This window comes from Myotis daubentonii, chromosome 16, assembly GCF_963259705.1.
Source record: "Myotis daubentonii chromosome 16, mMyoDau2.1, whole genome shotgun sequence".
NCBI lineage: Eukaryota > Metazoa > Chordata > Mammalia > Chiroptera > Vespertilionidae > Myotis > Myotis daubentonii.
The window spans coordinates 8,574,891-8,646,045 of record NC_081855.1 but is presented as its reverse complement, the minus strand read 5'-3'; the positions used below and the strand labels follow the sequence as shown (position 1 = coordinate 8,646,045).

Below are 71,155 nucleotides of genomic sequence, written 5' to 3'. Positions count from 1 at the left end.
GCAAAGGTCTTGAATGTGTGCATATAAGCATAATCAATGGACACAGTCATTAAGGGGGTAGGGGCATGTGCTGCAGGTGGGGGTGGGTGGGGAGGGGTCTAGGGGAAAAATGGAAACATATGTTATACTTTAAACCATAAGAAAATAAAATAATACAAATATCTCTCTTAGTAGAAAAAAAAAGAGAGAGAGAGTGCTCTTTCTGGGTCCCAGAACAAAGCGCCCCCTGACCCCTAGATATGGAGGAACATGCAGGAGCTTCCCAGTATGTCAGGATTTCTAATGTCCAGACCAACTCTGTTGGAGAGGTGGGAGCCTTGGCCTGGAAGGTATGAACATTCCTGAACTCTGGGCTCTGAATGTCATGGACATTGGGTGATATCTGCCACTCTATGGACATCAGTTTCCCAATTTTCCATTGAGGGTTGGGTTCAGAACTGCATAAGCCTGACGTCACAACAAAGGGGCCCAGCTCCCTCCACCCTGGGTGGGCACTGGACAGAGGTGCATGCCTGTGGTTCCAACTCTGGGCTCCCTTTCAGTCAAATATTGGCGAAAGGCTCATTTACCTGCTGAATGCTCACCATCTCCCCCATGCCTCTCCATGTCTGTGCATGATGCCACCAGCAGATCCTTTTCCAGAGCCCCCGAGGAAACCTGGGTGGAGCCAGGACCCCAACTTTGAGGACACACGGCTGGATTCATCTCAGGCTCTGTTGGGCTCAGTATCTTGTTCATTTATTTCTAAATACATATTACCCTTCTGGAAAAAGCATGTGTGGGTATCACTGATTTCATAAAACAAACAAATAAGCAAACTAAACACCTCTCCCTACCAGCTGATTTGGGGCATATTTTATTAGCAAAGATAGATATTTGCTAATATTGCTATAACATTCCCTAGTTGGAAACAGGTTTTGATTAAAAACAGACATTGGTTAAATATTCCTGCCATTTGCACAGAAGCTTTACTCTGAAGGAAAAGATAATTAGTTGGCTGTGGTTAGGAATAGAGTAGCCCCAGTGTCTAAGGGGTCTTAGTGGCTTCTCTTTCTATGATAATTTCACCTGCTCCCAAACTATCAGTGAGAAGGGAAACACCCATGGATCAACCCTTTATTTGTGTGTGTGTGTGTGTGTGTGTGTGTGTGTGTGTGTGTGGTTTGTTTGTTATTGGTTTTCTACATCCCATTTCAGTGAACAGATTTCTCTACAGGAATTTTCCTGAAAGGCTTATTTAGAATTTGTGTTGCATTTGCTGACAAAAACTGTTAGCTATATTAATTGGAATCAGTTAGAGTATCCAGGATTACATATTCTAAGAGTTAAATGCCTTTGTGAACCCACCAGGGTCATTGAGAAAATCAGGAACATTTGCTGGTTCCTCTCTTGCTGAGACAAGCTTTTCTCCCAAGGGAGTTGTTAGAATTCCTATTCTCATTTTCTCTTAAGTCAGTAGGAAGTGATAGTGGAGGGGACTGAAGGGAAAGGAAGAAGGATGGAAAAGGGTGCAGAATATAGTGGGGGAACTAGAGGGTGGAAGAATGGGGTGTTGGCAATTATTACCTTTAGAACAGTTCAGAGACAGTCTATAAAATTTCTAATTCCTTAATTGTTTTTAAAGGAATTTATATGTGCTTCTGAAAATCTCCTGATTTCCAAATCAAGATATGCTTCCATTCATTCATCCAGTTTAATGTTAGACCTGGCATTTCCCTAATTTTCATTGCATGCCAAAAATTAATTTAGGCACACAAATCAAACTGCACTTTGGCCATTTTTAGGAGGATATTTTCTAATTAAATCTTCCCATTTCTGTAAAGCACGTGTAAGTAAAAGCTTCCTATCAGGAATATTAGTGAGGGCTGTAATCGGGCATCTCCTGGACTTGGAGGCACCACTTCCCATGTTAATTTTAGGTGTGTTTTGTTGTTGTTGTTTTGTAGTTGTGTGTATGTGTATGTGGTTTTGCTTTTCTTTCTGATATCTGCAGAATATGAGCAAATTCTCTAGGATTGTTATATAATGTAATTGGTCAACCTGTGTTGCTTATCGGTTGAGCTCCACGAGGCTCTCACCCCTCAAATCACATTCAAACCTCTAATGTGCCTCGGTTGATCTCCCTGCTGTCTCAAACAACCAGAGGGTCAGGGAACGGTTGACCAAACCTTATGGGTGCTCCCCCACCAGAAACAGTCACTTTAATTGCAATTGTGTTGAAATTTTGTTTGGGGCTCCTGCACATCATGAGGAATGACATCACACATCCACAGATATTCTTAGTCCCCTAAGAATACCTAATACTCAGACCTGAGGGAGAATATGACACTGTATTTTTGGAGCTGATTTAGTTCAACTCTAATTTAAATGATAATGGGTGTTGTTGTTTTTTGGGGTTTTTTTTTGCTCTGATTCTCAGAAAGCAATTCTGATTGGAAAGGCACAATTTAACAACAGCCACCAATTTTTTTCCTACTGTCTTGTCTTAACCTAAGTTCCATCAACCCTTAATTTTAGGTCTATCTGGACTATTTAAAAATACAGCTCAAATAAATCTAACCCTCTACCACCAGCAAGGGAAAAGTCATGGATTTAAGATACAACTCACCCAGGTTCACCCAATGGGTGGGGAACCAGCAGTTCAATGGGTCCTTTGTTGAATCCTAACACCATGTCCACGGGTTGGTCCTGGGTGAGCTCTTTTGGAGTCCTGACCCACTACGTCAAGTAAATGTCAAAGTATGAAACATTCAAACTTGTCAAGAATTTTGGTCGTTTATTTAAGTCCCACTGTCAATAACTGGCAGGATGAAAATCTCAGCAGATTGAGATATTCTCTCTGGCAGTTTTGCACCTTATTTTATACATTACAATCAGAACAGGAGATGTATGGTGGTAACAGGAAACCCAGTGGTGATGCATTAGGGTTTCAGAGAAATCAAAGCAGCGAATCCTCTGTGACTGGATAAACAGTAAAATGACACAGACATACTTCTTTTACATGTGGATATAGTATAGTTACAAGTCAACAATGAACTCAGTAAGAATGAGGGGATTTGTGGTCTCCACAGAGCATTGCCTATGTGTTGAGGGGCCATGAAATAGGGAAATTCCTTTGACATTGCAAATTATATATTATTGTAGATGCCAAAAGGTAATAGACAGGCTCAGTGAAGGTTAAGATTGCCCTTTGTCTGGGAAGATGCCAGCCTAGGACATGACTACCCACCATAAACTGCTTTCAGTTTAAAAGTTTTCATTTCAGAACATTCTTTTTGATAACTTTAGGTCTCTGAGTTTGCAAGAACACCACACAGGGCTTCCCTGAGCTAGTCAGTGAGCATGTGGTTCCTTTTCACACACACAGTTCTTGGATCACTTGTGCCCCACCTCCTGACAACAGTCACTGAGTGCTTAGGGCAGTGGTCGACAAACTCATTAGTCAACAGAGCCAAATATAACAGCACAATGATTGAAATTTCTTTTGAGAGCCAAATTTTTTAAACTTAAATTATATAGGTAAGTATATTGCTATTAACTTTATTACGGTACTCCTAAGGCTTAGGAAGATCCACAGTCAAGGGGCAAAAGAGCCGCATGTGGCTCGCGAGCCACAGTTTGCCAATCATGGACTTAGGGGATTGGTCCGAACTAAAGCCCCAACCCACCTGGCAGTTCATAAACTGCCCCTGAGGGAATGTCCCTCCTCTGTCCCAACACAGGAAGAGAAACCATCACCCCAGAATGCAGCAGGACCTGTATGTTGTAAGCAGATGCAGCTACCTTGCTGCCCACAGTCCTGGTCTCCACACCTCCCGCTCCCCCATCCCTATGCCCAGGTTAATCACCAATGCCCAAGAACCTGTTTGCTACCCAGGAGTTGGACAGGCCCAGCCTCAGATTCGTGCCCAGGTTGTGCAACCTGACCTTAATGAAGATGGTGGTGTTCAAAGAGTTGGAGAAGGACCTCATCTCCATGGTGATCGCCATGAAGATGCAGTACTCCAACCTCATATCGATGGTGATCACTGTGAAGATGCAGGGCTCCAAGTACATCCTACGGGAGTGTGCTGTTCCCCAGTGACAGTCCTGGGGTTGACCTCACTGCAGGACCCCCACTTCCTCTGTGAAAAGGCAACAAGCTACAGGCCCTGTTGCACTGGAGGAAGTGCTTTAAGAACCAGACCATCTGGAGCTAGAAGACACTCCCTGTGGGCGCCATCCGCATGGCCAAGGTCAGGCAGCGAACCCTGAAGGGTGGACAAAGTGGCCGAGGAGGCTTCTGCTAAACTGGCCGAGATCTGGATTGCTCCCTGTCCAACCAGCCCATCCACTGGGAGGACAGTGCCATACAGGACAGATGCAAGGCTAAGTCAAGGGTTCATTACTCCGAGGGGGTACCTCAGAGCTTCTCCTCTGAGCAACAGGCCAGCAACTATGCCACCTATGGACCGAAACCTGGCTGAGAAGGGCATTAACATGGGGATGCTCAAGAAGTAGAGGCCATGGATATTAGGAAAGATGTGCATTACCAGGCCACAAAATATCAAGGAAAAAGTGGTGGCGTGGCTGGGAAAGTTCAAAGTGTTGGAGGAGTCTGTGGAGTCGAGCAGGACACAGAAGAGCATGTCCCAGAGTTCGAGTGAGACATGGACCTTCTATTTAACACACTGCGAAACCCCAGGGACAGTGGCCCAGACATGGAGGATGAGAACAGCACCCTCAGCACCCACAAGCCCAAGCTCAGACTGTTCTTTGAAGGGTTGGCACACTCCAGCTCACAGACACAGACGGAAGCATCCACAGGGCCCGGAGCCAAGAGGAGCCTGTAATTATGGCCAAAGTGCAAGAAAACACGTGAGCCCTCAGGCATCAAGCAGCCCAGAGACAGTGTTTCAGACTCGGCGGCCCACAGCACCCCCTCCCCCAAAGTCGCCTGAATCTGGACCTCCTCCATGTCAAGCCAGTCCACTCACCATGTGGACAGCGCCATGTAGGCCGGCCCAAGACCAAGTCTAGAAATCACTACTCTAAAAAGGAGTATGAGAGCTTCACTGAGCAGGAGGCCAGTGAAGATGCCGCCCATGGATAGGAACTGGATCAGGAAGCAGTGACTATTGAAAGTCACATCAAGGTCCATGACAAGCAGAATGTAGTGGCTTGGCTGAGCAGGGCCTAAGTGTCGGAGGAGGCCCTGGACCGTGAGCAGGACCCTGCTGATCATGTACCCGAGTGGAGGAGGACCCGCAAATTCTGTCTAACATGCTGGAGAACCAGTGACAGTAGCCCAGACAGGGAAGAAGATGACAGCCTTCTCAGCACCACCAAACCCAAGCTCAGGCCATACTGCGAAGGCCTGTCACATTTCAGTTCAAAAATGGACATGGGGAGCATCCATGGTGCCCACAGCCAGGCGGACCTTCCAAGTTTTAGGTGGTTCTGCTGAGGGCTAGTGTGTTGGCGCAAGGAGTAAACGGTCCCGGGTTCAAATCTGGTCACGGGCACAACTGTGTTGATTACAGGATTGATCCCCAGCCCTGGCCATGGCACATGCAGGAGGCAAGCAATCCATGTGTCTCTCTCACATCGATGCTTCTCTCCCTTTCTGTCTCTCCCCGTCCCTTCAAGTTGCTCTAAAAACTCAGTGGAAAAATAACCTCTGGTGAGGGTTCACAAAACAAACAAAGCAAAACAAAAGAGCTTCCTAGTCCAGCTGAAGTGCCCAAAAAGACCAAGCTCAGTCAGCAACAGCCAAGTGACAGTGTCTCCCACTTAGAGCCCCAGAGCATGCCCACCCAGGGGAGCACCAGCACCGCCCAAGGACAGCCCGGAGGCAGAGACCTCAGCCCTGGACATGCTCACCAAGAAGATGCTGCTCACTAGGCGCATCACCAAGACTGAGTCTCTCATCCCCTCCACCAAGGCCACGGGGAAGCATCCCCGCCACCATGGCTGGGCAGGTTCCTGAAGGGGCAGCAGATGGCACAGCCGTAGAACAAGTGAGCCAAGCGCCCAGACAATGAGCATGGCCAGACCTAGGGATCCAGCTGCAGATGCCCAGGAAGACCACGTACAACCAGCTGAACCACATCCTCATCTCTGATGACCAGCTGCCAGAGAGCATCATCCTGGTCAAACCTCTGATTGGCAGGAGCAGTTCCCCCTCAGACACTCTGCAGGGGCTCATGCTGCCTGTGCTGTGCATCTGCTTCATGGCTGACGTCAGGTGGCCTTCAGCTCCATCATCTGGTGGATACAGAGATACTGTAATGATAATTCCCAGCCCCTTAAGCTGGTGAAGATCCTGGTGGCAGGCGCACAGCACTACTTGAGCTCTGTGCTGCGGGTCTTCCTGGAGCTGCTGTCCTACAAGATGCTCGGCTGGCTGGGCTATGTGCACTTCCTGGTCATCCCACTGGGTTCCAAAGTTGTGGCCAGGTACCTGGGCTCCATGCATTACCGCTAGAACAGCTTCTCCCAGGACCTGGCCTGATGGGACCTGTTCCATAGTCTGGAGGCCCAGAGCGCCATACAAGACACACTGGACATCGTGACGAGAATCACGCAGTACATCACGGGAACATCTGTTCCTCTCAGCTTCCCATCGAAGAAGCCCTGCTCTCCTAAAAGCAGAAGAGACCCAATGAGGATTCCTTATAGTTCATTCTTTTCAGGGAGGCAGGTGAAAGTTGGGACAGTGCAACAGTCCTCAGACACGTCGGGAGACTCAGATGATGGGCCCCCTTGGGCTGCAGCGTGCTTTTATCCTTCCCTCTGTCCATACCTCTGTTCACCAACGATGCCTTGTCATCCCACTCATCTTGTCAGTGAGTGGGGTTTGTCCTCCCCCAGCCAGGGCGATGGCACCAAGCTGATGGAGCGACAGGTGGATTGCTGGACGGCAGCCCAGCCCACAGACAGGAAGAAAGACTCGAAGAAGAAAGACCTGCCTACCGCCAACAACACTCTCAAGTGCACCTTCCAGTCTCTCCAGGTCAGCAGGCTGCCCAGCAGTGGCCAGGCCAAAGCAACACCCACCATGTGCATGACAGTACTCACCAAGGAGAAGAAAAAGAAGGTGTTGTTTTCGCCCAAGAAAACCAGGACAAGGCATGGAGTCCAAAATCCAAAAGCCAGTGCTTGGAGGCATAAGCCACCTGGTCTGCAGGGCGAAGAAGCAGGAGAACATTCTGCGGGTCCTCATCAAAGGTGTGGTGTGGAATGAAGTTCTTCCAGCTGGCAGCCCAGGGTCCTTCCGCATCCAGCACTTCCCCATGTGCATCTCCAGACATTCTGACTCCACCTTCCAGCCCTGCCTGCGACCCTGCAGATGCCAAGCACAGGAGGGCCCACCTGCTTTTCTGTTCACCTTTCAGTTTAGTACAGAAACCGACCCTGGAAACACAAAGAGAAACCTTCTTAAGTACAAAAGTGCTCACTACCCGGAAGCTAATGTGCAGCCCCCATTGGGAGCCCCAACTGCTCTGCTGATTAACCAGAACTCTCTGGGGGTCAGGCGGGCAGTGCTGAGCTGGAGAATCATGGAAGGTGAGTTTTGGCCTCAGGGCCACTAACACTCCCAGCGAGAAGGGTTCTCCCTTCTCCACCTGCCCTTCCTGGAAGCCAGGACTCTGCCTCCACAGGACTCAGAGCTGGTGGTCAGATGCCAAGGACTGGCCTCCCATTGCGGGCATCCTGAGCAGAACATGGAGGCCAGTCAACCCAGCCCTGGGCCCCAGCTGCCAACCCGCCAAGTGGCCCCACACCATCCACTCGTGCTTTCCTAAAAAAATAGGTGTGTGGTGCAGACCCCCAGGCACACCGGCTAGACAAATTGGTGCAATACCAGCTGCCCACCTTCCTGAACAGGGACTATGCTTTCGCCCTCATCTCTCTGTGTTATGACAGAACATTTGTTCCACCCAACAGGTGTGGGTCCACCTATTTACCAGGTGAGCACCCTGTCCCTGCACAGCACAGTGGTCACACGGCACCCTGCTTGCTGGGAGTCTTCAGGGCACTTCATGTCTCTGAGTGCTTGTGCCTCTAACCACAGGGTGAACCTAGGGCAGTAAAGGCGAACCTTTTGAGCTCTGCATGTCAGCATTTTGAAAAACCCTAACTTAACTCTGGTGCCATGCCACATATAGAAATTTTTGGATATTTGCAACCATAGTAAAAGAAAGAGTTATATTTTTTAAATTTTTTTAAATATATTTTATTTATTTTCCACAGAGAGGAAGGGAGAAGGATATAGAGTCAGAAGCATTGATGAGAGAGATACATCAATCAGCTGCCTGCTGCACATCTCCCACTGGGGATGTGCCCGCAACCCAGGCACATGCCCCCGATCAGAATCGAACCCGGGACCCCTCAGTCCACAGGCAGACGCTCCATCCACTGAGCCAAACCGGCTTTGGCAAGAGTTATATTTTTGATATTTATTTTATAAACTTAAATGCCATGTAACAAAGAAAAATCAACCAATGAGTTTGCATGCCACCTCTGACACATGTGTCATAGGTTCGGCATCACTGACCTAGGGTCAAGCTCACAGGTTTATTGTAGAAACTCAGTGGGGTCCTCCCTTGGAACTGCTCTCTGGGTGCCTGGACAGTGGAGAGGTCTGCTGCACGGGCTGTGGTTGAGCTCATTGGCCATTTTCTCTGCCTCGTGACAAAGCCTCAGCCTCATTTGATTCTCTACAAGGCCTTGGGCTAAGCTCTTTTCTCCTTAGATACAGATCGGAGATTCTATGAGGGGTCGGTGTCCTGGGTGAAGCCAGAACCAAAAATCCCAGAAGTGAGCCATGTGGCCCCATGTTAATTTTATTCTTGACTAAAAGAATACAGAAAAAGAGTGGAAAAAATCTAAAATATTAGTGTCAGCACTGTGTAGTTGATGAGGGTAGAGGAATGATACACAGGAGGGCATATTAAAGAGCATGTCTTGCTGAGGAAAATATAGATATGTGTAATAAATCACAGGGATACGTTTAAGTGCATGTATTTTAAGTTATGGGAAAGCACCTTGTCTTGCAAAATAGAATTCATTAATTTTAACCCTGCCTCCTGAAATAGGACCTATTAAATGAGAAGCAATAAAGGATTTTTTAAAATAAGAAGAAAATTTGACAAATGGAAGTTATTGTTTGCTTTGTTAGACATATTATATCAGACTAACAGATAATACCCAGTCTTTTAAACAAAATAAATCATTACCACATACCATGCCACATAGGAAGTCTCAATAAATTCCAAAGAAGATATATATGTTTTTTCTCCATTGATATGTTCATGAACCATCATGCATGATGCCTATATATTCTCTAACCATAATGCACTAAGGTAAGAAGTTAATAATAAAGAATAGCTTTAAAATCACCAAATATCTGGACAGTTTAGAAAATATAGCAGAAGCTGAAGTGAAGTATATTCTATACAAACCCTGAGTTCAAAGGAAATTATGAGTAAAATTATGGAATATTCCCAACTAAAAAACAATAAAGAAAAGCTGCATATCAAAAGCAGCCATAAAAGACAGAGTTTTTGTTTTAAATAGACTTCTAAGGAAAGCATTACAGCTGGGAAGAGACATTGAAGTATCCAAATAGTAAATTACACAGAGCAACAGAGTGACTTAGAAGAAACAAGGAAAGGGGGAAACATAATGGCAGAAATCAGTAAAACAAAGAATTTGAAAAAGCCTTCAACAAACCAGAAAACTGCTTCTCTAAAAATACTGGTAAAACAAACAGATTTCTAGCCAGACTGACCAAGAAACAGAGAAAAACGCTGTGCGCATATAGCTAACCAGTTAGGCAAAACGGACCAATACCTGGGAGGAAACAAACTATACAACCTTCCTCAAGAGAAAGTGATGCCCTGACTAGTCTATCAAAGAAGTTGAATTTGTAGTTAAAGCATCTAAGGAAGGGAATCCAGGCCCAGGTGGTTCACTGGAGAATTAAATAGAATAAATGAACAGACACTTCACTGAAGAGGCTATAACATGTCGCATGAGCACTTGAAAACTTCAACATCATAAGCCATTAGGACAAGGTTATTTAGACCACAAGGAGACTAACTGAAATAAAAGACTGTGATGACACTTGATGCTGGGGAGGATGTGGAAAAACTCACTCATACAGTGCTGGTGGGAATGTAGACTATTACAGCCACTGGGGAAAGTACTTTGGTTGTTCCTTATAAAACTAAACATACAACTAACACGCACCGAGCAATTGCACTCCTGGGCATTTATCCCAGAGAAATAGAAACTTTCATCCACTCAGAAACCTGAGCACAAATGTTTATGGGAGCTTTATCTTAAAACCTGCAAGTGATCTCTGAAATCCCTTGTTGGGATTAATATCTACATTTTATAAGAAATGTCTGTCACATAAAAATGGGTAGAGTATATGAAAAGGGAATTTCATAAAGGGAAACCCAAAACGTTAACAAGGTATGAAGAGGTATTCAATTGCACTTGTAGTAAGATATGCAGAGATGTTGAATTGTACTTGTAGTCAGAGAAGTAATGAGGCCCTCTTTAAACCGATATGCAAGACAAATTAGAGTGGGATGATGGGAAGTGTTGGTGAGGCTATGGGACAAATGGGAACATCATGGGCTATGATGGGGGTGTAAACTAGTACAGGCACCCAGGTGGGCCATCTAGAAGTACTTAGCAAAATTAAATATGCTCTTATATATTTGAATATTCATATGTATAATTTTGCTAAGTCCGAAGAGCAAAAGAATCACCATAGGAGAACCTAGAACATAGGCCTCTCATTCTCAATCTTGAACTGATCATTTTTTTTTCTTTATTGAATAAGATATTAAAATGTGTCATTACCCCACCAATATCACCTTATCCCCCCAATCCTGCCCTCTCCCTCTCCCTTCCCTCATGTTGTCCACATCCATCACCTATGCTGATATGCATTCATACAAGTCTTTTGGTTGATCTTTCCCCCTCACCACACCCCCCAACCCCCGCCTTCCCTCTGAGTTTTGAGCATCTGAAAGATGCTTCCCTGTCTATGGCCATACCACCCTCAAAGCGCCCAATCTCATCTGATCACTTTTTGAATAACATTTTCTTGGCTGGGATACAGGGGGGTGAGCAGGCCTTCTGTGTCAAAATATAACCCCTCAGAGTCTAACAGCATGAATCTGGTTCTTCTGATCAGCATCACTGGGTGGGAATGGACCACTGGAAATATTGGCTAGAATAGATAGCAAAGAGATACCTGGAATAAGTGGGTTCCCAAACCTTATCCTGTCAATTCCACCTAAAGGACATTAGCCTTTTTTATGAGTATTTCCCCACTGACATAAATATCCTTATGCGATGTTAATTGCATTGTATATGAACAGCATGGCTAACAAATTCCTGTGACATGATGTAATGTGGCAAAGAGCTGTGATGGAGTCTAAACAGAGAAAATGGATCATCTGTGTACTTTCTTCTGCTATCGTCTGAAAGTAAAACGATAGTATAGGGAAAACAAAAAGACAAAAGTATCACTCAAGGTGTACATAAGGCCACATGAATATTTTCTGTAATTTTTAAAGTGTGACTATTAAGGATTAAATGTAAAAGAATAAAATCTATGTAGAATAATTTGTGATCACCTGTGTTCCTATTAAATCTTAAATTCTGCCATTGCCTGTGTGTCTTTAAATAGAACATTAGGGGGACAGTTGGGAGACCTTTGAACTCCTGATTCCATCCCAGTTTTCCTTCCCCAGAGCTACTTACTATCATCCACTTTGTGCTTGTCCCTAAGTAGGTTTCTATAATTTTACTCAAAAGTTGTGTACACACAAGTTAATTTAGAGTTGATTTTGCATTTTTGAAATTTTATTTCAATAGCATCATTCAGAATGTACCCTGACACTTTCTTTTCCACACAAATCATGCTTTGAGATTTGTCCACATTGCCACACATACTGCAGTCCATTAGTTTTACCGCTTTACTACGCATTTACTACGATAACTTTATTCTCCTGTTGAAGGACATTTGGGTTATTTCTAGTTTTCCACCATCATAAACAATGCTGAAATGGACTTTCTTGTATCCTTCATGGGCACATGAATGAAGCTTCTCTAGAGTATGTTGCTAAGAATGAATTTCTAGCAGGAAGGCCATACACACCTTAGGTTTTACTAGTGGATGCAACTTCACTGGCTGGTTCAGCCATCCCCCCTCCCAGCTGCTGTGGATGTTGGCTGCTCATGGCTCCTGATGGCCCTTCCCCTGTCCTGAGCGGGTAGGTGCTCCCAGTCCACTACCCTGGGAGGCCAGTAATGACTGGTACTGGGTAGACAAGCCTGGCTCCTTACCTAAAATGGGAATCACTCAATGGGTACAATTCCTCTTCCAGATCCCCTCTCAAGACCAGCCTGAACGTAATGTGCTGAGTCCACATCTCTGCTCACCTCCCTCCATCTTCTTTTTCTGAGGTCATTCCTTCACTAAACTCTGTCCCACTTCCCAGGAGTCACTGCTGCCAGGGAACCTGGCCCAAGATGACTAATATTGCCAAAGTCTCTCCAGAAGGGCTGCACCAATGTTCACAGGTAGGAGAGGCTTGAAGGCTGAGAAAGAGAAAGCCCATCCTAGAGATGAGGTGGGGGAGGGGGAGAAGGCAAAGGTACTGAGATGAAAGAAAGAGTTTTGTGAATTCAGCAAACTGAATGAAGCCAGTGTGGCTGAAGTGTGGGGAGCAGAAGAAAGAGAAGGACACTGGTTGAGGTTGGAGATGTATGTAGGAGCCGACAAGGAGACCATAGGCTGGTTTCCAATTTTTTTTTTTCTAATTGTAAATGGAAGTTTTTGAAATGGTTTAAGCAGAAAGTGATAGGGTTCAATTTAGACCAAGAAAATGTGTGTGTAGAGAGAATGGTTTGGTAAAAAAGATAAAATAAGCAGGGATCTGAGTATTTACACAGCAAGGAGAGTGGATCATAAAAATTAGTGTCAACACAGAAAGTAAGAAACACAATGGGATTTTTAACACAACACTTCCTGTGTCTATAAAACACACAGACATACAAAGACATAAATTCTTTAAGCATACATGCCAATTTTGAAGTGGCTACTATGTGGAGGGAGAGGAAGGGAATGGAGATTAGCGGTAATAAGAGACAATAAAACCTGGAAGTTGTCTTGCAAGGAATGGTGGTGAGAAGGTGGGATAAATGGAAGCATGTGATTTCTGGAGCCCTGAACCAAGAAAACAAAAATCAAAACAACAGCTACCACCCACCTCCCTACCCATTATTTCCCTTCACCCTGTGGAGACCCACATCTGCGATGGGGAACAGGTTTTCAGAGAGACCTTCCAAATAATCCAACTTTTACCTACTAAGTGGGTGGAACTGGATGGCAGAGGCCTTCCTAGTGATTAATGCAGCATCTGAGTCAAGGAACCTGGAGGGAAGAGGAAGCAGAACCTCCCTGGAGCCTCATTAGTAAGGACACAGATGGGAGCCCTGAGGCAGTCTCATGCCTGACCTGGTGGGGGGCTCCTGATGCTCCCTCTCAGCCTAGTTCCACATTTCCCTGGGGCTCCATGGTGCCAGGTCTTATCTCTGGGATCAGAGATAATCCAGGTTAACATGTCTTGTTATTTCCCCTTTGCACAAGTTTATGACCTGGTCCCAGGAGATCTGGGGACCAAACTTCCACCAGGTCTGGTCACTCTGTGCCTGGGTGCCCAGGGCAGGAGTAGACACACATTAGGTATCAATAAACGCCTATGGATCAAAAGTGATCGCTTGAATCCTTCCTTGATAGGGGGCAAGGACCTTGGGCTTTCCCTCCACGTTTTTCTTCAAGTGCCCAGAGAAGCACAGGGCATGCTCTGCAAATGCATTTGTCAGTTGGTGTTCAAAGAGTTTGTTGAGGTGGTTTCTTTGGTTCCCTGTCTGGCCCTGAGAGACAAACTCTCAATGGCTAGAATAGAGTGGATGCTGGCTTTATCCAATGGCCTGCTTCTCTGAGGTGCTCTAGAGCAGTGGTTCTCAACTTCCTGAAGCCGGGACCCTTTAATACAGTTCCTCATATTGTTGTGACCCCCAATTTCATTGCTACAAATTGAACATGATTAAAGCATACTGATTAATCACAAAAACAATATGTAATTATAAATATTTTTTACGATGGTCAAGGCGACCCCTGTGAAAGGGTTGTTCGACCCCCAAAGGGGTCGCGACCTACAGGTAGAGAACCACTGTTCTAGAGTCATATTCTCAGACACTGTCCAGGGAGATCCAACACCCAATGTTACTTACTGAGCAAGCTCATTGGTGGGTAGTATTTTCTTACTGATTCGTATCTGAATGAGCAGCTTGGGGGAAGCCAATCCTTCCTGGAGGCTTAGCCACATGATCTCCCCTTAGACAGACAGTACTCATGTCTTCTGGGCCCCAAGACCTTGCCTCAGCCCTTGGGACATTGAAAGGAAAGAGTAATTCTTGCCCAGGAGCAGTCCTGGATCTCAGTCCACTGACAAACAGACAGAAGTAAAATCACCTCAGATTCCATCACCCAGAGACAATCACATGCAACATATTAGTATATTTGTTCCTAGTATTATCCGGTGAATGTTGACATAGTTTCCATCTTGTCATTCTTATCTCATCTGTTTCAGTACCATCATGTGCTTAAGTATTGCCTAAATGGGTCTTTATGCTCTTTTTGTTTTTAAAATACATACATAATGCTGTGATGGATATCTTTCTTTATAAAATTTATACCATTTTGAATGATTTATGAGGATCTCTATCAGTGGAAATAGAATTATAGAATCAAATTATATGAACAATGATTCTTTTAATATCTTGTCATTTAAAAATAAAATCCTGATGTAATAATTTAGTAATGGACTTGCAGGTTTTTCTGGTAACATACAAGCACACATATAGGTAATTTAAAATAGGATCACACAAACTTGTGCTTTTAATTTAAACTTCATCTTGGAAAATTCCTGTCTAACTTAAGATAACATGACTCCTGTTGACAACTGCTCAAGTATTTCATTATGTATGCACAATAATATCTTTTACTCTGTTGTCTATTGATAGATGTTGCAGTAATGCCAAAATTTTATGATGACAGTGTTGTCATAAATTTACTAATATTCATATATTTCAACGTTTACACTGTTTCTTGAATTCCTATAAAATAAGTTCAAATTGGAGTTGTAACAAAATGATTGAATATTTTAATTTTTATGGATGCTCTAAATCAGGGGTCCTCAACCTTTTTAAACAGGGGGCCAGTTGAAGGTCCCTCAGACCGTTGGGGGGCCGGACTATAGTTTAAAAAAAACTATGAACAAATTCCTATGCACACAGCGGTGGCAAAAACACCCGGTGGGCCGGATAAATGTTTTCGGCGGGCCGCATGTGGCCCGCGTCCCGTAGTTTGAGGACCCCTGCTCTCAATTATTCTCTAATAAGCTTGTCCCAATAAAATGTTTCCCTAAAATGTATGAGTGGCCATTTTTTCACACTCTTTCCAGTACTCAACTTTTCCTATTGCTCATCTGCAAAGGAAATTATTTTTCGTGAACTTGTCAAAGGAAAAGTGTGGTTAAAGTTGTTTCCCTGGCTTCATAATTTAAAAGCTCTCCACTTTGCTGCTTTGACGCAGCGTTCAAAGTGTGGTAACATTTTCTGACCTCCTGTCCTGGTTTTCATTCCCCAATTTTACCTTTACTGTGACTTTCCTTTGCCCTGTTTCCCTGTCTTACTCAATTGGATTCTATTATCAGTAGCGCCTCCTCTTCCAAATTCATACCACCATCCAAGCCTTATGCATCTAAATACCTTCCTGCCATCTCTCCTGCTCACCTCTCAGGAGTTCAAACACTTCCCCATATTAACCCTTTATGGACCCTCCTGGAGGTCCCCTAGTCTAAAATGCAGGGTCATCTTTGATTGTACCCTACCTTGTATCTCCAGGACCCAGTACACCATTGACATATCATGATTTCATATCCAAGTGGAGTCAGTTCTTTTTCTACTTGTCCTGCTCTTGTCCTAGTTCACGCCACCATCCCCATCTGCTGGGCCTCTGCTCTCTCTGCTTCTGATCTTGTCCTGTCTTCCACCTGTTCTCCTCCCAGCAAACAGAGTGATCCATTCAACTTAAAACCAGCCATCCCACCCTACCTGCTTAAAACACTTTAATGACTTCTCATTGTCCTTAAAACATAAAACAGTATGACTCACTGGCTTGTTGTGCCCCATGGACCTCCCAACCTCAACTAGTGTCTCTCACAGCCTCACTCACAAAACACCAGCACTGACTTCCTTTCAGTCCTTGAGACACACTTTTGTGTCTTTGCAGATGTTCTTCCTTCTCTTTGCAAAGCTCTTTTCCCAACTCTCTGAGTATCAGACACTCTCAGCTGTCTGACTCAGCTTAAATGTCTCTCAGAGAAAAGCTCCCTGACCATCTAATCCAAGACGTTGCCCTTTTCTCTCCCCCCACCCCGCCCCGCCATGACTCTCTATTCCAGATTACTGATTCCTTGTAGCATTTATCGGTTTGTGGTTATTTTGTCCTGTCTGCTTGCTTTGAGGAGCTCTCTCCTGTGCTGGTTTACAAAGTCCATGAGGGGAAGCAACCCAGCACCTGTCCCAATCCCACCATCATAGATAATTATATTCTTAAGATAAATTTCTAGAACTAGAATTTAATCAAAAGCATGTCCTTTATGTTACTTTATGTTATAAAGTCACAGAACGACAATGTTGAATGTACATTTTTCTCCTTTTTGGTGTGTGTGGAAAAATACTCAGTAATATGGAGACAGTATTTTTAAAGAATAACAGAGAGTGAGAGAGGGAGAGAGAGAGAGAGAGAGAGAGAGAGAGAGAGAGAGAGAGAGAGAAAGAGAGAGAAAGAGAACTGACTATGTAGCATACTTCCAAGACTTTCAAGAAATGTAAAATTAAATTTACAATAAACTGGAAGAACAAATATAAGGAGTTTGGTATTTGCTTCAGTGACTAATCTTATCACAATTTCTCGCATAAAAGCAAAGAGTTTCTTGGTCTCATGTATCTGCAATAATTGTCTGTATCTTATCCTTGCATCTTGGAGAGATACCTTTCTCAATATTTGTGATTTAGCTCCAAGAAGTTCCTTTTGCTATTTCCTTAAGATATTAATTTTTTGCCAAACTGGTTTGGCTCAGTGGATAGAGCATCGGCCTGCGGACTGAAAGGTCCCAGGTTCGATTCCGGTCAAGGGCATGTACCTTGGTTGCGGGCACATCCCCAGTAGGAGGTGTGCAGGAGGCAGCTGGTCGATGTTTCTCTCTCATCGATGTTTCTAACTCTCTATCCCTCTCCCTTCCTCTCTGTAAAAAATCAATAAAACATATTTTAAAAAAAGATATTAATTTTTTAAAAACAACAACTTGTTAATCTTCACCTTGAATTACCAGTAAGGAGTGCTGTGAGAATTAAACCTGTTTCCCAGATCAGATTGGCAGGGCTGCATGAACCTGACAGTTTCCATGAACTTGGGGAATGCAAGTTGAAACTACCTCCCTGGAGGACACTCTGGCAATATGTATAACAATGAAGTGTCCTTCCCTTCGAATGTACCTAGAAATCTGTCCAAAAGTGAGCTCACGGGGAGGGAGCTTCAGGAGGGCCGGTGAGGTGCAGAGATGGTGTCACTGAAGAGTCCTGTCTTGAGCTGAATTTAAAAAAAAAAAACCAACACGTTTTTATTAATTTGTTTTTCAGAGAGTGTGGAAGGGAGAGAGAGAGAGAGAGAGAGAGAGAGAGAGAGAGAGAGAGAGAGAAAGAGAGAGAGAGAGAGAGAGAGAGAGAGAGCCATTGATGTGAGAAATATCTATCAGTTGCCTCCCACACACACCCTGAGCAGGAATCGAACCGGTAACATTTCAGTGCAACCTTTTGGTTGACTGGTTGGTTTTAGTTGGGAGCTGGGGAGCTCTGAAGAGAGCTCCAGGCAAGAGTAGCAACAGAGTCATGAGATGAGCTGGTCAGGGGACCGTCCCTTTAGGGGGCTGCAGAGGACGCACACCGAGACTAGGCAGGGAGGACTGGTGGAGGCCTGGTCATACAGTCCTGCTGGCTGTGCCAGGGGACGCTGACTTTATTCCGTACACCAGGGCCCCAAAGCTTTGTCTGTAAAGTACCAGAGGGTGCTACAAAAGCAGCCACGGACAGTGTATAATGTGTGGGCGTGGCTGTGTTCCAGTGGAAATAGCCTGTGACGTGGCAAGAGCTTGCGTGCCCATAACAGAGGATGGGCGGCCCCACCAGTGTTCCTTGGAGAGCAGCAAAGAACATTGATGAGGGGGAAGCTGATTGAATGATTCTCTCATCACTGATGTTTTTCTCTCTCTCCCCCTTCCTTTCTGAAATAAAAACAAATACATATAAAAAATGCCCGAGTAAACAGTATTATTGTTATTATTTTTTAATCCTCATCTGAGGACATGCTTACAAATAGAAAGGGAGAGAGAGAGAGAGAGAGAGAGAGAGAGAGAGAGAGAGAGACAGAGAGAGAGAAACATCAATCGGTTAACTTACTGGAGATCAAACCCACAACCTCCCAGGTAGGTACCCCGTGCAGGAATCAAACCTGCAACCTTTTGGTGCACAGAATGATTCTCAACCAACTGAGTCACTCCAGCTGGACAACAGTAAACATTATTAACTTTTAAAAACTTCAAACCTTGAGAACATGCCTTTTTAATGTTCTGGATTGATGAAATAGGACATATTCATAAAGCAATGCTAGTCATGTCACAGTATGATGGTTGTCTTGAAGATAACCACTCATGAGATAGTTTGAGTTGTGAGCTGAACTAGCCATCTTTTTCATGGACCACATATTTCTGGAAAGAACACCTGACAGACAAGTTATGTTACCCGTGTTGGATATTTGGCAGATATTTTCTATAGATGAATGAAGTGAGCCTGTCACGTCAAGAAAAACAACTGACAGTGTTTGATAAGATTTGAGCTTCCAGTAATAAATTACAATTTTGAAAAACATTTAACTACCATTGATAGATAGCCTGATAGCTAGTCAGGGGCCGACAGCTGGTATTCGGAATACTTAAAATTGACTTTTCTGACAATGTCAGTGGTGACATCGAAAATTGTCTAAAATACCTTTATTAATTTGAGAGAGGGAAAGAGAGAAACATCAATTTGTTGTTCCACTTACTTATTGGCTAGTCCTTGTATGTGCCCTGACTGGGGATCAAGCCCACAATCTTGGTGTATCCAATGATGCTATAACCAACTGAGCTGCCTGGCCAGGACTGTTATTTTTTAAATATTGTATAATGTAATGTGCCAATATTTGGACGATCTCCATAACTCAGTGGACCAGTATTTTCCAAAATATCAATTGGGTTTTTTTTTTCATATATTGATTTCTGAGAGGAAGGGAGAGATAGAAACATTAACACCAGAAAGACTGAAACTTAGTATATACCTATATTGCCCAAAAGCAGTCAAAATGACTGCATTGTGAAAGATTAACTAATGTGTAAAGAAATTTGTTTAAAATTAAGTTTTAATATTTTGTATATTATTTAGTTATATAACAAGTTATTAACAAGTAAATACAGTTATATAACAAGTAAATATTAACAAAAAAATTTACTTCACTTGGAAAAATAATTTATGATTTGTACATTTTATGCAAATGAAAGTGGAAATCTTTTTATGTGTACATCTTCCGCAAACATACTTTTGACATTTTCACATATATTATTTGTTTTGTTGTTGTGGCAAAGTTGTACTTGACAAATTTGGCGTTTGTTAAAATGGGTTGCATTTGATGATGTTGCAGTTGATCTTTGTGGGTCTTCATGTTCTGATAAATTTTTCTGTCTTCCAGCTCTGTATTCGGTGGAAAGCTGTTCTGCTAATTGAAACAAGAACTCTTTTCGTTCTATTTGTATTCCTGTCGTTTCTTTGTAAAAGATCCAAGCATTTATAGCAGCCAAATCTAAAATATCGAAAAATATTTGGAGGGGCCATCTACGAGAACTAGCTTTTACTGTGTATTTTCTGGCCATTTGATCCGCCATATGAACTCCAAATTTTGTGCTGTTATAAAATTGAATAGGCCCTAACCGGTTTGGCTCAGTGGATCGAGCGTCGGCCTGCAGACTGAAAGGTCCCAGGTTCGATCCCGGCCAAGGGCATGTACCTTGGTTGCGGGCACATCCCCAGTAGGTGTGCAGGAGGCAGCTGATCCATGTTCCTCTGTCTTCGATGTTTCTAACTCTCTATACCTCTTCCTTCCGCTCTATGAAAAATCAATAAAATATATTAAAAAAAATTGAATAGATTCCGGTAACATTTTTTTATTACTTTTATCAATTTTCACAAATTTATGCTTAGAACTTAGAACAGCTACTCTTTTATTTGGTTTGCTTTTATATATTGTAAGAACACAATTCTCTGATTTATATAGCAGAGTGGAAAAACGAGGCATGTTATCCTTCGTTTGTTTGGCTGCTTTGGGTAGTTCTCTTTTGTTTCCTCTAATAGTTCCAACTAGAGTTGTTTGTTTGGCCAATAATTTTGTTGCGAGTGACATGCTAGTGAAAAAGTTATCAGTCGTGATATTTCTTCCACAGCCTGTATATGGCTAGACAAGTTTCAGAACAACGTGTTCACTGAGAAGCACTGACGATGGTTGTTGTTCATCTTTCCCCAAATAAGGAAAACCATTCAAAACATATTTGCTACTAACATCTGATGCAAGCCAGAATTTGATGCCAAATTTGTTGGGTTTATTAGGCATATACTGTGTAAACCTGCACCTGGCTTTTGACGGAAATAATTGCTCGTCAACTGTTATATTTTGCCCTGGTTGATAGCAAGCTTGACTATTTTCAATGAACTTGTCCCCTACTTCCGAAACCAAGGCAAACTTATTTGTTTGTAGGTGCCTACTTCTTTCGGTTCTTTTGTCAAAACGAATAAATCGTAGGATTTGCTTGAACTTTTCTCTCGCCAGTTTTCCTGAAGAATTCGGGACCCCACTTTGCTGACCATAAATAACTGAGTTTTAAATTTTTTGCCTCGTAGGCTCCACGAGCATATGAAATCCCAGTACATGTTCCCGGTAACGTTGTTGTCCAGTCGTTCCTCAGAATTCGGCGGCCTTCTTCCTCTGTGCACTTCTTTATGTTTGATAACATAGTTATCTACTATCAGCGAGAACGCACTGATAGGATTATCTGCCATAATGTTCCTTTCTGCGTAGCCTGTTGGCCCTTTCATACCCTTGAAAATACAAGTAGATGGTAACCTTCCAGGAATACCACCTTCGTTAAATTTTGACCACACAGTACCATCGGCAGCTGTTTCGGTCTCCTGAAAGGTGTGTTCAGTTTCTTCATCAGAGTCTGAACTACTTAGCACCCTACACCTTTTCCTGGTCATATTGATGGCACTTTCCTTTTCATCATTGGTGATCGACTCTTCATCGCTATCTTCAGTGTCAGATATTTCACTTTGAATATAACCCGATTCATTTTCAGATGATAGTTCAGAATTTGTTGCATCTGATTCTATATCGGTGCACTCTTCACTTATGTTCGTTAGCTTTTCCAATAACTCCCTTCTATTCGACATTTCTTTCATGAATTTACGGAGCAAAAGAAATAAAATAAACAACTTATTAGAACAAGTATCACTGCATAAAGATTCGAATAACAAGTACTAGTTTAGCTTATTGAGCAACTGCAACTTATCAAGTATCGACAATTTATCATGTACTTGTATGTTATCATGTGACGGTAATCGAAAAAAAATGAAAACTGTTATTTCAATACAGAGCCGAACTGGTCATATAAGAAATTTACTCAATTCAATAATAAGAGTCATTTGATTATTTAAAATTTCCCCAAGCAGTCAAAATGACTGCTTTGAGGCAATATAGGTATAATATATATATATACCAGAAATGAAGGAGGGGGGAGGTAACTACAATTATTAATAAACACATTTATATATTGTACAAAAAGTAACAAAATTCTAAGACATTGTGTCCTTATATACATAATTGTTTTTCTAATTGAAATTAAAAAGCAGTCAAAATGACTTCCTTGGGCAATCTAGTGTGAATAATGAGGGAGAATCATTGATTAACTGCATCCTGCATACCCCTACTGGGGATTGAGCCTGCAACCTGGGTAAGTGCCCTTGACTAGAATTGAACCTGGGACCCTTCAGTCTGCAGGCTGACGCTCTATCCACTGAGCCAACCCAGCTAGGGTGAAAATATCAATAGGTTTTAATGTAAGAGTATGAAAAACCATGGATATAGTTTCAGATGCCACACTGTTAACTAATCTTTAAGAAACTACCACTTCCTCAGTTTTGGTGTAGTAACAGAACAGCCACAAGTACCGGAAGAGACCATAAAATCCTCCTCCCTTTTCCTACTATATACTGGGGGTGAGGCTGGATTTTCTTTCTTTCCTTTTTAAAAAAAATTCTTTATAATTATTTTTTTAAATATATTTTATTAATTTTTTACAGAGAGGAAGGGAGAGAGATAGAGAGTTAGAAACATCAATGAGAGAGAAACATCAATTAGCTGCCTCCTGCACATCTCCCACTGGGGATATGCCCGCAACCCAGGTACATGCCCTTGACCAGAATCGAACCTGGGACCTTTCAGTCCGCAGGCCGACGCTCTGTCCACTGAGCCAAACCGGTTTCGGCATTTTTAAAATTCTCACCGAGCATATGTTTTTATTGATTTGGAGAGGAAGCGAGTGAGTAAGTGAAGGAGGGAGGGAGAGGGAGGGGAACAGGGGAACAGGGGAACAGGGAGAGGGAGAGGGAGAGGGAGAGGGAGAGGGAGAGGGAGAGGGAGAGGGAGAGGGAGAGGGAGAGAGGGAGGGAGGGGGAGAGAGAGAGAGACATTGATGTGAGAGAGAAGCATTGATTGAACCCACAACCTGGGTATGTGCCCTGACTGGAATTGAACCTGCGACCAGTTGGTGCTCGGGACAACGCTCTAACTGACCGAGCCACACTGGCAGTGTACTTTGGGGATCTTTTGACAATATCTACCAAAAGTGAACATGATCTACCCTCCAACCCAACAATTCTACTTAATGTATATATCCGACAGAAATGCATACATGTGCTCATCAAAAGAGAGAATATACATAAGCAGCATTACTCATATAGCTAAAAACTGGAACTACTCAAAAATCTAGTATACTGACATAATGAAAGACTATATAACAATGAGAATGAACTATAATTAAATGTTACAAAATGAATGTATCTCACAGTAATCTTTAGTGAAGGAAGTCAGGCACAAGAGTATATACAATATGATTCTGTTTATATAAAACTAAATCAAAACTAATCTGGGTATTAGAAGTTAGGATAAGGTTACTCTAGGAAGGAGGGCAGTGACTTAAAGAGGGCACAGGGTATTTCTAGGGGTGCTGGAAAGGTTGTTTCTTGATTCGGGAGCTGTGTTCAACTTGTGAAAATTCATGGACCTGTAGTTATATTTTTATTTATATTGAAAAAAAAGAAGAAAAAGAGGCAAAATGAAGCAAAATATTAGCATGTGTTTGATTTTTTTCTCGACTTTTATATATATTTAAATTGCTATCTTCATTTAAAATATTTTAAAAATAGTCCGGCTGGTGTGTCTCAGTGGTTGAGCTTCAACCTATGAACCAGGAGGTCAAGGTTTGATTCCTGGTCAGGGCACATGCCCAGGTTGCGGGCTCGATCCCCAGTAAAGGGCGTGCAGGAGGCAGCTGATCAATGCCTCTTTCTCATCATTGCTATTTCTATCTCTCTCCCTTCCTCTCTGAAATTAATTAAATATATATATATATATATATATATATATATATATATATATGTGTGTGTGTGTGTGTGTGTGTATATATATATATATCCTATATAATAAAACCCTAATATGCAAATCGACTGAAAGGCGGAATTGCTGATGGCTATGACACACACTGCCCCCCAGAGGGAGGTGATTGGGGCTGGGCGGGCCAGCGGATGGTGCCAGACCACCAGCTGGGGGCCCCCTGCCCCCCAATTGCCCTGCCTGCTGGTCGCCCTGCAGATGGACCTGATCGCTAGTCAGGCCTAGGGACCCTACCCTATATACTGGGAACAGGTTCTTAGATTTAAAAATTAAAACCTGGCAAGGCTACTCTAACACTGAAAAAAACAGGATGATGCAGTGATGATATGCATGGGCTCTGGCTTGCACATTTTGTGCTCAACCCTGATTCTGACACTTATAATAACTGTGTGACAAAGCCAATTAGTTACTTAACTTCTCTCTGCTTCAGTTTTCCACCCATAAGATGGGGAAAATGGTACTACTGCCACAGAAGGATCATGCTATGTACTATTTTTTATAATTAGGGCAAAAAAATGTAGCTGCCCATATAACAGTAAGATGCCTTTCACCTGTGGGAAAAGTATGGTCATTGGTGCATGCAGCAGCCTGGATTGCGAGAGGGATGTCTGACTGCCGGTTTAGGCCCGACATCCCCTGAGGGGTCCTGGATTGTGAGACAGTCCTCTCACTCCTGCACCCCTCTGTGGGAGGTGACCGGGCGGGCAGATCAGGGGATGGTGCTCCCCCCTCCCCCGCCAGCCACAGGCCTCCCTCAGCGGGAGGCAACTGGGCCAACAGGGGAAGGCGCCTCCCCCATCACCCTGCCACTGCCGCTGCCGCCAGCCTCCCTCTGCAGGAGGCGACTGGGTCGCTGATCAGGGGACAGTGCTGGCTGGCACAGGCACCCCATCACACCGCTGCTGGTCACTGCTGCTTCCCCCCACCCCCTTCCCGCCCCATCACCATCCCTTCCCTCTGCCCACTGGCATGCGCCTTGGCTGGCCTGGTGCCACCTGCTCGCCTGCCCGGCCCCCCTGCCGACTGGTGGTTCCCTCGTTTGGTCGATTTGCATATTACGCTTTTATTATATACGTCCTATATCATAGGATAAAGCATGTAGGCACTGCTAATATAGTCTTTCTTAAGCACCGAAAAGTGCCAATTCTTCACTGTCCTGCGGGGCTATTATTTCCGAGGACTCCCATCTATTTGACTCACCTGAATAGCTGCTTCTGGGGACTTTTCTCTCAAGCATCAATGTTTCCTTTCCATTCTCCAAATTGTAGTTCTCAGGCTTGGAAACTGGAAGCCCTGCTCAAAACAAAGAAAGGAAGAAAGAAAGAAATGGGACTAACTAATAGCTATTTGTGATGGGCAAACATCTATCGTAGAGCATAGTGCCAAATCCCTGATCTACAAAGAGGATGGGAATTACAGGAAGATCTGGAGTGAGGGAAGATGGACCTCCACATGAAGCTTAAAACATCTGCAGGAATCTGGGCCTGGTAAGGAGTTTCTATGCACTGGAAAACACAAGTGTTCATGCCTGTCAAAAGAGGAGAACTTATCTTTCTTCACTGAGGCCATTCCAGAGAGACGCTGCAGATCAATCCTCAGCTTAGGGAAGGAACTGGAGAAAACAGGACCCCAGGGGCAGCACCACACGTTGGGACTGCGGTAACTAGAATTTTTGTCTTCTGCTTTTCCTTTCTTCCTTCTTTAGCTACTAGAACCCACTTTCGTAGGGAATTTATTACATGAGGTTGGGGAGGGGCTAACATAGTTCTTACCACATCCATACAAACACATAAATGCACTTGTACACGTGTGTGCACACACATGCACACAGGTACACACAGGCTCCAAACTGCCCAGAGTAACCTATTTCCCTGGCTCTAGTCGTTGTTTCATTAACCAACATGTGACCCTCTTTGCTGAAACTCCTAGGATAGAAGCACTGCCTTTTTTCCCTTAGTTCTCTAATTGGAAGAATAATATAACCCTAGAGCTACTAAAGGCCATCTTTGCCACATGGGGAGACCCTAGGAATAAAGCCAGTAGGGCAAAGCCAAGCCACAGGATTTAAAAAAGAAAAAAGAAATTCCTGGTTATATATTGGATTCCCTGAATCAAGATTTTTCCCACGTGGGGAATGGAATCCAATACCTAAACTCTACCTAAACCCACCTCTCTTCATTAACAGAAGCCTTCATCGCCAGGGGATGGGCTCCAACACTGTTACCTGAGGAAAGTGGCGGAAACCCAGTGCAGCTGGGAGAAGTATTCACCCCTGGAGGAAAGGTAGGGATACGTATGAGGCCCAGCATTATGACTGAAGGAAGACAGAAATATTTATAAGTCCAACTTAATCCAGGTTCACAATGCCTACGTAAGAGCAAGCTTAATCAGATAAAAAACACCCCATCTTTCCCACCTCCCATCAATATGCCAATGGATTTAACTGTTTTGTAGAAAGACAGGTAAATAACCCAATTTAACTTCAAAAGCCACATTTTGAAGGCAGAGATGAGCAATAACATTTGGGCTACAGTACAGAAGCAAACATATGTTGTAGTATTCATATTCACCTTGATGATACTTCCAGATCATGGTGTGGGGCAATCAAGTACAAGTAAAAAGCCAAAGTCTTACTGCTGCTGAGAAAGTGCAATTTAGTTCTATCAAAGGACTACCAATAGAGAAAGTAACTATGGAGGAGCACCAAAATCTATATACAAATACCATCCAATCTTTTCGAGTCCTGAGCTGCGCATATGAAAAGCACAACGTTAAGTAGACCACAACAGCTGGGGGGTAACATGCTGAGGACAGACTTTAGAAATGACAGATTTCTAGAAAGTGAGGCTGTACTTATCCCATATCAGTATCGACAAGCTGTTAATGTGGGCTTTTAGTTGAAAATTCATAAGGCCACAAACTTCAAAGAAGAGAAATACCTTAAAAAGTAATTTGCCCTCTCTAGGGGTAAGCACTGCACCTTAGGGGTAAGGGGAAAACGAAAACAGAACCATCTGAAAAAAAAAAAATTAGGCAGGATCAACGGTTACTCAATTCCAAAAGATACCCAGGAAAATGTTATCTCTTTTAAAAAATAGATTAATTTACTTAACTTACAATACATATGGTGGTTTTTTTTTAATCAATGGAAAAAAAGAAGACTCCCTGCCCCCTAAGCTAGTGTGAATTAGGTTTCTGTCACTTCAATCCAAAAAATCCTAATACAAAACAAGCATAGGCAGTTCACCAAGAACCTAGAACAGGAATAGATTTGTCTCTGGGTCCAACAGGATTCAGACTTTATGACTCCTGAATGGAAAAGCGAAGGCTTTGTGAAGCTATTTCACTGTCAATAAGGAATGCTGTCCCTGAGCAGACTGCAGAGTCACAATGAGAAGCCGTCCTTACAGAGCGAGACCAGGTTCCTATAGTTCTCCAGCATCACGTCCCTCTGTGCAGGATCCAGCTTCCCCCACTCCTCGGGGGTAAGGTCCATGGCCACATCCTTGAATGTCACGGACGCCTAAGACACAAAACATACTTCTGTTCACCATCTTTCACTTGACAGCATCCCTCGCCCCCCGCAGTTCTGGTGGCCCTGGAGCAGAGCGACTGAGTACACCTAAAGTGACAGCGATACATGACAAGTGTTCTAATAGTATTCAGAGTCTGAATATTCTATGTAAAGCCACTGGCATCAGTTATGTGCCATGCGCGCTCTGCTAGGTTCAATATGAGAGTTTCTCCATTGAGAGACATCACTTTTCTGGGAAATAAAGAGTTAAAAATAAAACATGAACTAATGAGTTGACAATGCAGTTTGGCAAAGTAGACAAAATAGAGGAGGAAAAAAAGCCTGTCTGCATAACTCTCCTTGTGCGTCCTCAATAAAAACTTGAAGACTCAATCTAGCCAATCAGAAGATGAGTTGAAATACAGACCTTATTAGTGGATAAGTCATGGAATGAATAAATGACTGGCAGTGAGCACCAAATCCAATTAAGCATGGAAATAATTTAAAGCAAAAAGCAGTAACTGAAAAATGATGGCAACAGACTGAGTAAGGGAACAGAAAGAACTGAGGTTTATGTGTAAATACCATAGAATTAAGTTTCTATAAGACAAAAAAAATACAAAACTGTAAGGAGGTGAACACATATAAGTATTATTATATGCCTTTTTGTTTACTTAAAGAATATGAAGTTTATTTTTACTTTTTAGAGAGTGAGGGAGAGAAAGAACAAGAGCGAGAGAGCGAGAGAAACATTGATGTGCTACAGACACATCGATCCCTTGTCTCCTGTATGTGCCCTGACTGCAACCTAGGTATGTGCCCTGACCATGAAATGAACCCGTGACCTCTGGTGCATGGACGACACTCCAACCAACTGAGCCATACCAGCCAAGGCATTACATGCCTTTTAAAATAAAACCATACAGAATGTGAATAATATTGCAAGGTTATTGAAATAAATATATATCAAATGCCTTAACTGGATAGAAAACACCTATTTAAACATTCATGAAGCATTTGCAAAAGTAACAAAGTAAATTTAAATAGATTCCAAGCATAAATAGAACAGAGCAAAAACTGATAATTGAAATAAACATCCGAATGTCAAAATAATAAAATGCAAAACGAATGCCAAATCACTAAAACTGTACTCAGAGGTGATTTCATAGCTTTAAACACTTCCATTTCATTAAAAAATAATGCAAATAAATTAGCAAAGCATACAGGTCAAGTTAGAGAAAGAACAACAAACTAAGAGAAACAAAGAATTACAGGATAAAAGCAGAAATTAAAGGTGGGGGGAGACAAGAACAATAGGTTAGCTGGGAGGTCTAAATAAGGTCAGTAGGTTGTAGTACTGTATCAATGCTAGTGTCCTGATTTTGGAAAATGAGAATAAAGTGAGGTAAAGTGTTATCTTTTGAAGAATATGAATGGAGGGTAAATCCTAACCCTAACCCTAGTATGTAAGAAATCTTTCTACCATTTACATTTCTTTAAACCTTAAATTATTTCAAAATAGTTTTCAAAAACGGAAATAATCTGAGACTTAAAAACATACAACAATCATCCTTGGAAAATAAAATAAAATGTAAATCTCTAAGTAGACAAGGAATTTTGAGGAAAAATGACTGAGATCGTACAGCCTGCATACCCCCAGCTAAATTGACACTCAATGAAAATTAACTTCCAGACGATTAGAAGAAAAAATCGGGACACAACTGCAAACCAATGCACAAAAGACAAAAACACACACACAAAAAACAAGGAAAGCATAGTAAATATAACTATAAAAATCACATGGCAAAAAAAATTTGAAACATACGATCATATTAATGCGAATGAGTTAATTTCCCTTTAAAAAAAACAGTAAACTTTTTTTTTTAAATTGATTTCAGAGAGAAGGGAGAGGGAGAGAGAGAAACATGGATTGGCTGCCTCCTGTTCATTTTCTACTGGGGATTGAGCCCCCAACTCAGGCATGTGTCCTGACCAGGAATCAAACTATTGACCTCCTGTTGCATGGGACAACACTCAGCTAACTGCGCCACACTGGCCGAGTGAATTAATTTCCCTTAAAAAAAAGCCAAATCCTGTTTATTCCATAACCCTCTTAAAAACACCCCAAAGTTGGGGACTGGCAGTGGGAGAAATCAAAGGAAACATTACATGTCTGAATATAGGAGTGCAAGTTCACCAAGAGCATATGGAGAGATATACTGGGAAATCAAACTGTTACCCTCAGTAGGGAGAAGAAGGGGACTGAATTTGAGGAGGAAGTAATATTAGTTTTACATTTATATATGTCTGTGCTATTCACCTGGTTACAACCAACTAAGAATTAAAACTTTAATACTTTTAAAAAATTGAATACACGAAACACACAGTCCAGGCAAAGCATCACACCACACCTAATGCAATGCAAAAAGGACAAAAGTTTTTAAAAATTTCCATAAAAGGTTTAATCTACCCGAGGCTCTAACAGTCTTGAATCTAACATCAAAGTGTTCCTCTGGCACTTGTAGTTGGATTTTCCTTGGCTACTATGCTGGCCAGTGAGTTCAGGTAGGATTAATTGTATCTGACTCATGGGTGGTATGTGTACTTCCATGTGTGGGTGCAGGTATATTCCATAGTTCTGTCCAAATTGGTCCAAGAATGGGCCTAATAGCCGTTAAAGAGTTAACCCCTGGACTTCTGCTGGAATGACCAGGAGGGAAGCTGCCCTTTGTCTGGGGTCTTCAGCGTGGGAAGCTGTAAGCCTAGATGTGGTAGGGGCCAGCACTAGGAAGAAAGCTTGCTTGAGAGGAAAACCCACAGAGAGAAAAGAAGAAGTCAGTGAAATGGAGGAAATAGGTCCTAATGTTATTACTTGAGCTTATTTCTAGTTAGACCTGGATTTCTCAGTCATGATAGCCCATAAATACCTTTTTTTTTTTATTGCTTAAAGTATTACAAAGGGTATTACATATGTATCCATTTTATCCCCCCGCCCTAGACAGTCCCCTAGCCTCCCCTATCACCCAGTGTCTTATGTCCATTGGTTATGCTTATATGCATGCATACAAGTCCTTTAGTTGATCTCTTACCCCCCTACCTCCTGCCCCCCAACCCTCCACGGCCGTCCTGCTGCAGTTTGACAATCTGTTTGAGGCAGCTCTGCCTCTGTATCTATTATTGTTCAAAAGTTTATAATGGTCTCTATTGTCCATGAATGAGTGAGATCATGTGGTATTTTTCCTTTATTGACTGGCTTATTTCACTTAGCATAATGCTCTCCAGTTCCATCCATGACGTTGCAAATGGTAAGAGTTCCTTCCTTTTTACAGCAGCATAGTAGGCGTCCGGCCCGGGCAGCGGGGACCCACAGCTGCAGCGGCCCCGCGATCGTGGGCTTCGCTTTAGGCCCAGTCAAGGGACCCCTAGCTCTTGGGACTGCCAGCTTCGACAGTGCCCAGCTCCCATCGCTGGCTCCACCCCTACTTCCTGCTATCACTGGCCAGGGCGGCAAAGGCGCCTGATTCTCCGATCATGGCTGGGGGGCAGGGCAAAGGCGACCCCAGGGCCACCTTTGCCCTGCTCCCCAGCTCTTAGCTCCCCCCTGGGTTTCTGATCACTGTCAGTGGCAGGGGGCTTCTTCCTGCTTTCCCTTTCGCCTCCCTGCATTGTGCCTACATATGCAAATTAACCGCCATCTTGTTGGCAGTTAACTGCCAATCATAGTTGGCAGTTAACTGCCAATCATAGTTGGCAGTTAATTTGCATATAGCCCTGATTAGCCAATGAAAAGGGTATTGTCGTACGCCAATTACCATTTTTCTCTTTTATTAGTGTAGATATATATATATGAATGAAGTAGCTATTATTAATAAAAAAGAAAAAAAGAAAGAAAAAACTGGTTAGCTGATAAAATTGTCAAATTACAATATCAAACACCTGAAACACTATAACCATATAAGATTGTATATCAACTATTCTTAAAGATAAATTTCAAATGAAAATAATTACATTTCTCAGATGTTGTAGGCTTTTTAGAAAATTAAGCCTAGGAATGAATATTCTAAAATTTAAAAAGGTACCTTTATAAAAGTTAATAAAAAGTGACAGGCATTGAAAAAGCATGTGATCCAAAATGCAACAGCCATATCTGATTATTAAAATATCTTCGTAAAATACAAATAGAAAGATAGTTGCTAAATATCTTTCACTTAAAATCTTTCACTTAAAATCCTCTAAAACTCCTCATTGCACCTGGAATAAATCTTACAACCTGAACAAGACTGCAGGGTCTGGACGCCTTGCTCTGCACAACTTCCTGTCTCACTCTCCTCTTTACTCCAGCCACCCTGGGCTGTATTTCATTCCTAAAACCCGGGGAGCTCTTTCCCACCTCAGGGCCTTTGCACACACATCTGTGTCTGCAAGGCTCTTTGTTCAGGACTTCATAGGACTGACCTTTTTTCTCCTTTACATCTCATCTCCCCCCCAAAAAATCAACATGTGGAAAGTGTTAGATCTATCTCTACATCATAAAATTAAATAGAGTCTATTCATATTCTCTCATTTTTTGTTTTCAAATTTTTCATTCCACCTGCATTAGACTTTCAAAAGAAAAAAAAGTTGCAGTAAAATGTATTCATCTTAAATTCATTTAAAATGTTTTTGGTAAGATCAGAAATACTGATCTAATATGTTCCCCTAAATCAGTGGTTCTCAAACTTAGCTGCACATTAGAATCACCTGAGAATCTTTTTTAAAATCCTGATTTCTGGGCCTTATTTCACTTAACATTATGGTCTCTAGTTCCATCCATGCCATTGCAAATGGTAATAGTTCCTTCCTTGTTACAGCAGCATAGTATTCCATCATGTAGATGTACCACAGTTTTCTAATCCATTCATCTACTGATGGGCACTTAGGCTGTTTCCAGATCTTAGCTATGGTGAATTGTGCTGCTATGAACATTGGGGTGCATATATACTTTCTGATTGGTGTTTCTGGTTTCTTGGGATATATTCCTAGAAGTGGGAACACAGGAATAAATGGCAGTTCCATTTTCAGTTTTTTGAGGAAACTCCATAGTGTCTTCCATAGTGGCTGCAACAGTCTGCATTCCCACCAGCAGTGCACAAGTGTTCCTTTTTCTCCACATCCTCTCCAGCACTTGTCGTTTATTGATTTGTTGATGATAGCCAGTCTGACAGATGTGAGATGGTACCTCATTGTTGTTTTGATTTGCATCACTCGGATGATTAGTGACTTTGAGCATGTTTTCATATGTCTCTTGGCTTTCTGAATGTCCCCTTTTGAAAGGTGTCTATCTAGGTCCTTTGCCCATTTTTTGATTGGACTGTTTAACTTCCTTTTGTTAATTTGTATGAGTTCCCTATAAATTTTGGAGATTAGGCCCTTATCAGATATGTCATTGGCAAATACGTTTTCCCACACAGTGGGTTTTCTCATTGTTTTGTTGATGGTTTCTTTTGCTGTGCAGAAGCTTTTTATTTTGATGTAGTCCCATTTATTCATTTTCTCTATAGTTTCAAGTGCCCTAAGAGCTGTATCAGTGAAGAAATTGCTTCGGCATATGTCTGAGATTTTGTTTCCTTTGGATTTTGCTAGTATTTGTATGGTTTCCCGTCGTATATTTAAGTCCTTTATCCATTTTGAGTTTATTTTTTGTGTATGGTGTAAGTTGGTGGTCTAGTTTCATTTTCTTGCATGTATCTGTCCAATTTTCCCAACACCATTTATTGAAGAGACTATCTTGGCTCCATTGTATGTTCTTGCCTCCTTTGTCAAATATTAATTGAGCATATTGGTTCAGGCCGATTTCTGGGCTCTCTATTCTATTCCATTGATCTATATGCCTGTTCTTGTGCCAGTACCAGGCAGTTTTGAGAACAGTGGCTATGTAATACATCTTGATATCTGGTATTGAGATCCCACCTACTTTGTTCTTTTTCAGGATCGCTGCAGCTATTCGGGGTCTTTTTTTTTTTTTTTTATTCCGGATGAATTTTTGGAGAGTTCGTTATAGATCTGTGAAGTATGCCATTGGTATTTTAATGGGAAGTGCGTTGAATTTATAGATTGCTTTGGGTAGTATGGACATTTTAATGATGTTGATTCTACCAATCCATGAACATGGTATCTTCTTCCATCTGTTTATGTCTTCCTCTATATCTTTTTTCAATGTCCTGTAGTTTTCTGAGTAGAGGTCTTTTACCTCTTTAGTTAAGTTTATTCCTAGGTAGCTTAATTTTTTGGGTGCGATGGTAAACGGGATTGTTTTTATAATCTCTCTTTCTGAAAGTTCACTATTGTTGTATAGAAATGCCTCAGATTCCTTGGGGTTAATTTTGTATCCTGCTACATTGCCAAACTCATGTATTAAGTCTAGTAGCTTTTTGATGGAGTCTCTAGGGTTTTGTATGTATAATATCATGTCGTCTGCAAATAAGGACAGTTTTACTTCCTCTTTTCCAATTTGGATGCCTTTTATTTCTTCTTCTTGCCGAATTGCAATGGCTAACACTTCCAGTACTATGTTGAACAGGAGTGGTGAGAGGGGGCATCCCTGTCTTCTTCCTGTTCTTAGGGGAAATGGTGTTAGTTTTTGCCCGTTGAGTATGATGCTGGCTGTGGGCCTGTCATATATGGCTTTTATTATGTTGAGGTATGATCCTTCTACTCCCACCTTGCTGAGAGTTGTTATCAAAAATGGGTGTTGAATTTTGTCAAATGCTTTTTCTGCATCAATTGATATGACCATGTGTTTTTTTTCTATCAGTTTGTTTATGTGATGTATCACGTTTATTGATTTGCAGATATTGTCCATCCTTGTATCCCTGGGATAAATCCTACTTGGCCATGGTGTATGATCTTTCTGATGTACTGCTGGATCCGATTTGCTAAGATTTTGTTGAGGATTTTGGCATCTATGTTCAAGAGGGATATTGGCCTGTAATTCTCTTTTATTGTGTTGTCTTTACCTGGTTTTGGTATTAGGGTGATGCTGTCTTCATAGAATAATCTTGGAAGTGTTCCTTCCTCTTGAATTTTTTGTGGTAGTCTGTGGAGGACAGGTTTTAGATCTTCCTTGAATGTTTGGTAAAACTTCCCTGTGAAGCCATCTGGTCCTGGGCTTTTGTTTGATGGAAGCTTTGTGATGACTGCTTCAATTTCTTCCATACTTATTGGCCTGTTGAGATTATTAGATTCTTCCTGATTGAGTTTTGGAATGTTGTATTTTTCTAAGTATTTGTCCATTTCCTCCAGGTCGTCTAGTTTGTTGGAGTAGAGCTGTCCATAGTATTTTTTAACAATCATTTGTATTTCTGTGGGGTCTGTTGTTATTTCACCTCAATCATTTCTGATTTTTTTTTTTATTTGGGTCCTCTCTCTTTGCTTCTTGGTGAGTCTGGCTAGAGGTTTGTCAATCTTGTTTATTCTTTCAAAGGACCAGCTCTTGGTTTCATTGATTTTCTGTATTGCTGTTTTGGTCTCTATGTCATTGTCATTTATTTCTGCTCTAGTCTTTATTGTCTCCTTCCTTCTGCTCACTCTGGGGTTTTCTTGTTGCTCTCTTTCTAATTCTTTGAGTTGTAGAGTTAGATTATTTACTACCATTTTTTCTTATTTTTTGAGATAGGCCTGTAGAGCTATAAACTTCCCTCTCAGGACTGCTTTCATTGTGTCCCATAGGTTTTGGATTGTTGTGTTTTCATTATCATTAGTTTCCAGGATGTTTTTAATTTCTTCTTTGATCTCATTGGTAACCCAATCAATATTTAATAACATGCTATTCAGCTTCCAGGTGTTTGAGTATTTTGAGTTGTTTTTATTGTAGTTTAATTCTAATATTATGCCATCGTGTCTGCGAAGATGCTCTTTACGATTTCAATCTTCTTGAATTGGGGGATACTTTGCTTGTGACCCAATATATGGTCTCTTTTTGAATATGAGCACTTGAGTAGAATGTAAATTCCGTGGCTTTGGGTTGAAGTGTTCTGAAGATGTCTATTAAGTCCATGTGATCTAGTGAGTCATTTCGGATTGCTGTATCTTTGCTGATTGTTTGTCTATAGGACTTATCCAGTGCTGTCAATGGTGTATTAAAGTCCCCTACTATGACTGTATTGTTGTCGATCTTTCCTTTGATATCTTCCAGGAGTTTTTTTATGAATTTGGGTGCTCCTACATTGGGTGCATATATGTTTACCAGGGTTATAACTTCTTGTTGTATTGATCCCTTTAGTATTATGAAGTGGCCTTCCTTATCTCTTGTTAAGGCCTTCACTTTGAGGTCTATTTTGTCCGATATAAGTATTGCTACCCCAGCTTTCTTTTCCTTTCCATTTGCCTGAAAGATATTTTTCCATCCTTTCACTTTCAGTCTGTGTGAGTCCCTTCTAATGAGGTGGGTTTCTTGTAGACAGCAGATGTATGGGTCATGTTTTTTTATCCACTCAGCCACTCGATGTCTTTTGGTTGGAGCATTTAGTCCGTTTACGTTTAAAGTTATTATTGAAAGGTACTTGTTTGTAACCATTTCTTTTTTTGTGTGGCTGTTTTCTTTCTGAGCTTTTTATTTCTTATTTTTATACCAGTCCCTTTAGCATTCCTTGCATTGCTGGCTTGGTGGTGACAAACTCCCTTAGCCTTTTTTTGTCTGTGAAGCTTCTTATTTCCCCTTCAAGTTTGAATGATAGCCTTGCTGGATAGAGTATTCTTGGATTCAGTCCTTTGCTTTGCATCACTTTGTAAATTTCAGTCCATTCTTTTCTGGCCTGATGTGCTTCTGTTGAGAAATCATTTGAAAATCTAATGGGAGATCCCTTGTATGTAACTTTCCGTCTCTCTCTTGCAGCCTGTAAGATTCTCTCTTTGTCCTGAACATTTGCCATGGTGATTATGATGTGTCTTGGTGTGGGTCTTTTCGGGTTCACCTTGTTTGGGACTCTCTGGGCTTGTGTGACTTTTTTCTTCCCCACCTCAGGAAAGTTTTCTGATATTATTTCTTCAAGTAGGTTTTCTAATCCTTGTTCATCCTTCTGTTGTTCTGGTACTCCTATTATTCGTATGTTGTTTCGTTTCATGTTGTCCCAAAGCTCCCTTAGGCTCTCCTCCTGTCTTTTAATTTTTTTCTCCAATTGCAGTACATTTTGGGTGTGTTTTGCTTCCTTGTCTTCTAATTCACTAATTCGGTCCTCCGCTTCTCCTAGTCAACTGTTGATACTTTCAATGGAGTTTTTCATTGCAGCTATATCACTCTTCATTTCTTCTTGGGTCTTACTTAGGTTGTTGATTTTTTCATCTGTTTCTTCTAGCTTCTTCCATATGTTATCGATTTTTTCATCTGTTTCTTCTAGCTTCTTCCATATGTTATCGATTTTTTCATCTGTTTCTTCTTGCTTCTTGCAGAGGTTGTCGATTTTTTCCTCCATCCGGTTTATGCACTCTAGGATCCTTATTCTGAATTCTTTATCTGTCATGTTGCATGCCTCTGTACTACTTAGCTGCTTTTCTGGAGAGTCCTCCTTCTCTTTCCTTTGGGGGTTTCTTTGTCTACCCATGTTTGATCTCACTGACATATCTAGACGTTGAGTCGTTCAGTGGTTGCTCCCTTGGTGACAGTGACTCCTTGGTCTGTGGTTGCTCTTCGGGCGGTTGCGGTAGCAGCTGCTCTTCAGTTGTCAGCAGCTCCTCTGGTGGGTGCTGTTCACAGCTGTGGTGGCTCTTCTGGCTGGTGGGGCGAGGTTTCACGTACAGCTGCTTTTCCTCAGCAGAGGATGTGGTGCTCAGGAGGTTGCTGTTGCTTGGATCTGCTGCGTTGATTTAAAGGCACAAAATACAACACAACAAGGCACCACGTACCAGGCACTATACACAAATATATTCACGATATTAATAACCCCAATTAAAGGTGACCACCTGAATTAAGAGAATTAGGGGATAAGGAAGAAGGAAGAGAAAAAGATAAAAGAGAAAAAGGAAAAGAAAAGTAGGGACCAAAAAAAGGGAGTGCAAAAATGAAATTGGTTAAAAGGAGGGGGGGGAAATAAAAGCGAGAAAAGAAAAGAAAAAAAAAGAGCGAAAAGAGAGAATGAAGTGGAAGAGGGGAAGAGACTTTTTATATGAGGAGAATACTCCTATAGAACAGCCATTAATCCCAATAAATTCCAGCAACAGCTCCCTGGATATGAATGCAAACTAGAAACAACCAATAATATAACGATGAAAATAGAATGGTGAACACTAATCCCAAAATAAAATAAAGAAAAAATAAAATGGAACTTTAAAAAATGGTAAAATGGTAGCAGTAATAATACTGGTTAAAAATAAGAAGGTAGTAATTGAAAGGGTAAAATCAGGTGATGGAAAAAGAAGAAAAGAAAAAAAAAAAAAGAACAGAAAAAAAAAAAATGAAGAAAAATTGGTTTCTTAGTTAAAAAGTGAAAAAAGAAAAAAAAATTGCAGTTGTGAAGGTCCTTCGTTTCTTCTTTCTTCAGTGTGGATCGCCTTAGACCTTCCAGGTATTCAGGAGAGTGTTGAGTTTCCCTGCGATATACTGTTCCTCTGTGTTGTAAACCACAGTCCTTATTTTAAAGCATGCCGCATTTATTTCCCAGACTGCCTTATTTTGTGTTTAGGAAAGAGTCAGTTTGTGGGTCAGCCTCTGGGTGGCAGTGTTCTGGCGTTGGCCTCTGAGGCTATAGGGCCTCTCTGTCCAGTGGAAGTTCACTGCCCAGAGCTGACTGCGTAATAGTTAGTTACTGGCGCTATGTTGTTGCTGGGATTGAAAATCCCCCTATAGGCCAGACCCTGTTAACTCCCAGGGACTGATCAGGTTATCTTAATCCTTGATGTCGTACAGGGTGGAATCTGGGTGTGGCTGTGCTCCTTGCCTGGGGGCTGGGGGGAGGAGTCTCATTCTCTGGAGAGGGTGGCTGCCCCAGTCCTGGGCTCAGGGGTGTCTCAGCACTCAATTCACTACCACCTCTCCCAGCTCCCCCTCTTTCCCCAGTCTCTCCCCAGATTCCACTCCTCAGCACACTCTCCCTCTCTTCAGCACAGGTGAGTGTCTGTATCCGAAATGTCCCATGAACAGGATTCAGTGAAAACAAACAAACAAATGCCGGCCGCGGAAACGGGGAAGGCTTGGTTTCTGTAAGCTTCTTCTCTTACCGGGACTGCATGGTCAGGTCAGCTCTTCAGGCTGCCCCCTTTAGGCTCAGTCCTCCGTGATCACAGAACCCAGCTCTCAATTTCCCTGGCGGCGCCAGGAATCCCGTGGTTCTCCTTTCCCCCGTCAGGGGCTGTGCCTGTCCCAAGGGACGCGGCTGTCTGCCACGCGGTCTCCCTCCGACTCTCTGGGCTCAGAGGTCTGGCAAACTTTCCTGCCCAAATCCCTGGTTTTTTTTTTACCTTTCCAGGGGAGTTCTGCTCTTCCCGGCTGCAAACCCTCTCACCAGCTGAGCAATTTCGCCAATTCGGTGTGAGTGTTACTAGCTTCAGCTGCTCGCTCCATTTGCTCCGGGACACGACCTGGGACACGTCTGCGTATATCGCCGCCATCTTGGTTCTCTCTAAATACCTTTCCCTTACATCAGTTTGAGTTGAGTTTTATCATCTGCAACTTAAAGCTTCTTGACTAATAGTCTTCAATACTAATGTAAGGCAGTTGAGAAACCAATGAATTCAGGCAAGTATATAAGGACCCCAAGAAGTCACTTTTACAAACAGTACCAATGTACAATATGGACTTTTTACACTTGGAATCACAGTAGCAAAGAAAAAGGCTAATTTAGGAATCGTGGGTTGTGGCATGCCACACACATCATGAAGAGCTCTTTTCTCTTACCTAACTTCTTTTAATAAAAATTTCAAACATACAAAACGTTGAAAGACCAATACATGAATCACCCATAGAGTACGACCACCATTTAAATTTTTTTTGTTTTTTTTTTCTTCTTTATTTCAGAGAGGAAGGGAGAGGGATAGACAGAGATAGAAACATCAATGATGAGAGAGAATCACTAATCAGCTGCCTCTCGCACACCCTCTACTGGGATAGAGCCCACAACCTGGCATGTACCCTTGACCGAAATTGAACCCGGGACCTTTCAGTCTGCAAGCCAACACTCTACCCATTAAGCCAAATCAGCTAGGTCAACCACCACTTAGATTAATTCTTAATATTTGCCTTTGTTAAGACAGATTGGAAAATTGTTTCACTTTCTAAACTTGTGCATTCATCATCTTGGAGGGCTGGATTTTAACTCTTTAAGTTAAGCCTTCCATAGGCTTTCCTATTCAAGTGCTCTTCTGAACTTTTGAGCACTTACTATTTTCATAACTCACTTCAGCTCTAAAGAAAGGTGCTTTCTTAATTTCTTACATAACAGTCATGTGTATGTTGATTCCCTTGCAGAAACATAAATGTTAAGATATACCCCGAAGATTAAAAATGGTGGCAGGGTAAGTGGATGCTACACAGACACGCTCCCAGGACCAAATTGGAATTACAACTAAAATACAAAAGAATCCTGAATAATCAACTAAAGATTAAGATATGCCCCATATGTTCTATTAAAATAGTTTCCTACGTTACCAAGCTCAGCAACTAGCACAATAGGCAAAGAAGGGTAATTACGCTACTTACCTGCCTGTTGACTGACAATAAGTATAACTAGATGGAGAAGATGCCATGGGTTAGCAGAAAACATTTTCTACTGAGTCCATTAGCCACCCGAGTAGTCTTAGATTAGAACTCAGCTCTCCAGATGGGCTCTAGTAGACAAAGGAACTTGACATCAAGAAGAAGGGTGCGCCTGTACTCTGAGAAATAAGGTGGAATTTCAATAATCAGTACAGACTCACCTGGGATCTGGCTGTGAGGTGGAGAGCTGCCACTTCTCCCTTTTCTGTGCTCTTCTCTTGGGAATAGAAAGAATCCTGGAAAGACGTAGCTACGGGCAAGAAAGCGGTAACTGTGGGATCTAAATCTATGCTGTGCTTCAGATTTACAAGACAAAGATTCCTCCCTCTAGGAATGATGCTCCCACAGATACTGCACCTGAAGGCAGCCCAGACAACCCTTGACCCTGGGGTCATGGAGAAAGTCCAGGAACGTTGCCACTGGGACAGAACACCTACTGGCAGGTGTACCCTCTAATCGAGAAATGAGGATAAGCCAGTTTATTTCCAACCTTAATGTACATTAAATTAATATAAGAAAAATAGGCTCAGTTCTCAAAAATCACCCTGCAAGCTTATTTACATGTAGATCACTAGATTCCCCTTCCTAATAATTGCTACTAGTAGTTGGGTCTGAGGTGCACTCCAGAAATCTCATGAGCAGGCCATGGGTCAGGAGAAAACATTTTCTACTGAGTCCATTAGAAAAGGCTGACATGAAGTCACAGACCAAACTTCAAGAAAGACCGGGCTAGTCAACTACCGACCTCCGCGCCTGTTCTCCAAGATGCAAAACAGCAGTATCTGCGCGACTGACATAATACGAATGTTGTGCCACGGGAATAACAGAGGTGGGGAGGTATTTTCTGCCAGCCAAATAAGCTACGTTCCCAGACTCACTGACAGCTGGGGGAAAAGAACGTGGGAGAAAAAGTGACTGAGGCTGTGCTCTGGCCTGAGCTGCTAACATTTTGGGGTGGCTTTCCAGGACCCACTGTGCACCAGCTCAGGGGGAGAGGGGGTGCCCCACACCAAGCCCTGCATTCTCATGCAAGGAGCCCAGCCATGCCCCAGACAAAGGAGACTGGCAGAGCCGCCCGACAAGGGCCACCTCCCCGGGGGCAGCCCATTTCCTTTAGGGGAGGAAGGGCCACTTCCGCACACAGTCCAACAGCCCCGCAACTCTCACCTCTCTTCTCGGGCACCTCGGCCCAATCTGCCTCCATGATCCCCAATCCTCCCGGTTCCGAAGATTCGGAGCTCCCGTCTCCGCGCTCCTCCATCTGGACCTCTCGGCACGTCACAGCGAGAAGCCCCGTCCTCCCGCCGGCCGGCCCTCGGGGCGCTGCGGAAAGGCCGGGTCAGGTCAGGCCCCGCTTCTTCCTCGGGCCCGGGCCATCGGCACCTGGATCCCGCGGGGGGCCAGGTCCCCCAGACCGATCCTCGGATGCCTGTTCCGGCCGCTCGGCACTGTACCTGCGGGGACCGAGCAGCTTGGAGGAGATGGCGCCGGGTTCGGGCTCTCTCTGAAGCCCGCGCCGGCCCGCGCCCCGCCCGTCGCGCCCGCCAGCACCGCGCTCGCACCCGCGTCCCCGGGAGGCGGCAGCCGCCGGAGGGAGTCCGGCCGGAGCGGGAGATGGGCTCATGGTCCGCCCTCGAGGCCCCTTCCACAAATGCGCGCTCCGGGCCCGGCACAGACTGCTGCCCCGGGGGCCGCCCCGGGAGCCGAGCGCTGAAAAGCGGCCTCCGAACCCCACTCACCTCCCATCCGGGCTTGACAAAGGCTCCGAACCTCTGGGGCCAGCTCGGAGCCGCGCATGCGTAAGAAGGGGATGGGGCGAGGCTGGCGAGCCTCATCCAGCCCAGAACTACGATTCCCAGAAGGCCCCGGGCACGGCCAACCTCCGTTTCTCAGCAGGTGGGAGCACACGTGGCGCTGTCGGGGGGTGGGGTGGGGGGTGGGGGTGGGAATTGGGGTCGGGATGTGAAGAAGCCGACCTGCTCCTTCTCGCGAGAGTACTGGCTGCATCACCCACGTGAGGTCCATCGCCCTGGAGAGCGCTGACATCAGGGACTCGGAGCCTAGTCTGTGCGGCGCGGCTCTGGAGGGACCAGGGTCCGGTGCTCAGAGCCGCCGAGGAGTTCCATCTGCGTTAACCTAACGTAAGATGTATGCGAGCAGCCTATGCCTTTTCCGTATATTTTACCTCAACACACTCCTTGGCCTTCAAATAACACGAAAGGTGTACTTTTAGGAACAGTGGGGTGTACAGGGACACCGATGTCCGTGCGTCCATAGACGACTTGTAACACTGACAATTCACCAGTGAGGGAGAGAAGTGGAAAGTTTTCAAACAGTGCCGGTAAATCTGAGCAACATGTCCTTGTAAGCAAGCGTAACATCAACTTTATCAGAAGAGGCGGTTCCCTCAAAGCATGGTTAGTCTCTCCTCACCTACCCACCCCGACTCAATGTTTCAGCTGCCTCCTCTTCACAAGCCCATTTGCAAAAGCAGGAGTGCGAATATCCTCAGCTCTTCTCCCGCTGCGGTTACCGCCAAGTCCTGTTTCTTATTTCGTAAAGAACTCTCCCACGTGTCCATCTCTCTCTGGCCACTGGCTTTACCTTCGTTTTGGCCACCGCCCTTTCACTAGGGTGATGGTCAGCCTCCCAACTGATTTCTCTGACTCACTCAGCGTTGCTTTACACCAATCTGTTCTCCACCCTTTGCGGCCAGTGACCATCCTAAAGCAAGAACGTAACAGCACTTTACTGCTTAAAACTTGTCAGTGGCTTTTGCACACCTTGGGGAACGATGGTTTTTAGTTCCCACAGGATGGCACCCTTTGTCCAGCTCCCATTGTCTGTGCCTCCTGGTATTCACACCCTTATTTACCCCCCTTCCCACATCCCCCCCACCCTGCTCCCTGTGCAGCCCACATCCCCTCCCCTTAATGTGTTGCAAAGAGGGACCTGTAGGGAGAAACCAGGGGCAGGAACAGCTTTCTGGGCAGTGGATCCCCTAGAGGTCCTGCTGTGATCAGACCCCAGGACAGGGCAGGCAGGTGGAGATGGGGTTCCAGAGGGGTTCCTTATCTATGCCAATGGGAATCCTAGCCCTCAGGCTGTCACACCTTTTCCTCTGCAGTGGAGGTCTCAGCAGATCACACTGTGTGTGTGTGTGTCTGGAGTGGAGGATTACAGGGGTAGAGAACCAGCAAAACAGGGATCCGAGGCCTTCCTCCTGGTGACTGGGAACTGTCTTTATAGTTCCCAGTCCTGAGCTCTGCACAGGAGAACAGAGAGGAGCTGACTGATGGGGTCCTCTACTCCATGCCCCTGGAGGAGGCACAGGTGCCCATACATCTTCCAGCGTGCAGCATGGCCGCAGGGTGAGTGCAGGTGCTGAGGTGACCCAGACTCCAGGGTCCCATATAGTCAAAGGGAGCCCGAGGTTCCAGAAGCTGCCCTGCTACTCCCCTAGGTCCCTCCTAGAGTCCAATTTCCAAAGGAATCTGGGGCCCGTATCCTCCCCACAACCCACTCTAACTGTCCAGTCCCTTTCAGATGAGATGAAAGTCACTGCCCACAAAGTTTTAGGAATATCAGAAGAGAGACTTTGTACCATTTCCCATCATGTTCAGTCAAGAGTGTTTTTTGCATTTTTCTACAGATTTTCCCTTTTTAATGCCCATCTCCAAGTGTCCATGTTGGCCTGACAAGCCTTACACCCTTCTCCCACTCTTACACATCATGGTGATTAGTGGGGATGCTTTTCCCAAAAGGACATGGGGCTCAAGGTACCAAGTCTGTTGCTTTGCCCTTTGCTGCCCTGAGGACCACATCCCTGTGTCCCCTACAGGTTAGGAGCTGGGGCTTCCCTGGGATGTACAACATACCAAAGGGGGGGCCTGTTATCAGGGCTGGCGATGCAGGTGTTCATTTCTATGGGACCTGGACGTGACCCCCTCCTGTTGTCTTGTCAACGGTGCTGCCCTGAACGCCACACTTGTCCTAATATCCAGACCCTTCCACCCCAGGAACCCTCTGTGTTCCCATCTAAGAATGGGATGCTCTGTCAGAAATCCCGGGGTGTCCTTGTTAACACAGGGAGGTGTTGTCCATTCTCTGCTAGGAAATGACTAAGATACCAGTGTGTCTCTTCATAACTCACCTCCAAGTCTCTGTTGCCTTCTGAGAACCTTTCCTCTTGTCCATGTAGAAAACGTGGAAACCTGTGCAGAATTTTTGTGAATTTATTTGAGCCAAAGTGTAGACAATTGCAGTGAAGCAAAATCTCAACCGAATGAAATAGTAATGCTCTGGAGAATGGCAGCTTTGCACTTCATTCTATACATTACAATCAAAAGTGGAGACTTGTGTGGTTTTATGAAATTCATTGTTGATAGATGAGGGAAGCAGGAGGAAGCACAGCAGGGAAATCTCTGGGCCTGGAAAAAAGGTAAAATGATAGACATGCACTTCTTTCACTTAGGTGGGTATGGGACAGTTAACAGTCAACAATGAACTCAATAACAATGAGGGAATGTGTGGTCTCTGCAGAGAGCAGAGCAGTGCCTATGCTCTGAGGGTCTGAATAAAAAGGAAAATTTCTTTGACATTCCAAAAATATGTTGTCATAGATGCAAAAAGACAATAGACAGGCTCAGTTAAGATAAAGATTGACTTTATTTCAGGGAAGATGACAGCCTAGGACTGTGGTCGGCAAACTCATTAGTCAACAGCCAAATATCAACAGTACAATGATTTAAATTTCTTTTGAGAGCCAAATTTTTTAAACTTAAACTATATAGGTAGGTACATTGTTATTAACTTAATTAGGGTACTCCTAAGACTTAGGGAGAGCCACACTCAAGGTGCCAAAGAGCCGCGTGTGGCTTGCGAGCCGCAGTTTGCTGACCACTGGCCTAGGACGCTTGTACCCACCATAAGCTGCTTTTAGTTAAAAAACAAAAGCAAACCACCACACTTTAATTTCAGACCATCCTTTGTGGTTACTTTAGGTCTCTGAGTTTGCAAGGCTGCCAGTTTAGCATCTCGTCCTGGGATCACTCCTGTCCCACCTCTTGCCACCAATCACTGAGTGCTTGGGGTTCAGTCTGAGCTGGAGTGCCCAACCCACCTGGCAGTTTATGAGATGCCTCTGATGGCATGTACCCCTCTCCCAACACAGGATAGAAATCAGACCACCACCTCGGCGCCCGCTGGCTTGGACAGCATGCCTGCTGCATTCAACACACAGGTGCCCATGAATTTGTTTTCCACCTGGGAAGTGGAATGCTCCCACCCAGGGGTGGGCAAACTTTTTGACTCGAGGGCCACAATGGGTTCTTAAACTGGACCGGAGGGCCGGAACAAAAGCATGGATGGAGTGTTTGTGTGAACTAATATAAATTCAAAGTAAACATCATTACATAAAAGGGTACGGTCTTTTTTATTTTTATTTCAATAGATTTATTCAATTCAAACATTTTAAGAAGAAGAATGTAAACACTAATTATTATAATTTGAAACTTCAAAAAATGGAGGAATCATAGCACAATAACATACCTTATATTGAAGATGGCAAAGGCAAATAAAATTGCCTAACAAAGGAAAGGTATAAAAGCCTTTCAAATTAAACTTTAATATAATAAAATAACTTAAAACTAAAACAAATAGAAAAGAACAAAATGTGTAAACAGTAAATTAAACATTTTCTTTGGTGCAACTTCTAAATTATGCCCGGGACGTAGTTGTAGATGGCAATGTAGAATGGGTTGAAAGGTTTTTGGTCTTTAAAACATCAACTTCAGTGGGAACAGTGTTGTTGGTCTCCTTTTTTAGCTAATGCATCAAAGTCTTGAGTTAGTTTTGTTGTGGCTATTCTCAGGATAGACCTGAGGTGGTCGTCAGTTAAGCTGGATCTGTGAGGGGCTTTGTTGATGTTCATGATGCTAAATGTCTGCTCACAAACATAGGTTGACCCAAACAGCACCAGTGTCTTCTGTGCTATCTTCCGTATGTTTGGAAAAGTGGCTTCATTAAGTGAAGCATAAAAGTCTCTTAGTTCAGGAGAGCTGAATTTCTCCTTTAGGACAAAGTCAGACTGAAGATCGATGAGTTCCAGTTGCACCTCTTCTGGTGCTGTTTCAGGGTTTTGTGACAAAGGACAGGCCACCAGTTGAAGTGACTGGTCAATTTTTTCAACATCAGAAAACCAATGACAGAATTCTGCATTCAGGTCATCCAGTGATTTGCTGTATTTCTTCACGTTTTGGATGGTCTCCTTCTGTGTGGCTAGTGTGGCAAAATGAGTGAAGACTTTGTCTGAAATTTGTCTGGAAAAGAAAATCAGCTTCGATTGAAAGGCTTTCACATTAGTGTATATGCCATGTACATACTGATCTTTTCCCTGTAGCTTCACATTTAGCTCATTCAAATGTGAAAATATATCTATAGCAAATGCAAAGTCACACAGCCAATTCTTGTCACTCAGCTCAGTAAATTCGTCAGACTTGCCCTTTAATTTCAAAAATGCACCAATCTCTTCTTTGAGCTCCCACACTCGTTGGAAAACTTTGCCCAAACTCAACCAGCGGACACGATAGTGGTAAAATAAGTCGTGGTGATCCGCATCAATTTCCCCCAGAAACTTAGTAAACTGATGGTGCTGAAGTCCCTTTGCTCGAATGAAATTAACAAGCTTTACGACTGGATTAACAACATGATTAAGTTGTGATATAGACTTGCACAATGATTCCTGGTGAATAATACAGTGAAGAAAAATAACATCTTGGTTAGGGTTCTCCTCTTTCACTTTATCCTGAATTCTTTTTAGCAGTCCAACATTTTTTCCAGTTAAATTTGGAGATCCATCTGTCGTGACATTAGCAAGTTTACTCCATGGTATCTTCCTTTTCTCGATGACAGTAGACACCGGTCATACAAGTCCTCTCCCCGTGTTTTTCCTTTCAGTGGCTCCATGGCTGAAAACTCCTCCGTAATTTCAAAATTGTCACTAATCCCTCGGATAAAAATTAAGAGCTGAGCAGTGTCCTTTACGTCATTACTTTCATCCAATGCTAGTGAATAAAACTTAAAGAACTCTGCCTTACTATTTAACTTGCTGGCCAAGTCTTCATCAGTCAGTTCCACTCGACGAGTCACTGTCCTGCGCGATAAGCTGAGTTTTTCAAACTTGCCTTTGCTCTCTGGACACAAGAGACCTGCTGTCTCTATCATACATTCTTTCAAAAACTCGCCTTCAGAGAGAGCTTTGCTAGCTTTTGCTAATTTGAATGATAGCATAAAACTTGCTTTGGTAGTTGTCTCTTGAATTGCAGTTTGTCTGTGAAAGACATTTTGCTGAGCCTGTAATTTAGCCATCAACCTCTGTGCAGTAGCCTCCCGTTCTTGAGGTCACTGCTTGCTAGCATAGTTGCCATGCTTTGTGGCAAAGTGACGGCTGAGATTGTACTCTTTGAAGACTGCAAGTGTTTCCTGGCATATCAGACATACCGGCATTGATTGGACTTCTGTGAAAAAATATTTTGTTGTCCACTCCCTCTTAAACACTCGGCATTCACTGTCCACTTTCCTTTTCTTTGGTCCATTCATGTTTAATATTGGGCTAAAACCAACAGTACCGTTTTCTTATTAAATTCTTTACTAAAATAAGACAGTAAAGTATAAAAACAAGTGATTAAATTTGCTCTACTATAAGATTTTTGGTCTAAAAATATATATATATAACAAAATCATCTGAAAAAGTTCATACATGGGACAGAGGCACACCCTGACCATAGAGAACAACCCCTTTCCTCCATAGAAAACCTGTGTATCTTTCACACAGGCCCTTTGTTTATGATAACACACATAGCTGCACATTGCTGTGTCTTCCAGACACACTTGTATGGGAGGTGCTAGGGCAGTGCAAAACATGGGTAACCAGTAGTTACCACTAGCACTTCCGTTACTGACAAAAAACAGCCGCAGTGCACATAGTGTGAAAGAGCCCATTATAATGTCAGATTGCATCCACTGGACTCTATAAAAACAACCAAGTGCCACTTTTAAATGCCCATTGCAACAGTTTTTCTTATTAAAAGCTGGAAATGGCAGGATATTTATATATATACCCCTACTGTGACAGCCTGGCAGAGCATTACAAAGGAGAAAACCCAGCATCTGGTGATGTCCATAAGTACAAGACTTCAGGCTGTCATTACCAGGAAAGGGTTTCATCCAAGTATTAGATATGAACATTTGATTTTCAGTTTTTCATTTGTCCAATTGCTTCTGAAACCCTGAAATTAAGCGATTTTGTAATAAAATCTTTAGTTCATCACATTTCTATACAATCTTTTTGTTCAACCCACTGAATTAGGGTTTGTTCACACTAGCCATGCTGCCATGGCAGTGTGGTGCAGTACTGCAATGCAGCGCAGTTAGGGTTAATGCAGGGTACATAGGTTTCCATCGTGTTTGCGTTGATGCTAATGTGCAGTGGTGCATGTTAACACAAATGCCCTGTAGCAAGCATTTTTACAGCTGAAAGTCTTTGTTGTTTTATTAACAAGTCATTGTGATGTACAGAATGTGGGAACAGGAAAAAAATTGTGTTTGAGTAGAGCTCTTAATCTTACCTCAGAAAGGCTCTGATACTGTGCTCTCCAGGGGCGTGTCTCCCTACATCACCACGATAACGTGTCTACGCATTCCCAGGGTGATGTCCGGAGACGCGTCCGCGGGAATTACAAGGAGCCACTGGAAGATTGAGAGGTTGTTCCTTCTACTGAATGGGCGGATCTAAATCTGCCCACTCAGAAGGAGCTGCGGCTGTGTTTCCCGACGTTGCCATGTTAACACTGCTGCTGGTGAAGGAGTGGAGGGGAGAGCAAGAGAACCCTACGCTCTTTCGGATCCATGGGCCGGATAGAACAGCCGGATGGGCCAGATCCAGCCCGCGGGCCGTAGTTTGCCCACGGCTGGGCTAGGTTGTGTTGTTCTAACAGAGCCCTAAATCTCCGTGGTTTGCAGCAGCAAAGGTTAATTTCATAGTCATAGTTAATTTCAGATGGATTTAACAAGAGCTCCTGCTTTTCAGATTGTTATTCTCTCTCTCTTTTTTTTTTTCTCTTATAAGGATGGAAGTTAGGACTTCACAATGAAAACCAGAAGTCAAGTATTTATTTGACAGTGGCCTGTGGTGGACATGACTTCCATTTTCCCTTTTCTAACATCTGCCAATTTCCAAATCCAGCTGTTTCTGGGGGTTGTTATTCAGGGCCCCAGAGTGAAGGTATCAGCATATCTAACTGTCTAGACCACAGTGATGATGGTTGTATGTGGACATGTGACTTCAGTGAGTTTAATAAGATTATTTTTACTAGTGACCAGAAGAAAATTCTGGATGTTTTCAATTAAATTAGAGCAGCCTGTGAGTGAGAGAAAGAGATAGAGCTGTTTGCCTGTGAGAGTTGTGAACCAGTGGACTGAAAGGTGTTGGGTTTGACTCCAGTCAAGCTAACTGCCTCAGTTGCAGGCTAGATCCTTGGCCTTGGTCTGGGCCAGGGAAACTTACCCTTGGGTGAGGATTGATGAAGAAAAAATTTAGTGATAAGTATGGCACTGCCACTTGCATTAAAACCTCAGGCACGTTAGCTGAGTTCTTTACGTCTTGTTCTTTTCACGGGAAAAATGATCTCACTCATTCATGGATAATAAAGACCATTATAAACTTATGAACAATAATGGATACAGAGGCAGAGCTGCCTCAATCTGATTGTCAAAGTGCAGGGGGAAGGCCAGGGAGGGTTGGGGGACAGGAGGGAGGGGGGTAAGAGATCCACCGAAGGACTTGTATGCATGCATATAAGCATAACCAATGGACATAAGACACTGGGGTGTAGGAGAGGCCAGGGGATTGTCAAGGGCGGGGGCAAAAAAAAGGACACATATGTAGTACCCTTTGTAATACTTTAAGCAATAAAACAATAAAAATAATGTTATGAAAAAATGAGTTGCAAGGATAAAATATAATAATAAAGTGCTTAACATAAAGAGTTGGCATGTGGTAGGCACTCAATATATATTTCTCATCCTATCTAATAATAGAGAAACATCTTAATTAACTGTAACTTCGCTACCCTTCCCATTGGCTAATCAGGGCAATATGCAAATTAACTGCCAGCCATGATGGCGTTTAACCGCCAACAAAGATGGTGGGTAATTTGCATATGTAGCCACAATGCTGGGAGGTGAAAGGGATCTGAAACCCAGGCGGCAGGCAAGAGGTGGGGGCAGGCAAAGGCGGCCGGTGATCGGTGATTGCATTGTGGATTGGAGGCAGAGAGAGCCCCGGCGCAGGCCAGCCGGCATCCCTGGACCCCTGGGGCTGTGGGTGCTGGCTGGCCTGCTACCCCGTGATCGCCATGGAAAAGAGACCTTCAAGGCCTGTCCAAGGCAGGTTTGCATTTAAAACTAAGTGGGGTAGTCCGGAACTGCGCGGCACTGACAACCAGGGCAGTCTCTGCGTCGGTGGCACATCTGCGGCTCCAAGTGTGGGGTGTGAGGGCCATGTAAGCCAGAGGCTTTGGCTGCAATGGTCAGATAATTTCAGCTCCAATGCAGGCGCAATCAGGGAAGCCATTGGGACCTTCACAAAAAAAAAAAAAAGAAGGCTGAAGAGGAAGGATACTTCCCAGAGCGGATTAAAGAACAGCTGGCAGCCTTGAAGAAACAACATGAAGAAGAGATCCCTCAGCATAAAAAGGAGATTTGAGTGTCTGCAGAAAGACATTGAGCAGCACAGGCAGAACATCAAGAAACTGAAAGATCATGATACTGCGGCAGTGTCAGGGTGAGGGGACAGCCATATTTGCCAGTGCACTCGAGCTGTCAACAACAAAAAGTGTGTGGGAGCTGGGCAGGCACACAGACAGGGACACAGACCCAGGCCCACCTCACCACCGCCTGGCCTCACTGCCACCGCTGCCGATGCCGTCTTATGGGGCCTGCGCCCCGCAGCGGGAGACAGGGGACGGAGGGGGGGATGTCTTACAAACTGAACTTGACCATGCACATGCCCGCCACCTCCATCAAGGCCTCTGGGAGCGTTCATCCGCCTTCCACCAGCATGGCAACGTCTTCCCAGTACCGCCAGCTGCTGAGTGACTAGGACCAACATCTCTAACATGCAGGGAACAGAGAACAGCCAGGCGCCCCAGAGCAAATATGCTGAGCTGCTGGTCATCATCGAAGAACTAGGGAAGGAGATCTGACTCACGTACGCGGGCAGCAAGAGCGCGATGGAGAGACTGAAACGAGGCATCATCCACACGACATGGCTGGTTCGGGAGTGCTTGGCCAAGATGGAGCGGAACACCAGGTCCTAGCCCCTAAGTCCACGTGAAAGGCTTTCCTTCTTCTTCCAAGAAGTGACAGCTCATGCTTGCATCCCCTTCAGATGAAACTTGGTTTCAAAATGGTAACAGCTTGGTTTCTCCTCCCCGTGCCCCTCCCGTGGTTCATCAGGCTCTGAACCTCCCATCGCTGAGATGGAGAAGAGATTTTTGCAGTTATTAGATTTAAGCGTTAGTTCAGAACTACCCAGGGCATTTTGTGTGTTTTTTTAAAGCATTGATTTACAGGATGCATGTCAGTTACCTATCACAGCAAGCTGCAGTTGGCCTCCCAGATACGTGTTTCTTTTCTGGATACATTTCTGTTACTCACATGGTTCTTTATGTTTCTCTTCTGAGCTGATCCAACTCTGAGGGTTTGTTTCAGTGAGTCCTGAGGCAGCACTATAGTAGCCAGTGCCCATTCACCACACAGTCTAAATTCTTTTCAATGTAACTGTTCTGTTTTTTTTTTTTTTGCTTAAGCATTTGCATGACTATTAGTACTTTGAAGTCAATCTTTAAAATGCACAAGTTATAAATACAGAAGGAAGTGCAATTTATAGAACCTCGCCTGACAAGGACCCTTGAAATTTCCCCTAAGGATGTATGTACATTTCAGTTCCGCCTTTCCCATCAGTGGATCCAAACATGTGGAAGACAGTGACTAATACTGTTTGCATCTTTGTATGTATTTATTACTTGATGTAATAAAGCTTATTTTCATTAACAACCACAAAAAATAAATTGAAAGATCATGCTGATGCTTAAGTGCACACAGTTCCCAATAGAATGGCTACATACTGTCCACTTCTATGGAGACATAGTTCTGGTAACTAATATCTATCTATGCTGCCAACGGATTATAGTAAATTGTCATCAGTGGGGAAAAAACCCCCAAAACCCAGTGGGGTGACATTGGAATTACCGAAGCGTACCCCCAACCCCTTCACCTGCTCAGACGCCTAGGGGCCCTTTACAACTGGGCTGAGCCCAGTGCCGCCCAGTGGCCTGGACACCAGACCCGACCACCTCTCTGGTTTGGCCCAAACATCTGAAGTTCGCATTAGTTGCCAACTTAAGAAATTGGAGCATTCACGTAAAATCAGGATTCCCCACTTCTCTTTCCAAAGTGGCCGATTGGGCTACCAACCAAGGGTGGTCGGTATCACTTCAACCCTAAGAGGAACCCCCAGCTTGGGGGTGTGGTGAGGAGGAAGCTATCTGTGCAGACAGTTCAGTTGTGTAAACTCTCACTGACAGTAGCACAGCCCAACAGTGTGGCCATACAACTGCGAGGCAGCACAGCCATGAGACAGTCCAGCTGTTAAACAAGGCCCCTCTCCAGCTTTCAGGGGGCTTCACCTACTCCAACCCACTGCACCCCACTCTGCCCCAGTGAGGCAGCTTCAGTGTTTCAGCTCCAGCAATCAGAACACGTCCCAGTGGAAAGGGAAAGTGTATCCATAGCCAGTGTTGCTCAATGGATAGAGCCTCTGCCTGAGGGCTGAAGGGCCCCAGAGTTCAATTCCTGGTCAGGGCACATGCCTGGGTTATGGGTTTGATCCCCAGTGTGGGGCGTGCAGGAGGCAGTCAGTCAATGATTCTCTCTCATCATTGATGTTTCTATCTCCCTCCCTCTCTGAAATCAATCTATACTAATAAAAGGGTAATGTGCTAATTAGACCAAACAGCTTCCAGGCAACTTTCTGGATGTCCTTTTGGACAAAGCCATGGTGGCGGGCCGAGGCAGAGGCGGTTAGGGGCGATCAGGCTGGCAGGGGAGAGCAGTTAGGGGGGTCAGGCCAGCAGGGCGAACAGTTAGGGAGAACAGGTCAGCAGGCAGGTGAGCAGTTAGGAGCCAGTGGTCCCAGATTGCAAGAGGGATGTCCGGCTGCCAGTTAGGGGGATCCCAGGGATCGGGCCTAAACCAGCAGTCGGACATCCCCCAAGGGTTCCCTGATTAGAGAGGGTGCAGGCTGGGCTGAGGGAACTCCCCCTTCCCCCCCGTGCATGAATTTCGTGCACTGGGCCACTAGTCCTATCTAATAAAAGAGAAACATGGTAATTAGCCGTAACTTCGCTACCCTTCCCATTGGCTAATCAGGGAGATATGCAAATTAACTGCCAACCAAGATGGCGGCCAGCAGCCAGGCAGCTGATGCGAACAGGAGGCTTGCTTGCTACAGTGACAGGGGAAACCAACGTTCCCCGCCTGCCTCTGTTGGGCTCTGAGCTGCAACTCTAAGCAACTATGTTGCAATTATAGAAGGGAAACCTGCCTCAGAAACCCGATTTCAGCCAGCCGGGCTTCAGCCAGCAGGATCGCAAGAGTGTTACAATTATAGAACCCAAACAAACCCAGATACCTGCTTTCTGCAGCCGAGGTCTCAGAGCTGGAGCCCAGCCTCAGAGCTAAAGACGGATCTCAGCTCCAGTGACAGCCATAGAAGGGAAATAAATCCCAGAATGAAAAGAAAAAAGAAAAAAAGGGAGGTTGGGAGCCTCAGTTGCCCGCCAGCCTGAAAACAGCTATCATCCCCTCACCCAGACTGGCCAGGCACCCCAGTGTTGACCCGAAACCTGCAGCAACAAGATGGCAGCTAATTTGCATACTGAAGGCAGGGGACAGCTCTCAGAGGTGGAGGAGGTTCAGGAAACAAGCATGGACACAGATCCTAAGCCATAGGCCAGCGCTCGCCACTCCCCAGCTATTGAAGTAGCAACATGATGTTAGTGTGTTTAGCATTCGCTGTGCTCCTGAGGCATTTAAAGTTGTGACAGTGAACTAGTTTGCTTTGACATGTTTATGTACAGTTCATTCATATTTCTTCACACAAAGGAAAAAATATATATAAAAATTAATAAAATAAAGTAAAATAAAATAAAATAAAGGGTGTCTGTCAGCCCTCTCTGGCTTGGCTCAGTGGTTGAATGCCAGAAGCTGGTCCGTCCTTGCTGCTTGACACAGTCGCTGCAGGGAAGAAACATCTGCCCAGTGTATCTTTCAAGGGACTTGGCGTATATGTATATGCCATACTGTTCTTAATACATTGGCTCCCCTTCTTGGCGCTATGTGTTTTAACTGAGGTCACCTCTCCGAGATAGGTTGTTTCCCCAGGTAGGGATTTTCCCCTGAAGCTAGGGAGGGGATAAAACCCCTTAACTAAGCGCCAGGCGGGTAGTTAATCACTTTAACTACGACCAATCACGCTTAAGCTACATAATCTTTACTTCCTGGAATGGAGAAAAGAAACGCCCTAACCTTTGCAATAGAAATTGAGAGGATTAAAATCAACTGGTATAAATGCAGATGTAAGAAGGCAATAAAAGACAGAACGTGGCTGGAGATCCTGGCTAGAGAACCTGGCTCTGATGATCAACTGAACGCTGCTGTCTGTGTCCTTCCTTCTTCGCCGACTCCGTCCACACCTTTGGGAACCCCTGGACCTGTTCGGGCAGGACCCAAACAGAGGGCGCCCAAACAGGATTCCCCTAGGAGCTGCAGCCACCTGCGCCGGCACCCTTTTGTTCCTGTGGAGAAAGAGGCTCCTGAGGTGGCTGAAAGTGTGTGGAGATCACTGTGCGAAGGCAGCCTTGAGTACCTGGGGTTCCCCCCGTGTCGTCCCCCAATACCCCTCCGCGGTCAGTCAGCAAGTGGTGAGGCCGGAGTGGGGAGAGGAAGCGCGGTCGGCAGTGACACGGGGTGTCAAGAGCGGCTGCAGCTGCGGCCACGGCACAATGTCAGAGCCCACCCTGGCCGAGGCCGGTCCCTTGGGGGCCCGGGAGGACGCCTGTCGGGATTATCAGTCATCCCTCGAAGACCTGACCGTCAATAGCAAACCGCACATCAATATGCTGACCATTCTAGCCCAGGAGAACCTGCACTTCGCCAAGGATATCGTCTCTCTCATCGAGGCCCAAACCGCCAAGGCTCCTTCCTCAGAGAAGCTTCCCGTTATGTACCTTATGGATTCTATCGTGAAAAACGTTGGCCGAGAGTATCTCACCGCCTTTACTACAAATCTAGTTGCAACATTTATTCGTGTGTTTGAAAAGGTGGATAAAAATACCAGAAAAAGTCTATTTAAATTACGTTCCACATGGAATGAGATATTCCCATTGAAGATTCTTCATGCCCTGGATGTCAGAGTCAATTCATTAGATCCTGCTTGGCCTGTTCAACCTCTACCCCCCAATCAGAATACATCTAGCATCCATGTGACTTCTACATTTCTAAATAAATCGCCTGAAGAGCCTTCAGCTGGAAAGATGTGCCACTCTGGATGTAAGCAGTCACATATGGAAGACTTTGTGCCACCTTCCAGGGAAGAAAGAAATGCTAAGAGAAGTGCTGAACAAGATGTTCGAGATCCAAAGCGAATAAAAAAGACTGAAGACGAACGACCACAAGAAAATAAAAGCTTACAACAAGGTGAGGACCATAGTAAATCTCCTCATCTAAGGCGGAGGGAAAGCTGGTCGAGCGCTAAAGGGGTTGTGTCACCTCGAGCCCCAAAGCAACAGCATCGATTAAGCGTAGATGCCAATCTTCAGGTTTTCACAGAGTTAACTCTAGCAAGCAAAAGAGAATTACTTCAAAAGACGAGTGAACATTTAGCATCTGGTGAAATTACACAGGATGAGTACCTTGTTGTTGCGCCTCAAATTCGACAGCTATTTCAGTATCAAGAAGGTGTACGAGAAGAGCAGAGGTCACCATTCAATGATCGTTTTCCACTTAAGCGACCTAGATGTGAAGATGCAGGTGAAACATTTGTAGATACCTCAGCATCACGACTCGCCGGCCTAGATACAAATCAGCGCCTTACAGTGTTAGCTGAAGACAGACCGTTATTTGATGAACCTAGTAGGCCATCGGTAACAAGAGATGGCCCGACCAAGATGATTTTTGAAGGACCTAATAAATTAAGCCCTAGGATTGATGGACCTTCTGCACCAGGTTTTCTTCGATTGGATGGGTCACCTGGACAAATGGGAGCCGGTGGTCCTTTGAGATTTGAAGGTCCTCCGGGACCAGAAGGGACACCTCTGAGGTTTGAAGGGCCAGTTGGTCAAGCAGGCAGAGGTGGTTTTCGGTTGGAAGGTTCCCCTGGTCTGAGGTTTGAGGGACCTCATGGTCAGCCTGTGGGTGGACTTAGATTTGATAATCCCGGAGGTCAGCCTATACGTGGACATAGATTTGAGGGGGGTCATGGTCCATCAGGACCTGCAATTAGGTTTGATGGACCTCATAGTCAGCCAGAAGGTGGGATCAGATTTGAGGGCCCTTTGCTACAGCACGGAGTTGGAATGAGGTTTGAGGGCCCCCATGGCCAGTCAGTCGCTGGCCTGAGGTTTGAAGGACAACATAATCAACTTGGTGGAAACCTTAGGTTTCAGGGTCCACATGGTCAACCAGGGTTTGGGATCAGGTTTGAGGGACCTTTAGTCCGACAAGGAGGTGGAATGAGGTTTGACGGTCCTGTACCAGGAGGTGGACTGAGACTTGAAGGGCCTCTGGGTCAAGGTGGTCCAAGATTGGAAGGTTGTCATGCTTTCAGGTTTGATGGGCAGCCAGGTCAGCCATCACTCTTACCAAGATTTGATGGATTACATGGCCAACTAGGTCCTAGATTTGAAAGAACTGGTCAGCCAGGCTCACAGAGATTTGATGGACCACCTGGACAGCAGGTTCAACCAAGATTTGATGGTGTTCCTCAAAGACTTGATGGTCCACAACACCAGCAAGCATCAAGGTTTGGTGTTCCCCTTGGTCTTCAAGGCACACGATTTGACAATCATCCTTCACAAAGGCTTGAATCCGTTTCGTTCCGTCAGACTGGTCCATATAGTGAGCCACCTGGCAATGCTTTTAATGCCCCATCCCAAGGACTGCAATTCCCAAGACACGAACAAATATTTGATTCACCTCAAGGACCCAATTTTAATGGACTGCGTGGCCCTGGAAACCAGAGTTTCTCAAATCCCCTTAGCAGAGCTTCTGGACACTCTTTTGATGAAAAGAATCTTCAAAGTCCTCAATGTGGAAACTTTGGCAATTTACCTGCTCAGATAACAGCGGGAAACATGCAGGTGTCTCAACAGGTTCTCACTGGTGTTGCTCAGCCAGTACCGTTTGGCCAGGGACAACAATTTTTACCAGTTCATCCAAAAAATCCTGGAGCATTTGTTCAGAATCCTTCCGGAGCCCTTCCTAAGGCATATCCTGATCATCACCTCAGTCAGGCAGATGCCAATGAATTATTTTCAAAACTGCTAAGAACAGGAATTCGCAAATTGTCCCAGCCTGATTCAGCTACAGCACAAGTAAATGAAGTTGCTGCTCAGCCTCCCACTGAAGAGAAGGAAGGTCAAAATGAAGATCGAGATGTTCCCGATCTTACCAATTTTACAATGGAAGAGTTAAAACAACGTTATGATAGTGTTATAAATCAACTGCACACTGGTATTCAGTGTTACTCTTGTGGAATGAGGTTTACAACGTCACAGGCAGATGTATATGCAGATCACTTGGACTGGCATTATCGGCAAAATAGAACTAAAAAAGACGTTAGCAGAAAAGTTACTCATAGACGTTGGTACTACAGTTCAACAGACTGGATAGAATTTGAGGAAATAGCTGATTTGGAAGAACGGGCAAAGAGCCAGTTTCTTGAAAAGGCGCATGAAGAAGTTGTGCTCAAAACTCAGCAAGCTGCTAAGGAAAAGCAGTCCCAAAGTGTACCGGCAGGGCCAGCTGGAGCAGTGGAGAGTTGTGAAATCTGTCAAGACCAATTTGAACAATACTGGGATGACGAAGAGGAGGAGTGGCATTTAAAGAATGCCATCAGAGTGGATGGAAAGATTTGTCATCCATCATGTTATGAAGATGATCAAAATACATCTTCATTTGACTGTACACCATCTCCCAGCAAGAAACCAGTTGAAAACCCTCTGAATATTATGTTGAACATGGTCAGAAATGAATTTCAGGAACCCTGTGAGAGTACCAATGTTAAGGAAGAACAAATTGATACCCCACCAGCTTGTACAGAGGACAGCATAGCAACATCTCAGAGCTGCTCCCGAGACATGGGTTTTACTCGTAGGAGGGTGGCGTGGGCACCTAGTGGGAGGCCATCAGCAAGTGCCTGGCCTGTCTGTGGCTCTCAACATCAGTTCTCTTCCTCTCCAGGCAAAGATGGGAACTGCCCAGTCACGTTACCTGAGCAAGCCCCTCCCCTTCTTAGGTTCCGGAGGGTACAGGTGACCCCTGCGCCAGGTCCATTAAATTAAAACGGAAGATGATATAGTTGAGTCAGTTTAAATAAAATGAGAAAAGTATGTTTTTCTTTTTTAAAAAAGCTGCTGTTTGGATCTAGGTGAAGATTTTTTTTTTTATGTATATATAGAACTATCTGTATAAATTGCCTAACTGAGGCAGGGCCTTCAGCTATCATTTGCTTTATAAATACATTTTAGTATTTGCATAGCCTACTGCCTGCACAGTTTCCGGTGCTTGTTGTGTGAAAGTTATACAGATGTGTGCAAATTTAACAAAACAAAATTGTTATGTGTAAAAATGTACGATTTTCACTTGTGAAACTGTAAATTGTAAATAAAAAAATATTTTTGCTACCCATGGAGTGTAATATTTATGGACACTATCAAATAAAGACAGTGTTTCTGTACTTTTTATTGGGTGAAAATGGAATTAAACAGCAACCTCAAGAAAAAATTTTTTTCTGGTAGTTCTGATGATTAAAGCAAAGTCTAAGTTTTATCCTTCATAGGGGGGTTGTGAGAGAGCGCGGCAGGCCTTTTCTCAAATAGGAAAGCCAGATTTGAAAAATTTTTAGAAACAGTAGGACAATTATGCATATATATATATACATATATATACACACACACACACTAGAGGCCAGGTGCACAAAAGTTTGTGCACTCGGGGGCGAGGGGGGTCCCGCAGTCCGGCCTGTACCCGCTTGCAGAGTCTGGGACCCCTCAGGGGATGACCACCTGCTGGCTTAGGCCCGCTCCCCAGGGGATTGGGCCTAAGATGGCAATCAGACATCCCTCTGGCAGGCCGGCAGCCCTCGGGGGATGCCCACTTGCCAGCAGGGTGTAGACCTAAGCTGCAGTCTGACATCCTTAGTGCTGCTGAGGAGGCAGGAGAGGCTCCCACCACCACTGCTGTACTGTAGCCATCAGCCTGGCTTGTGGCTGAACAGAGCTACTCCCATGTGAGAGCGCCCTGACCACCAGAGGGCAGCTCCTGCATCGAGCGTCTGCCCCCTGGTGGTCAGTATGTGTCATAGTGACCAGTCATTCCCAGTCCTGCTGTTAGGGTCAGTTTGCATATTCCCCTTTTACTATATAGGATAGAGGCTTGGTGCACGCGTGGGGGCTGGCTGGTTTGCCCTGAAGATTGTCCCGGATCAGGGTGAGGGTCCTGCTTGGGTGCCTGGCCAGCCTGGATGAGGGGATGATGGCTGTTTGCAGCTGGTCACACCCCCGTCAGGGTGGGGGTCCCCACTGGGGTGCCTGGCTAGTCTGGGTGAGGGGCTGAGGGCTGTTTTCAGGCTGGTGGGCAACTGAAGCTCCCAGCCTCTCTTTTTTTTCTTTTTATTCTGGGATTTATTTTCCTTCTATAGGGGTAACTGGAGCTGAGAGCCTGCTCCAGCTCTTTGCTCCAGCTCCGAGGCCTTTGCCGGCTGAAAGCAGGTACCTGGATTTGTGCAGATTCTATAATTGAAACTCTGTTGCCATCACTGGCCGCTCTAAGCTCTGAGGCCTCGCTGGTTGAAAGCAGGTTTCTGGGGTTTGTTTAGGTTCTATAATTGCAACATTGTTTCATCCGGAGCTCAGAGCTGAGGTGCGGCAGGCAGGGAATGTTGGCTTCCTCCATCACTGGAGCAAGCAAGCGTCATGTTCACTTCAGCTGCCTGGCTGCCGGCTGCCATCTTGGCTGGCAGTTAATTTGCGTATCTCACTGATTAGCCAATGGGAAGGGTAGCGAAGTTATGGTTAATTACCATGTTTCTCTTATTATACAGGATATATATACAGATATATATATATATATATATATCCAGCTATAGAGAACCACCCAGATGTCCTTTTTGAAAAGTATCGAATGAAGCAACATTTATTTTTTAACTTGGAAATTGATGCCATCAAATAATTAATGAATTTATTTAAGTACTAAAGGTGACTTTTTTTAATGACATTTTTTAAGTTTGTCACAATTTAATGCAGTGAACATATTTCTATTTTAAGTTACAGGGGAGTCTGTAAGAATGTTCATTTGAAAAATCGTTAACCTTTTTCATTTGTTGGTTTTGACTGAATTAGATGGATACCATGAGATGTTAATATTCATCCATGTAATAAATAGAATGATGAAGAAAAAAAGAAGAGTGGGAGAGACATGTCCTTCATACCCTGCAGGTTTCAGGGTAGTAAAATTAAGGGAAGGTTGTTCTAAGTGGAGGGAAAATCTGCGAAGGCCCAGAGGCCTGAATGGGGGACCTGAGTCGGTCAGTCTGGCTGGAGTGAGCCCCACGCAGGACTGGGGTCAGATGGACCTGGCCTTGACTGCTAATGGCCTCTGGATGGCAAGGGTGGGGTCTCCCTCTCAGCCTCCCTTCTCCAGCCCCAAAGGCCTGCCAAGGCCATGCCTCCCTTGACGGCCTGCCTCCTTGGCCCAGGCAAAGAGCACGGTGGTGTTGGTGGTCGCTGGAGTGGGCCCGCTGGATCTCCAGAGCCTCCAGTCCAACCCAGAGGAGGTGAGTTGGAGCAAGGATGCCGGGAATGGGATGTCCCAATGGGGGAAAGCTGCCATGGTCAGTCCTCTGTCCATCCTCCCCTGCCTCCTGTCATAGTTGGAGGAAGTGTTTGAACTGCCACTGGTCCACCTGCTGCAGGTGCAGAACCAATGCTGCACCCACTTCTGCAAGAGTGGCCACTTCCGTTACACAATGCCTGTCTTCCTGCTTGGGCCACACCGCATCTGGGGGCTCACCGCTATCATTACCGAGTTCACCCTGCAGGTCTTGGTACCTGGTGCCTACCAGTCCAGCCTGGATGTCCCTGGGGCTGAAGACTGGTCCCAGGCAGCCCCTGCCCTCACCCTGCTGGACCAGCGCGACCTCAGGACTGAATAAAGAGCCTTTACCAACTCTTGGGCAACTGCATCTTCGGCGCTAGGGCCCTGACCTCGAGCAGACCCCATGGGAAAGCTGGTCTCCTGGCTGGGGAACCCCCGTCTAAGCACTCAGTCACCCACAGCAGTGGGCACTTACCCTGCACCAGGTACTTGGCATCATTTCACCCTCACCTCAGCCCTGTGAGTGGGGCTAGCACTGTCCCTGGCTGGTGATCTGGGCTCAGAGAGGACAGACAGCTTGACTGAGCTGGGATTTGAACCGGGCCCTCTCTGAGTGGAGCCCAGACCCTTAGCCACTGTAGGTTCCTTCCTCTGTGCCTGGCTGACCATGTGCTGGGCCTCAGGAATCTGGAGAGGAGTCCTGCATGAGACTAATGAGCGTGACTGGGGGTGGCATCGCAACCTCCGGATCCACCCTACTGTGCATGACAGGGGGCCGCGACAGGGGGCGGCACACCAACTCCCCAATCGGCCCTGCTCTGAGCCCGACCAAGGGCTGCACCTAAGGATTGGGCCTGCCCTCTGCCACCCGGGAGCGGAGCGGGCCTAAGCCAGCAGGTCGTTATCTCCCGAGGAGTCCCAGACTGTGAGAGGGCACAAGTGGGACTGAGGGACAAAACCCCCTCCCGTCAGTGCACAAATTTTTGTGCACCAGGCCTCTAGTCACATATAAATACTAGTGGACTGATACAGGGTTCTGTGAAAGAATTCAGTGGGGGAGGATTCAATCAGCAAATATATGAGAAGCTCTTCCAGGTACAGACACGTCTCTAGGCACTGACCATAATCCAGTGCACAGGGCAAGCCCCAAGCCTGCACTACAGAGCTCCCTTCTAGTCGGGAGCGATTCAGTCACATTAGGGTGCACAGGCTCAGAGTGTCGACAGAACAGCCGATGTGACGTCCTCCTGGCCTCCTCTACCTATGGCTGCACCTTCCTGTATTGTGAAGAGGACAGTGAATCTCTGTTCCAGTAGAAAACGTGATTTGGCTTCGGATCAGAGTCATGAGGGGAGTGTGGGACCTGAATTCAAGGTGCTGGAAGAACCCTGGATCCTACTCATGGTGGGATTTCTGCTGGAGGGCAGAGGTCTGAGGGTTTCTCCTAGGAAAAAAGGCAGGAGTCAGAGAGCTGTTCATGTGCACATGGGTGGTGTGGGTGATTGGGGAGGTCAGTGGACAGAGTGAGCCCCTCAGAAAATTCACACCCCTCTGCTTCTAATCCTAGCCGAATCTACACCCTTATCCAGGGACCTTGTTCACTATTCTGGTAGAACCTTCTCAGTGGTAGCTTGGTGGTAGCTCTCTCCCCATGGGAGTTAACTGTCAGTTAGAGAAGAAGAACTCCACAGGGCAGCTAGTGAAGTAGGCAGCACATAGGTGCAGGAGCCAAAGTTTGATGTGTTAGGAGGTGTCTGGACACCAGAGGATTTTCTTTGTTCACTCATTGGTCAGCTATACCTGGAGCACCTACTGTGTGTCAGTGAGTGACAGGAACTTAATAGACACCAGCCCTCCCTGTCCTCATGGAGTTGACATTCAGGTGGGAGGGTAGTGGGAGGGTACAGGGACACTGAGAGAGCATGTCAGGTTCCCCTGAAGAAGAGGGCAGGCGATTCCCTCATTGATCCAGAGCTGTAAGTAAGGAGGGCTTTCTGCCAGCCCCTCCTGGGTGACCAGGCACATCTCTGCCAGGACTGCCAGGTTGAAGGTGAGCAAGGAGTAGGTCTGCCTTCTGGATGGGCAGGAGCAGCAGCAGGCACAGGACCCTAAGGCTGTCTGGGTGGTGCTCTGGGAGGGCCATGTGGAAAGAAAAACCAGGCCTCAGACGCAGCTGTCAGTCTATCTCTCTCCCCAGGGTCATCTCCTGCATCTTGGGCATATGGCTGGACCAGTACACTGAGGATTTTTATCGGCCACCAGAATTTCCCAGCCTAATCATGCTTTTGGCCTCCATAGAGCTCCTGTTCCAGTCCCAGACCTGCCAACCCAGGCCCAGTATCTCCACTCAGAGCTGGAGCACCTGAGCCCACTGAGGCGGAGACACAGCAGGAGGAGGTGTGGTGTGTGTGATGGGGAGGGCATGTGGCTGCGCCACTCAGAGAAGAGCTCCCAGAGCCTGGCTTAGGCAGGAGCACAGAGCTGCTCAGGTCAGTGCCCCATGGCCTGCAGTCTGGAGGATGTCCTGGGGTGGGGGCTTGAACTGGGACTTCAGTGATGGAGATGGGAGGTTCCCTTCCTTGGAAGGCACACGAAAGGCGGTCATGGTGGTAACATAGTTCCTTCCTGGATCTACAGAAGCAGCTCCAGAGCAAGATGAAGAAACACCTAAAGAGAAAATGCCAACTCTGGTGCCCTCTCCTGAGCCAGAGCAGGCTCCAGGCACAGCTGTCACCGAACTTCCAGATGTGGACCCACCTGCAGCTTCTGAGACACTAGCCTCAGCATCTGGGAGGCCTGTGGTCCCAGATCCTGGGGGGCAGCCTGTGTCAGCTGCCTCGGCAGAGAGGACTCCCCTGACCTCCCAGTAATAGCAATTTAAGAAATGTTTGTGTTTCTCTTGCACATACTTAGAAGGTTAGGGTATTTTTCTTACACTATTGAGTAAAATAAAATGTTTTTTTTTAATAAAATTTAATACTATTATCTGAAAAATAACTTTACATTATATAAATTTTAACTCTATGATCCTTCAAAGTGTAAATTCCAACATGGAGAATATTCACAATTTTTCACAACTGTTCCATCACATCACAAACACTCTCCAGTTCCACAACATTTTCAGAACCCACATCTGAGGTATGTGTCGTGACCCGGAATCAAACCTGCATCCTTTTGGTGTATGGGATGACTCTCCATCGAACAGGTGAGGCACCCTGTTCAGGGTGAGAAAGAGCAATATTTTCATTTGAATTTTTCATTCTGGTTTAAACTGCAGTTGGGTATCTTTCGCATACTTTTGGCCTATCCCTTCTTTTGGAATTTCAGTTTGAGACCTTTTGCCCTCTTGTCCATTGGATTGTTAGCAAATCTGAATTGTCATGGATATCAGGTTTTTGCCATGTAACTTTCAAATGGATTCTCTAGCTTGCCATTTGTCTCCATTTGATGTGTGTTTTGACAAATAGACACATTGCATTTTGATGTGGTCGAATCTGTCTTCTCTTCTCATGCTCTTTGATTTTGTCTCTCACTTTGAATGGAAAACATGTTTTTGATCTTATCGGGAAGACTGGCCAGGTTGTATTGTTCTAACAGAGCCTTAAATCCCCACGGTTTGCAGCAGCAAAGGTTAATTTCATAGTCATAGTTAATTTCAGATGGATTTAACAAGAGCTCCTGTTTTTCAGATTGTTATTCTCTCTCTCTTTTTTTTTTTTTTTCTCTTATAAGGATGGAAGTTAGGACTTCACAGTGAAAACCAGAAGTCAAATATTTATTTGACAGTGGCCTGTGGTGGACATGACTTCCATTTTCCCTTTTCTAACATCTGCCAATTTCCAAATCCAGCTGTTTCTGGGGGGTGTTATTCAGGGCCCCAGAGTGAAGGTATCAGCATATCTAACTGTCTAGACCACAGTGATGATGGTTGTATGTGGACATGTGACTTCAGTGAGTTTAATAAGATTATTTTTACTAGTGACCAGAAGAAAATTCTGGATGTTTTCAATTAAATTAGAGCAGCCTATGAGTGAGAGAAAGAGATAGAGCTGTTTGCCTGTAAGAGTTGCGAACCAGTGGACTGAAAGGTGTTGGGTTTGACTCCAGTCAAGCTAACTGCCTCAGTTGCAGGCTAGATCCTTGGCCTTGGTCTGGGCCAGGGAAACTTACCCTTGGGTGAGGATTGATGAAGAAAAAATTTAGTGATAAGTATGGCACTGCCACTTGCATTAAAACCTCAGGCACGTTAGCTGAGTTCTTTACGTCTTGTCCTTTTCACGGGAAAAATGATCTCACTCATTCATGGATAATAAAGACCATTATAAACTTATGAACAATAATAGATACAGAGGCAGAGCTGCCTCAATCTGATTGTCAAAGTGCAGGGGGAAGGCCAGGGAGGGTTGGGGGGCAGGAGGGAGGGGGGTAAGAGATCCACCGAAGGACTTGTATGCATGCATATAAGCATAACCAATGGACATAAGACACTGGGGTGTAGGAGAGGCCAGGGGATTGTCAAGGGCGGGGGCAAAAAAAAGGACACATATGTAGTACCCTTTGTAATACTTTAAGCAATAAAACAATAAAAATAATGTTATGAAAAAATGAGTTGCAAGGATAAAATATAATAATAAAGTGCTTAACATAAAGAGTTGGCATGTGGTAGGCACTCAATATATAGTTCTCATCCTATCTAATAATAGAGAAACATGGTAATTTACTGTAACTTCGCTACCCTTCCCATTGGCTAATCAGGGCAATATGCAAATTAACTGCCAGCCATGATGGTGTTTAACCGCCAACAAAGATGGCGGGTAATTTGCATATGTAGCCACAATGCTGGGAGGTGAAAGGGATCTGAAACCCAGGCGGCAGGCAAGAGGTGGGGGCGGGCAAAGGCGGCCGGTGATCGGTGATTGCATTGTGGATTGGAGGCAGAGAGAGCCCTGGTGCAGGCCAGCCGGCACCCCTGGACCCCTGGGGCTGTGGGTGCTGGCTGGCCTGCTACCCCGTGATCGCCATGGAAAAAAGACCTTCAAGGCCTGTCCAAGGCAGGTTTGCATTTAAAACTAAGTGGGGTAGTCCGGAACTGCGCGGCACTGACAACCAGGGCAGTCTCTGCGTCGGTGGCACATCTGCGGCTCCAAGTGTGGGGTGTGAGGGCCATGTAAGCCAGAGGCTTTGGCTGCAATGGTCAGATAATTTCAGCTCCAATGCAGGCGCAATCAGGGAAGCCATTGGGACCTTCACAAAAAAAACAGAAGGCTGAAGAGGAAGGATACTTCCCAGAGCGGATTAAAGAACAGCTGGCAGCCTTGAAGAAACAACATGAAGAAGAGATCCCTCATCATAAAAAGGAGATTTGAGTGTCTGCAGAAAGACATTGAGCAGCACAAGCAGAACACCAAGAAACTGAAAGATCATGATACTGCGGCAGTGTCAGGGTGAGGGGACAGCCATATTTGCCAGTGTGCTCGAGCTGTCAACAACAAAAAGTGTGCGGGAGCTGGGCAGGCACACAGACAGGGTCACAGACCCCAGGCCCACCTCGCCACCGCCTGGCCTCACTGCCACCGCTGCCGGTGCTGTTTCATGGGGCCTGCGCCCCACTTCGGGAGGCAGGGGGCAGAGGAGGGGATGTCTTACAAACCAAACTTGACCATGCACATGCCCGCCACCTCCATCAAGGCCTCTGGGAGCATTCACCCGCCTTCCACCAGCATGGCAACGTCTTCCCAGTACCGCCAGCTGCTGAGTGACTAGGACCAACATCTCTAACACGCCGGGAACAGAGAACAGCCAGGCGTCCCAGAGTAAATATGCTGAGCTGCTGGTCATCATCGAAGAACTAGGGAAGGAGATCTGACTCACGTACGCGGGCAGCAAGAGCGCGATGGAGAGACTGAAACGAGGCATCATCCACATGACAGGGCTGGTTCGGGAGTGCTTGGCCAAGATGGAGCGGAACACCAGGTCCTAGCCCCTAAGTCCACGTGAAAGGCTTTCCTTCTTCTTCCAAGAAGTGACAGCTCATGCTTGCATCCCCTTCAGATGAAACTTGGTTTCAAAATGGTAACAGCTTGGTTTCTCCTCCCCGTGCCCCTCCCGTGGTTCATCAGGCTCTGAACCTCCCATCGCTGAGATGGAGAAGAGATTTTTGCAGTTATTAGATGTAAGCGTTAGTTAGGAACTACCCAGGGCATTTTGTGTGTTTTTTTAAAGCATTGATTTACATGATGCATGTCAGTTACCTATCACAGCAAGCTGCAGTTGGCCTCCTAGATACGTGTTTCTTTTCTGGATACATTTCTGTTACTCGCATGGTTCTTTATGTTTCTCTTCTGAGCTGATCCAACTCTGAGGGTTTGTTTCAGTGAGTTCTGAGGCAGCACTTTAGTAGCCAGATATTTAGTGATTTTAAAGCTATTCTTTATTATTAACTTCTTACCTTAGTGTATTATGGTTAGAGAATATATAGGTATCCTGCATGATGGCTCATGAACATATCAATGGAGAAAATACATATATATCTTCTTTGGTATTTATTGAGACTTCCTATGTAGCATAGTATGTGGTAATGATTTATTTTGTTTAAAAGACTGGATATTTTCTGTTAGTCTGATATAATATGTCTAACAAAGCAAACAATATCTTCCATTTGTCAAATTTTCTTCTTATTTTAAAAAATCCTTTATTGCTTCTCATTTAATAGGTCCTATTTCAGGAGGCAGAGTTAAAATTAATGAATTCTATTTTGCAAGACAAGGTGCTTTCCCATAACTTAAAATACATGCAGTTAAACGTATCCCTGTGGTTTATTACCCATATATATATTTTCCTCAGCAAGACATGCTCTTTAATATGCCCTCCTGTATTTCATTCCCCTACCCTCATCCACTACACAGTGCTGACACTAATGTTTTAGATTTTTTCCACTCTTTTTCTGTAATCTTTTAGTCAAGAATAAAATTAGCATGGGGCCACATGGCTCAGTTCTGGGATTTTTGGTTCTGGCTTCACCCAGGACACCGACCCCTCATAGAATCTCCGATCTGTATCTAAGGAGAAATGAGCTTAGCCCAAGTCCTTGTGGAGAATCAAATGAGGCCGAGGCTTTGTCACGAGGCAGAGAAAATGGCCAATGAGCTCAACCACAGCCCGTGCAGCAGACCTCTCCACTGTCCAGGCACCCAGAGAGCACTTTCCAGGGAGGACCCCACTGAGTTTCTACAATAAACCTGTGAGCTTGACCCTAAGTCAGTGATGGCAAACCTATGACACATGTGTCAGAGGTGGCATGCAAACTCATTGGTTGATTTTTCTTTGTTACATAGCATTTAAGTATATAACATAAATATCAAAAATATAACTCTTGCCAAAGCCGGTTTGGCTCAGTGGATGGAGGGGTCCCGGGTTCGATTCTGATCGGGGGCATGTGCCTGGGTTGCGGGCACATCCCCAGTGGGAGATGTGCAGCAGGCAGCTGATCGATGTTTCTCTCTCATCAATGTTTCTGACTCTATATCCTTCTCCCTTCCTCTCTGTGGGAAATCAATAAAATATATTTAAAAAATTTTAAAAAATATAACTCTTTGTTTTACTATGGTTGCAAATATCCAAAAATTTCTATATGTGGCATGGCACCAGAGTTAAGTTAGGGTTTTTCAAAATGCTGACATGCAGAGCTCAAAAGTTTTGCCATTACTGCCCTAGGTTCACCCTGTGGTTAGAGGCACAAGCACTCAGAGACATGAAGTGCCCTGAAGACTCCCAGCAAGCAGGGTGCCGTGTGACCACTGTGCTGTGCAGGGACAGGGTGCTCACCTGGTAAATAGGTGGACCCACACCTGTTGGGTGGAACAAATGTTCTGTCATAACACAGAGAGATGAGGGCGAAAGCATAGTCCCTGCTCAGGAAGGCGGGCAGCTGGTATTGCACCAGTTTGTCTATAGGGTGTGCCTGGGGGTCTGCACCACACACCTATTTTTTTAGGAAAGCACGAGTGGATGGTGTGGGGCCACTTGGCGGGTTGGCAGCTGGGGCCCAGGGCTGGGCTGACTGGCCTCCATGTTCTGCTCAGGATGCCCGCAATGGGAGGCCAGTCCTTGGCATCTGACCACCAGCTATGAGTCCTGTGGAGGCAGAGTCCTGGCTTCCAGGAAGGGCAGGTGGAGAAGGGAGAACCCTTCTCGCTGGGAGTGTTAGGGGTCCTGAGGCCAAAACTCACCTTCCATGATTCTCCAGCTCAGCACTGCCCGCCTGACCCCCAGAGAGTTCTGGTTAATCAGCAGAGCAGTTGGGGCTCCCAATGGGGGCTGCAGATTAGCTTCCGGGTAGTGAGCGCTTTTGTACTTAAGACGGTTTCTCTTTGTGTTTCCAGGGTCGGTTTCTGTACTAAACTGAAAGGTGAACTGAAAAGCAGGTGGGCCCTCCTGTGCTTGGCATCTGCAGGGTCGCAGGCAGGGCTGGAAGGTGGAGTCAGAATGTCTGGAGATGCACATGGGGAAGTGCTGGATGCGGAAGGACCCTGGGCTGCCAGCTGGAAGAACTTCATTCCACACCACACCTTTGATGAGGACCCGCAGAATGTTCTCCTGCTTCTTCGCCCTGCAGACCAGGTGGCTTATGCCTCCAAACACTGGCTTTTGGATTTTGGACTCCATGCCTTGTCCTGGTTTTCTTGGGCGAAAACAACACCTTCTTTTTCTTCTCCTTGGTGAGTACTGTCATGCACATGGTGGGTGTTGCTTTGGCCTGGCCACTGCTGGGCAGCCTGCTGACCTGGAGAGACTGGAAGGTGCACTTGAGAGTGTTGTTGGCAGTAGGCAGGTCTTTCTTCTTCGAGTCTTTCTTCCTGTCTGTGGGCTGGGCTGCCGTCCAGCAATCCACCTGCCGCTCCATCAGCTTGGCGCCATCGCCCTGGCTGGGGGAGGACAAACCCCACTCACTGACAAGATGAGTGGGATGACAAGGCATCATTGGTGAACAGAGGTAGGGACAAAGGGAAGGATAAAAGCACGCTGCAGCGCAAGGGGGTCCATCATCTGAGTCTCCCGACGTGTCTGAGGACTGTTGCACTGTCCCAACTTTCTCCTGCCACCCTGAAAAGAATGAACTATAAGGAATCCTCATTGGGTCTCTTCTGCTTGTAGGAGAGCAGGGCTTCCTCGATGGGAAGCTGAGAGGAACAGATGTTCCCGTGATGTACTGCGTGATTCTCGTCACGATGTCCAGTGTGTCTTGTATGGCGCTCTGGGCCTCCAGATTATGGAACAGGTCCCATCAGGCCAGGTCCTGGGAGAAGCTGTTGTAGTGGTAATGCATGGAGCCCAGGTACCTGGCCACGAAGTTGGAACCCAGCGGGATGACCAGGAAGTGCACATAGCCCAGCCAGCCGAGCATCTTGTAGGACAGCAGCTCCAGGAAGACCCGCAGCACAGCGCTGAAGTAGTGCTGTGCCCCTGCCACCAGGATCTTCAGCGGCTTAAGGGGCTGGGAATTATCATTACAGTATCTCTGTATCCACCAGATGATGGAGCTGAAGGCCACCGGACGTCATACATGAAGCAGATGCACAGCACAGGCAGCATGAGCCCCTGCAGGGTATCTGAGGGGAACTGCTCCTGCCAATCAGAGGTTTGACCAGGATGATGTTCTCTGGCAGCTGGTCATCAGAGATGAGGATGTGGTTCAGCTGGTTGTACATGGTCTTCCTGGGGATCTGCAGCTGTCTCCCTAGGTCTGGCC

At 44.9% G+C, this 71,155-nt stretch overlaps 2 protein-coding genes and 3 pseudogenes across 11 annotated transcripts; 4 read left to right on the top strand and 1 right to left on the bottom strand.

Moving 5' to 3' along the window:
• Positions 1-17,658: 17,658 nt before the first annotated feature.
• Positions 17,659-42,091, bottom strand: LOC132217976 (zinc finger protein 286A-like). Of its 10 annotated transcripts, none has more exons than XR_009449059.1 (7): positions 41,931-42,083; positions 41,359-41,514; positions 40,353-40,441; positions 27,362-27,476; positions 25,371-25,458; positions 25,154-25,246; positions 17,659-17,731 (listed from the first exon to the last, which is right to left on the bottom strand). XR_009449059.1 is itself a non-coding variant. In XM_059668552.1 (7 exons), the coding sequence occupies exons 1-7, from the start codon at positions 41,986-41,988 to the stop codon at positions 17,709-17,711; spliced, it is 645 nt and encodes a 214-aa protein (XP_059524535.1). In that variant the 5' UTR covers positions 41,989-42,086; the 3' UTR covers positions 17,659-17,708. The 10 variants fall into 10 exon arrangements, 6 of the variants coding, with proteins under 6 accessions (XP_059524535.1, XP_059524540.1, XP_059524539.1 ...); XM_059668552.1 differs by having other exon boundaries at positions 25,371-25,481; positions 41,931-42,086; XM_059668557.1 differs by having other exon boundaries at positions 25,371-25,481; positions 41,359-41,645; positions 41,931-42,082.
• Positions 42,092-51,226: 9,135 nt separating this feature from the next.
• LOC132219374 (cyclin-dependent kinase 2-associated protein 1-like) lies at positions 51,227-51,569 on the top strand (annotated as a pseudogene).
• A 3,741-nt stretch (positions 51,570-55,310) lies between these two features.
• Positions 55,311-58,848, top strand: LOC132218611 (pre-mRNA cleavage complex 2 protein Pcf11-like). The gene is made up of 2 exons (XM_059670059.1): positions 55,311-58,683; positions 58,829-58,848. The coding sequence occupies exons 1-2, from the start codon at positions 55,317-55,319 to the stop codon at positions 58,846-58,848; spliced, it is 3,387 nt and encodes a 1,128-aa protein (XP_059526042.1). The 5' UTR covers positions 55,311-55,316.
• Positions 58,849-61,159: 2,311 nt separating this feature from the next.
• On the top strand, positions 61,160-61,787 carry LOC132218610 (mitochondrial coenzyme A diphosphatase NUDT8-like; annotated as a pseudogene).
• Positions 61,788-67,044: 5,257 nt separating this feature from the next.
• LOC132219373 (cyclin-dependent kinase 2-associated protein 1-like) lies at positions 67,045-67,387 on the top strand (annotated as a pseudogene).
• Positions 67,388-71,155: the final 3,768 nt, after the last annotated feature.

Coding starts and splice junctions, on each gene's coding strand:
- LOC132218611 (XM_059670059.1), top strand. CDS start 55,317: ATGTCAGAGCCCACCCTGGCCGAGGCCGGTCCCTTGGGGGCCCGGGAG. Junction 58,684..58,828: donor CCGAGACATGGGTTTTACTC/GTAGGAGGGTGG, acceptor TCCCCTTCTTAG/GTTCCGGAGGGTACAGGTGA.
- LOC132217976 (XM_059668552.1), bottom strand. CDS start 41,988: ATGCGCGGCTCCGAGCTGGCCCCAGAGGTTCGGAGCCTTTGTCAAGCC. Junction 27,477..40,352: donor ACCTCACAGCCAGATCCCAG/GTGAGTCTGTAC, acceptor TTTGTGTCTTAG/GCGTCCGTGACATTCAAGGA. Junction 17,732..25,153: donor CCCCAGAAGCAGCTATTCAG/GTGAGTCAAATA, acceptor TTTTAAATTCAG/CTCAAGACAGGACTCTTCAG.